At 26.8% G+C, this 72,089-nt stretch overlaps 3 protein-coding genes across 12 annotated transcripts in view; 1 reads left to right on the top strand and 2 right to left on the bottom strand.

Moving 5' to 3' along the window:
- The window catches only part of LOC132926900 (tRNA (cytosine(34)-C(5))-methyltransferase), a 10,160-nt gene extending 521 nt beyond the window's left edge, over window positions 1-9,639 (bottom strand). The window contains exons 1-14 of one of the 2 annotated variants that reach the window (XM_060991319.1): window positions 9,621-9,639; window positions 5,023-5,109; window positions 4,582-4,787; window positions 4,297-4,474; window positions 4,133-4,217; window positions 3,901-4,041; window positions 3,505-3,628; window positions 3,305-3,435; window positions 2,659-2,851; window positions 2,346-2,573; window positions 1,970-2,102; window positions 1,516-1,593; window positions 1,257-1,398; window positions 1,031-1,180 (exon numbers count right to left, since the gene is read on the bottom strand). In XM_060991319.1, coding sequence (XP_060847302.1) covers window positions 1,031-1,180; window positions 1,257-1,398; window positions 1,516-1,593; window positions 1,970-2,102; window positions 2,346-2,573; window positions 2,659-2,851; window positions 3,305-3,435; window positions 3,505-3,628; window positions 3,901-4,041; window positions 4,133-4,217; window positions 4,297-4,474; window positions 4,582-4,787; window positions 5,023-5,109; window positions 9,621-9,623 — 1,879 coding nt within the window. In that variant the 5' untranslated portion in view covers window positions 9,624-9,639. Of the gene's footprint in view, window positions 1-1,030; window positions 1,181-1,256; window positions 1,399-1,515; window positions 1,594-1,969; window positions 2,103-2,345; window positions 2,574-2,658; window positions 2,852-3,304; window positions 3,436-3,504; window positions 3,629-3,900; window positions 4,042-4,132; window positions 4,218-4,296; window positions 4,475-4,581; window positions 4,788-5,022; window positions 5,110-5,246; window positions 5,446-9,620 lie in introns of those variants that run through there. The other variant, XM_060991318.1, reaches the window with a different exon arrangement.
- Window positions 9,640-24,094: 14,455 nt separating this feature from the next.
- On the bottom strand, window positions 24,095-34,399 carry LOC132924481 (ribonuclease 3). The gene is made up of 2 exons (XM_060988831.1): window positions 33,968-34,399; window positions 24,095-29,433 (listed from the first exon to the last, which is right to left on the bottom strand). The coding sequence occupies exon 2, from the start codon at window positions 29,348-29,350 to the stop codon at window positions 25,487-25,489; it is 3,864 nt and encodes a 1,287-aa protein (XP_060844814.1). The 5' UTR covers window positions 29,351-29,433; window positions 33,968-34,399; the 3' UTR covers window positions 24,095-25,486.
- A 2,294-nt stretch (window positions 34,400-36,693) lies between these two features.
- On the top strand, window positions 36,694-70,419 carry LOC132923913 (transcription factor 12). 9 transcript variants are annotated; one of them, XM_060987916.1, is made up of 16 exons: window positions 36,694-36,997; window positions 38,417-38,460; window positions 38,745-38,876; window positions 43,325-43,378; window positions 60,155-60,245; window positions 60,336-60,508; window positions 62,649-62,873; window positions 63,263-63,442; window positions 63,590-63,721; window positions 63,794-63,908; window positions 64,028-64,166; window positions 65,056-65,145; window positions 65,492-65,572; window positions 66,187-66,332; window positions 66,415-66,560; window positions 66,639-70,419. In XM_060987916.1, exons 1-16 carry the CDS (start codon window positions 36,916-36,918, stop codon window positions 66,678-66,680), a joined length of 1,872 nt encoding a protein of 623 aa, XP_060843899.1. In that variant the 5' UTR covers window positions 36,694-36,915; the 3' UTR covers window positions 66,681-70,419. The 9 variants fall into 9 exon arrangements, with proteins under 9 accessions (XP_060843899.1, XP_060843901.1, XP_060843893.1 ...); XM_060987918.1 differs by lacking the exon at window positions 38,745-38,876; XM_060987910.1 differs by lacking the exons at window positions 36,694-36,997; window positions 38,417-38,460; window positions 38,745-38,876; window positions 43,325-43,378 and adding an exon at window positions 47,659-48,831.
- The last annotated feature ends 1,670 nt before the right edge of the window (window positions 70,420-72,089 follow it).

Below are 72,089 nucleotides of genomic sequence, written 5' to 3'. Positions count from 1 at the left end.
TTACATAACACACTATTTAAAAATATTAATATATTACATAACTAGCATACTAGATTGTTGTAAATGTTTTTTTTTATATATATTCAACAAAATAATTAAATTAAACTAAAAATCAATGTTTACAAACATAAATCATTATTTTTACTATCAATTAATTATAATTTATGCCCATCAACTGTAAATTTTGTTGTCAGTCTGTGTAAATACTGTATATTATATAATACATATTTTAAAAATTGTTTACAGAACAAATTTTATTTAAATCAACTATTTGATTTTCTTTCATACATTTTTTTTTCGTGTGGAATCATGTTGTATTTGTGGCAGGTAAACAAGAACAACTCTTATACATTTATTGGTGCACAATCTTATAACATTTAATTTAGGTAAAAGATAAAAAAAATGTGTACTTTTGTCTTTTGCTATATCACTAAATAGTAAAATATCAGGTATACTAATTTTAATCAGTGTTAAAGACTCTGAATACAAATTAACAATTTTATAATAATAATAAATACACTACGGAAAAATATTTATAATATTTAAAATTCCATACATAAAAAAATAAATATAGAAAAAAATTTTCAGCAATAGCTTTTAAAAGTCATTGTAAAGACTGAAGAAATTTTATTTTAAATAGTTAAATTATAAGAGGTTGTAATATGTCAGAAACATTTCATATTTTATTATAATCTTGATAATTTAAACATAATATCTTTCAACAAGTTAAATATAACTATTTTTTTCATTTTAATTAATAAAAATATATTGCTAGTATAGTAGTATACAATTGGTAATGTTACACTTTTATATGGATACTATATTTTAACTAATTCTCAATGTTATCAACTGTAAATTATAGCCATAGCAATTATATTTTAATACCTCACATTATACAAAGAAAATTTATTATACTCAATTTTTTATTAATAAAAATCCATTCTGTAACTAGTTTTTGTTACGATAATGGTAATTAACATTCATGCAAATGAGTAAATTAATCACTAATTAAATTTTATGACATTCTTACCAAATTCTGAGACATCAACACCAAGTAATCTCAAATAATGTAATCTACATTCACCATTTACGTAAGCTTTGAGAGTTGAAAACCCTTTCCAACCAACCAGCTCAACTGGACAATCTTTGTCTACCATGTTCAAAATACAACTACCAACACCTATTAAAAATAATTATATCATCAAATAAAGTTATATTACTAATAATTGAGTAATTTATTGCAAAGAATTAATTACCAAAATTTTCTAGTATGTTTTTTGTGGCCGGGTCTAAAGATGTAACTTCAATTGTTGGATTTTTCAGTATAGTTATCAAATCAGTACATGTTAATTGTAATCGTCTTTTTTGTCCTATATAGGAAGATATTCCAGCTAAGCCCTTAAAAAATTATAAAATTTTAATAATAAAATAATCTATGTATACATTGAAAATATATTAAATAGGTATAAAATAATTAAGTTAAGTAAAAAGAAAATAACAAATTTGATTAATTACCTCTTGAGCAAGCCTAAAGTTACATTGCATCGATTTATTATCACAACGGACAAACGTTTTTACACCAGTATTAATAATCTATAAAATAAAAATATAAATGTACATATAACAGTAAATTGTAATTTATATTATAAAATATTTAAACATAATATCGCAATACTACAAAATGTTAACACGGAAATTTTTCATAGTTAAATATTAGAATATGAAATATTTTTATTTTATTTAACTAAAATAAATATTGATCTAAAACCAAACTTTAATGAACAATACTAAAAAAAAAAAAACCACAATAAATAAACTTATCAAAATTCTTCTGAAATCTGGCTACTCTAATCAACTGCTATAAATATGTATAAGTACAGATAAATTCATTGCTTTATTATATCAGCTACTTTGTTAACCGTGTAACATAAATTTAAATAATGAAATAAATAATAATTATATTGCTTACCTTTACACGGTCTTGATTATTCTTTACAATATCTTTTACAGAAGTTGATGTAAAATAAATATTTTTTTTTTTACCCACAGAACATCTTGTAAGTAAACATTGAATAGGGAAATCATTGAGTTCATAAAAATCTCTGTTAAAATAAAATAATATATATATTAATAACACACACATAATTAATATAAACATGATAAAATTCCATTACTGTATTACCGCTTAAAATAATATTTAACATAGTATACTAGTAACAGTTATCCTCCCATAACCTACTTAAGTTTAATCAGATTTATTTTGTCTAATTAATAAATTATTTATTACGTAAACAATTTTCTGTCCAATATTTATAAATTTGATAAATGAAAATACAATTAGGTACCTAATTTCTGGCCAAACAGGATCATCAATACTTAAAAATATAAATGGATCTTCTTTATAACCTTGGAATTTCCTTTTCTTTGGTTTTCTCTTATAATTGTTGACTTTTACTTCATTCTCAAGTTCATCAGTTTGCTTTAAACTTGTTTCCCACGGCAATGGCTTAATTTTTTCCATAATAGCTACAAAAAATCCTCCAGTATCTTGATGATGAGGTAATATACGAATACTATAATTAAATTACAAGTATAAAATAAATGAAAATTTTAAATTTAAATATTTTAAAGAACAGAATACAATTTTATTTGTTTTACCATCTATCCAAATTGAATAAATCTTCTTTAAGAGGAAACATTTGAGGCCTAATTTGAGTATTCCATTTTTCTGGAACTTCTTCAAAAGTTTTATATACATCCAAATCCTTCGATACAACTATCCACTGAGAAAGACCATTAACAGTTTTTAATCCTGGGAGTTTATCACTTGCATTTATTATAACAACACTACCTATTTTACACAAAAAGGTTCAAAATTTAGTTTTATGAAATTATTATACAATACTCAGTTATTTATTATTATATATTATTGATTATTGCCTATTGATAAATAATTAACAGTTTAATTATCAATAACTTTATATCAAATAAATAAAAACTTATTCTAACCACAGCCAATAATTTGATAATAAATGTGCTGACACAGTACATTGGTATAACACTGGTGTGAATTTGAATATTGTCACATTAAGTACAGAAAAAAAAAATGATATTTCAAATTGAAATTATCATGATTTTAAAACATTAAAAATAACTCTTAGTTATCAGCAGTTTTTTTTATGTTTAGAGAAAGTAATGATCAATTTAAAATTAATTATAATTAGTTTAAATGTAATACAACAAAAACATGACAATATTATGTACAATTAAATCTACACAACATAATTAAAATACTCAGTGGTACCTTGAGCTTCTATCATCATACGCTGAACTACTGCTTCATTTTCAACAGGATTAAATGAGCAAGTGGAATAAACTAGACGTCCTCCAACATTTAACAATTCTAATCCACGCTTTAATATACGAAACTGTATTCTAAAAAAAATGTAAAGTACATTGATCAAATAATTTTTATTTTTGAGTTATAAACAAAATAAAACCAACCCATGTAAATTGTTTGCATTTCCGGGACTCCACTTAGTCCAAATATCTGCATTCTTTCTTAATGTACCATCACCGGAACATGGTGCATCACATAATATTTTATCAAATTTTAACATAGAATGTCCTAGAAAAATATATTACTATAGTATATTGATCATAAATATAGTATCATAATAAATTAATTTTAATTATTATAAACAATTATTAGATTTTTTTTTTTTTTGCTTAAATAATTTGCAGATTATGTTTAATAAATAATAAATAATAATAATCAAAAAAGATTTAAATTAAATTACTACCAAACTTTGAGTAAATAAAATGTCATAAATACTATTAAGATTTAATTTGTATTATTTTCAGTTCTTCTAACTGTTAAATAATAAAATATAAACATACCATTTTCATCCAAGTTCATGATAGGTAAAACTGTAGCATCGTGATTTGTAATAAGAACATTTGCACTATTTAATCTTTTAGCTTGATGAACTAACATATAACATCTTGCGTTATGAACATCATTGGCCATAACTAATCCATCTACATTAAAATAATGTTGGTTAATAAATAATCAAAATAATAACTAATGATGTATTAAGTTAAAACATTTATTTGTTTTAATATTATTTACCTGGAACTGAAGAATTAGAACCTGAATAAAGAGCTTCAATAAGTTGTGCAGTTTTAGAACCAGGAGCCGCACACATATCTAATACCTAAAATAAATTACAATCATTTTAATTCTAAAACATATAAAAATGCAAATGCAATATTTATAGATAAAATAATTATAACCTTATCACTTGGTTTTATATCCAATAGTAAAGGTGGAATCATACTGACTGTTTCTTGTCTAGAAATATTGCCATTTCCAGTTTCAGAAATTAAAAAATTATGTAAACGATAGTAAGCTTCTGAACCACGAATATCTTTTCGAGTAATTTTCAATTGCCATCCCAATCGTTGTGGGTACCTGTATACATTTTAATTGACATAATTTTATATTAACACTTTTTGATAGTAAAGAAAAATAAATGTTACACTGTATTTATATTATTGAGTAATTTAAATTAAACAAACCATGGTAAACAAAAAGGTTTGCTGTTTTGTTGTTCATCAGTCAGCTCTCCTTTGAGCAAATCTGTAAAAAAAACTCCTTCAACCAATTTTAACAGTATTTTTGCTTCTACGTCACAACTAGCAGTAATACGAAATGAAGTAGGCAAGTCAGTTTTTAATGTTTCTAAAAAAGTGTTCCATTCATCTTCTGGACAAACATTCTGCATCTATAGTTAGATAAATAACATACATTGTAATGTAAATATAAATACAATTTCCATTTATAAAATGTTTATCATTATGTTGATGTTTTTATAATTTTAATGCTATGTACTTAAACTTTACGATTAATATCTAAATTTGTATTGCACCTGTTTCATTTCATGATAAAAGATAAATAAATAAAAATTATATAAAAACATAATACCTATTACAAATTTTCTTAAAAATATTACATATTACCTTATAATACTGTACGAATTTTTCATTTTCTCGTATTGTTGTTTCATAAGAACAACGATTATCTTCATTATGATTTTTAGTATCTAACTGAAATCAAATACATTAACACAAAACTAAGTAAAATACGTGGTAACAGAAACATGATCATAATTTATTGAAAATATACACTTAATGAAATCTTTTTATCTTGATTACAAATAAATAAATAAAATTAAAAAAATTACTCCTTCTTTCATTTTTCTTCTCCTTTTCGCAAAACTCGCATTTGAACCACCATTTCTCCTATTACCCATTGTATTATAATGCCAGAAAATTTGAGTATAAGTCTTAAATTTATGAATACAAACAATAAGGAATAAAGTATAAACAAATAAAATAACACGTGTGAGCGTGGAATTCAAAAAAAAAAATTATCAAGTATCACAGAATACAGTTTCGACATTACTATCAAATATCAACGCTTTTTATTTTTGATAACAACATATTCACACATACACATCTCTACGCAACCGTTACACATCGTTCATTGAGAGAAGTGCAGTATTCTCAATCTCAATTTGTTGATGTTACTTATTACAAATACGTAGGTACATTAAAAATACTTAAACACATCTTATATATCTTATAGCATTTAGTTCTATTATTGTACATCAATATTCAATCCAATATGTCAAAACAAATTTTTTTCATATTATTTATTTATTAATTTATTATTGTTAACAATTATTTATATTTTAATATTTACTATAAAAATAAAAAATATCATGGAGGTAAATTTTAAAGTATGTCATTCTAAAAATTAGGTAACACTAGCAAATCAAATAATATTATAATTATTATACTTACCCACCTAGCTATCTGTACTGAAAATACTAAATAGTTATTTTTTAATCTATACAAAGAAAAATATTGAAGTGTCTCTGTAAGCAGAAATTAGGTGACATCGTGAAATTACTGGGGTCTGGGGGAGCTAAATATTATAGTATTATGTTCATTACGAATCGCGGACGAAAAGTCCGGATTCAGTTTTTATAGTCAAACAAAAAATTCTGAAAATACAAAATATTTAATATATTTATTTTAAAAATTTAAAAATTTTTGTAGTGTTTGTACACATATTATATTATTATATTATTTTCGTATATAATTAACAAAAATATAACGGAAATCCACTATAATTAGGTACCTATAGTAATGACAAATTTATATATTTTTATTATATTATATATATACTATTTTTTATTAGTTTTAGTTTAGTTGACGTGTTTATAAATAAAATATAAAATAAAATTCATTGTTTGTTGAAATACATTTAGTAACAGATAAATTTTAATATTGTTGTTCCTAAGATATCGTGTGATTTTATGTTAATATTTTTAAATACATGACACATGTATTACTGTACATATACACATGTATACGTACCTATTAAAATTAATTACAATTAATAATAAATTATATAATTATAAATAAAAATAAGAAAATAGAAAAAAATTATAATAATTTAATGTGTATAATATATAATGTCTGCAAACATTTTTAAATTTTTAAAATAAATATTAATTATACAGAATATTTTGTATTTTGGGACTTATTGTCCGACTATAAAAACTGAATCCGGACATTTTGTCCCGGACTTTTGACCGATTACTACCGTTCATTACACATATAGCTATATAGATATTACAGACTACTGTATTAGAACCACTCACAATTATTATTAATTAAATAAGACAATTTAGTATTTACAAAATTTGACATAACAAACAATTTAACCATAATAAAGTACAAAGACAATCGGGTGCATTATCTTAAACTTTTTAAAAGTATTCTAAACAGAAATGATTAAGCTAAATTAATTGAATTATGACCAATTTAATTTATGTTCAAACAAAAAAGGCTAAGTATATAACATAATAAGTATAATATATTTTTTCAATACCTATTACGTATACCAATTTTCATTAAAAAAAGTATCAACTATTCAATTAATTATATCTATAACAAATAATTATTGTATATTTAGGAGCTTTATAATTTTTAGAGCCAGGGAAGCTAAGACCTGTAATTTAAACTTCTGGGGGGATTTAACTGTGTCTTTATTAATTATTTGTCCGACTAGTCTTCTATTTATATGATCCGAATTTTACGAATATTTACAGACAGGTATAACTAAATACCTTAATACAGTCTAACTAGTTTAGGGTAATAAAAATAACTAATAAATCTATAATTTTGGTTAGGAAGATATGGGAACTAAGATATTTTCAAAAATGTATAACTAGCCTATAGGCTATTATAATATATTAGTTAACAAATACTTGTTATAAATACATATATTGGATATTAGCCATTCTATAAAAACCCTAAAATGTTAATAAATAAATTACTTTAATTTTATCATCATAGGAATAGCCCCTATGGTCTATATATCCAGATCTTTCAAACCTAAAATAATTTATTTCTATTATTATATAATATTACTAGCGGCTGGTGTGCCTTGATCTCAGGCCTTTATATAATTATATGTCAATAAGTTGCCCACCTAACCTATATAGACAATAGACAGGGGGTTTGGTTCCATAATTCGTTTTTGAACTTTATTTGCGATAAACGTTAATTTAGGTTATGTTCAACAAACGGTTATGGGATGTATCGTAAATTTTTGATTCAATTATAAAGTATTTTCATTAATAATTAATATTATTTTGTACTTAATTAATGAATAATGACTATAGACTACGCCAAAATTGTGAATTGTGATAGGTAACCCTATTAAGACGGTAGGTATACTTCAAACATCACGCAGAAGATAAAAATTATTATAAAATATTAGTTGCAAGTTTCAATTAAATAACATAATATTAGCAATTCTTACATATTATTATAAAATATTAGTTGCAAGTTTCAATTAAATAACATAATATTAGCAATTCTTACATATTATATAAAAACAGTCGTGATCTAAGTCCAAGTCCACTTTAGCTAACCTTTAATTTAAACTTTTATTTTGCATGCTTTTATTAAAACATGTTTTAGCATTTTTCGGACATTTTATTCGTTTTAATTCATATTTGTTTTGTACATTTACGAGTATAATATAGTATTTAATGTCACAAGTACAACCAAATGTGTAAAATTATTATGCAAGGAGAAATTAAAAATTATTTATGTATTTACCTAATTTAAAAATGCGTAAACTCAAAATCTATCATATTTTTTTTTGCAGCATCGTTTTTAATATTAAAACTTTTTTATGGGATAGTATAAATTTAGTCCGAGCAGTTACCTATAGGGCTTTAGGTATAATATATTATAATAATTTTCCCCAGCTTATTTTTTTTTAATTTGTGGAGAGCATTTTAGCAATGGTCTATTCTAGAATTATAAATATTAAATATAGGTAGGTATACAACTAACATTTATTGGGATGAAATTTAATTGAGTCCAGTTTAATTTTAGTCATTAGTGTTTGAATTGAGTTCGTTGAACCTTATTACGTCGTACCTACACGATACGCAACGATATATTTGTAAACGACTCGATGGTGCAGTAAATTCGTTCAAAATTACCACAGTTTCCACAGTCAGTGGCGGTTCTAGAGTTTAATTCTGGGGGGGGGGCATAAACATCACACAATTTTTTCAAAATTATTTTATAATATATTTATTCAAATTAGTGACATATATTAGTATATTACCCACATTAGTCATTAGTACAAAATATTATACAAAATAAATATATATATATAATAATTACATTTTATAAAACAAATTCTAATTTTCGATTTTTATTTTTAGCAAATCTATCTATAACTTTATCTATATCTAAATATATGTCTCGATGAATGTGCACGAGAGCGAGGTTAGGTTAAATTAGGTTATAATTATCTATTGCTTTTAACGTTTTTTCTAAACTGAAATCAAATTATGATTTTTTTTTTTTATGGTTAATGTTTTTATATTATTACTGCTGTTATTGATTTTTATATGACCATATAAAAAAATTTTATGTTTGATATAATTTGACTAAAACTTCCAAAAATATAAAAATACCTATTGGGAATTGGGATGCTATTTTAAAATTGTTCTTTAAGTGAGATTAAAAACATTTGCAGTTATTGGTGTTTTACATAAATTTATATCTATATAACTATATTATGCCTTATGTTAAAAATAAAAATATATTTAATTGATTATATTACCATATAAAATTATTGTATAACGCAGGTAAAATGGCCTACAGTAGTTTAAAAAACTTTAAAATACATAATAATATGCACTATATTTTTTTAGCTTTTGAAGTTAGAATTTTTATAAAATTTGTCAAAATTCCATACTAATAATAGAAACTTAATTCCGTCTCCGTTCGTTCAGTTCACAATCGTTTTTTATTGTATATAACATAGGTATATGGTTTATTGTAATCATTGAAAACATTAATTATAAAAACATTTTTTTTTTTTTTTTTTTTTTATAATTAATAATCTAAATTCTAAAGTTATAGTATAGTAAACACTTATTGAAATGAAATAAAGAGTTTAGAGTAAAGAAATTAATCAAATAATTTTTAATTTAATATGCTGAAATAATACGTACCATTACAATGCAAATTGCAAGCCGGAGCTACAAGCGTCAAGCATTAAAACGATATTACTCTGAATGTCTGAACACGACAGTCGTCAAACGGTCAAACATATCGAAGATAAGAAATCAACCAATTACCTATATTAACCTAACCAATTAGAAATATATATAGAAAATCCAAGAGTCCCTATCGGAAAACCATTTTCATATTACAATACTACCCGAAAATATAAGATAACGACGAACGAGAATTTATAATTAAATGATATCTGTATACTAATATAATATATTATTATAAACCGTAATAATAAAAGCGTATCATATTATACATATTATATTATTATTAAATTCGGCTGTATTTTTTTTGGATTTGGAGGGGGGGGTCCCCTGGGCCTCTCCCTACAGCCGCCACTGTCCATAGTTAAGTCGAAAATACATCGTGAACACAAAATGTATAATGAGTGATACTGTAACATCATGGAAGGTATGTTAAATAAAAAACATTTTTAATTAATATGGGTGCAGTGACGTATTTATGATTTTGTCAAGGGTGGATTGTCAAGGGGGAATATAGGTACGTTGGAAAACATATAATTCCCTTCGTGGGGGGAGTACATTTAACATCACCACCGTTTCTCAAAAATGTTGAACATGTATATACTCATTATCAATAAATACCTACACAAAAATATATAAAATTGTATTCTTTTGTTTTGAAGATTTATTATTCATAGTAAATTTTTTATAAAATGGAGAAAACCATAATAATACAATAGTAGTACCATTAAGTATAGATAGTACTATCTATATACTCAATGGTAGTACCTATTGATAAATATACAAATATATATGTAGGACGAAAATAGTAAAAAATAATGCACCAGCTATAGTGTTCCGAACTTAAGGGTCTTGGGGCCTCAATACAGCTACTAAAGAAGGGTCCTTTTTTTGGTACTTGGCCGGGGACCTGGACCCCGAAGGTAAAGGGTGCTAGTCATCTGTTTATAATGAGTAATGAATTATTATGCTGGATTAAAAAAAAACTAATGCAATAATAAATATTATAAAAATAAGTAATAACTCGTATTTTAATGTTAATGTGTTATTATTATTTGTATTCCATTTAGTTATTATAATTTATTGTTTAGAATAGTATGCCTATTTATATAATACATAATACATTCTGCCTTCTGCCTTTGTCTTGCAATATGTATTGAAATAGCAACCAAACACTTATTATTAAAAGCATGATAATGGCCGGATCGTTATTGACAATAATGACGATTGACGGAATTTTACGATTTATGATACGAATTGTTTTCAATCATAATCATAAACATATTTAGCAGTAAGTCGTGACAGTCGTGTATTGACTACGGGCATCGACCATAAATCATAATATATCCAAATTCTTAATATTTCAATATTATAATAAAATGTAGCGTTTTCAATAATTTTATTCTGTATTTCTGCATGTAGTATATGTACAAGTACGACATTATTAAACACATCAGTAAAAAAAAATACGAAGGGGGATCTATCCTCTATATCACCCCCCCCCCCCCTCCGTAAATACGCCACTGCCTTTTTTTGTATACTAGTCGAGTTTAGTTATTTTTAAAAAAACAATAAAAAAACTAAAAAGCGTTCTGTATTACATATTATGGATATTAAATTAGTCGTAATATAATTAATAAATAATTAACAACATTATTTACCAGTAACAAAAAATTTACAGCACACATCTCTAATCCGAGTAACATTTCGTTCTCTGTGTATCGAATCCTTCGAGTGACTATGGTTTCTTCTTATAACAAGTAGTAACGAGTGCTCGCATATCACTTATACTTGTGCGGTATATCAATTTTTTTTTACGTTATTAATATTAATGTTTTTAATGTTGTCTATTGAAGATATTGGCAACGAATTCAACGAACAAAATTTCCTAGTCATCTCAGCTCATAATCCAAAGCCATCACCATAAGTCCCGTAAACACAAACAATGATAATATAACATGTGACTATTGTATAATCTCAAACAATACATTTTTTTTATTTTATAAACTTTATTATTATCAATTAAAAATATAAGCAGTACTCACTAGTACTATAGTATGTAGGTACACATAGCTACTGGTTACTTACTACTTATAAGATCAAGTCACAGGTATGTAACAGTAATCAGATAGAATGGGATGTACAAAATCATGTTTGTTTATACATTAAATGTTGGTCATTCGGTATAATATACTACACTACTACAGTATACAAGACTATAAATTAATTTATTTGCAAACGATTTTACTCATTATATTATAATTTATAACCTATAGCTTGTATCTAATTTCGTATTTATGTAATATGAACCTAACAAAATATTAGTATAATATAGATACACTGCAGTTCACATGGTTAAATAAATTATTAATTTATCTAAATAATTTTTTTTAGTAAGTTATAATATCATATAATACCGTCGACTGTCGTACACCCGTATCGGTTATAGGCACTATAAAGATTAAAGGTACTGACTGACAGAGTGATTCTTTTATCATTATACACACTCATTATTTCGTCAAATTATTATTTTTTGTTACTTTTTAGTGAAAAATAGCTTTTCAAAGTTGGGAGGTTTTTGATTTTTATAATATTTCTTGTTTCTGAAGACCAGTAGTAACATGGGTATGGTAATAGATAATAAAAAAGGTACATATTATTTGCATATGTTTAATAAACTCGTCATCGACTATCGACGTAGTGATGAACTTTGTGCCTGTAGTTATACCAACGCCCCACATTCGTAATGACCAGTAAGATGAACACCTAAAAACCTCAAACCACCCAACTTTAAGCAGCTATAACTGATTAATGGTTAAATGAAAAATAATTATTTTAACATTAAAATTTTAAAATAAAATAGCCCTACTATCTTATGACATTCTATAGGTTACCTACCATTTGAAAATCTAAAGTTGCTAGTGGTTTCACTATTAAATAAAAGGGTGAAGAAAATAAAAATTTCATATAGTTTGAGAAAATCATGAAACAAAATATTTTGAAAAAAAAAGTTCAATACTTGACGAAATAATGAGTGTATAATGATAAAAGAATCGCCTTGTATATAAATATAATATTTATAATATTACAATAATTATATATTTTAATGTATTATTTAGAATTGTCAGTTATACATAATAAGCTACTTATGTAGAACCAGTGATAGATCCAGGGGAAGCATAGAAACACTCTTGCTTCCCTATCAATGTACTATAGAAGCAATTTTAAATAGTAATTTTTTTATTTATATGTATAAATATGTGTTTTCACCACATAAAAGAGAGAATTTTGGCTGTGAAATATCGCTTTTATTTTTTCGATATCGGAATTACAAAAAAAGTCATTCATGTTTGAAAAACACAAAAATAATGGATTTTGAAACAATAAGAATTTTTTTCTCATGAGTGATATCAAAAAAATAAAAACGATATTTCACAGATAACATTCTCAACTATATTGTGTATCACTTTGGAGTCTTAACTATCACTACAACATGAATGGTTCTATTCTGTGCAAGGTGCAAAACAGTTTTTGTTGTTATGTATTATATTTCTAAGACGAAGACAACACATGCCTCAAATATAGATGTTACCATTTAAAACAATAAAGTTGATGTTACTTTTAATGATATAGGCTGACAGACTTATTATTCCCATATAATGAAATACCATTGGATTTAAATTTAACACGAAGATCTACTATGGCTCAAAACCGATTTAGTAATTTGGGTATACTCAATAAAGAAAAAGATATTGTTGTTGACGTTGAAGATATTCTAGATTCTTTTAGTAAAACTGAGAGAAGAATAAAATTATTATTATAATTACCTAGGTTTAAGGATAATATAGTGTATTAAAAATAATATATTATGTGAATCAATATATATGTACGTATATGTTAATGTATTTTTTTAATGGTTTTTTGATAATTCAAAAGCATCATAGAAGAATCCAGTATAGAACTGAGTTACACCTCCCCCCAAATTTCAAACACTATTTGTACCTACTATGCGTGTAACAAAGCAAATTTTCGTTCATCATTTTCAATATTGTGCTGTTAGTTTTTATATTAGAGTGAACTGACCTATTATATAATTTAAAGGTAAGATTATTATTCAGGGCCCCACGTAGATTTTATTGATATTATTATTTTTAAGTAAGTTAAAATCTTTTTGAAGCTGTACATTTTAAAATGATCATAACTTACTATGCAGTACATATAGTACATACATACATATAAGTACAAAGCTTAAATCTTAAATAAATTTAGTTAGAACCATTTTTTTTTATTTACTTTATTTAGTATTAACTAATAACTATATAACTATATTAAATAATGTGTTTTATAGATTTGTAAGTGATTTATAAAAATGTAGTTATTCCATTTGAACAATACTCGTTAGTGCTCGTCATTTATTATAGTTAAACATAGTTAAATGTCACTGTATTTGTAACTTTATAACACTGGTTCAGTTAAATCAAAAATTATTTTGTATGTACCTACTTGTCCTACCTATATAATATATAATTTAACAAAAGAAAATACCTACGTTTGTTGCCTGTACAATATAAATTTACTGTTTAAAAATGTCAAAATGCCGCTGCTTGTCATAATGTATACTATATTTATACAAACCATCATCCATTTTTTAAATAACCTTAAGTTTACGGGGAAAAAATATTATTTTTGAAATAACTTAAATGTATACTTAATTAAAATCTCAGTTAAAAAAAATATAGATGAAAAAACAGTGTTATTTTAAAATTTGAAATCAAGATAATTTTTAGTAATACCTACAAAATTAAAATTTTTTTTATTACTGCGTAAATAAAAATTATTATTATTAAAAATGATACACATCTGTATAATAAAAAATTAATAAAAATTATAAATTACATATTTACATATATACAAAAAAATCAGTTACAATAAGTTGTTGTTTTTTTGTTTGAAAACACTTCTTTTTAACGTGTAATTGAAGTTTTTTAACAACATTTTGTCACACAGAGTTGTACATAATCACCAAATTGCGATATTTTAATTATTAGGTTATACCATAGAACGACGTATCTCCAATGATACTGGATGGACTTTTTTTTCATTAATCGTATCAACAATAATTACCAAAAAGTATTAATATATGTATTAAACAAGCGTATTGTATTTTACGTCGTTATCGAATACCTAATCAACTCTCACAAGTCACAACCCAATTAAACCGATAATGATGTATAATGTATATATATGTTTATTTTTTTTTTGTATACATATGTTAGCTATGTAAATGATTCCACAAAAGACAACGGATAGTCCGATGTAGACCTTATGTCTATGATTATAACCTACAAAGTATGAACTGAAAACTATAGACCTAACTAAGACCAACATTAAATTCTGATTGCCCCATCCTTTTCAGCATCAAAATTTAATACCGCTCTGCTGCACGGTCAGTAGACACGTTGGCAGGTCGCTGTAGTCTATAATATATATTGTATAAGTATATGTTTATTCTTCGCGTTGTTGAAAATGACCTCTCACAAGAAAATGAACTGACAGATAATGTGATTGCTAAATACGCACGAACTACGAGTCACAAATAGTATTATGTGACATTGTGACGTCGGTTGGTATGGTCTATTCCACGATTTCTACGTAAATTTGCCAACTGATTGTCGTCAGTACTGCAAATTTCCCACCAACTATACCTAAAGTTAGCTTGATTACCTACGTGGTTATCGAGGCACTAATCGAATCATTCGTGTTCAATTGCACGAAAATTGACTATTCTTTCCAATGTATTATATAGTTAAATCATTAGTTTTTTTTGGGGGGAAGTCCCCTAGCCCCCTCTAATTGCGTCTATGGACTCGTGCACGTGTGTAAGACAGAGACAACACATGCAGCTACTACGTCCTCTTAATAAGTTTAACACTTAAACTTAAAGCTTGGTATATAATATTGTTGGATGCACTTACATTAATATTTTAATTTGGTGCGGCGACAAGTCCTGCGTCGTAACGTTTGCCACCCTGGCGATCTACAGCAGACGCCGCGCCATGTAAACTTTGTCCCTCCGGAGGGGGACCGCATACCGTCGCGGTCTAGCCGATGACGCTGGTGCCCGCCGCCACTGCCGCTGTGTCTTTTGTATTTTTCCGCTCGTCTAGCGGAGCAGTCCCTTTATTGTCTTCGTTCGTCGTCGCAAAACCGTTGCGCCATCGCCGTATTCCGTCTTTGGTTTACGCGCGAATCCGAACTCTCGCGTTCATCGACGTGCCGCACACGTCCCGTGTCCACGAACTATTAGTTTTCTTTTTTGTTCTGGCTTTTGCGCCAAGCGAATAGTCTTTTTCGCTTCGTGCCATCGCCCGTCCGAATCATCGCGGTGCGACCGAAGCCGTTCGCGACCAAGTGCTTTCCGTTTGTTCAACGTGACGCGAACACGGTTAATTGTTATTTTCGTCGTATTATAAATTATAATATATTATTTAATGCCGGAATCCAGTCAATCGCGTTCAACTATATCTAAATCTCGTGTCCGCGATACAAGTTTTGCCGTGTAAACCCCCCCCCCCCCCCGTACGCAGTACTTACTTACACGCGACCCGTGTTGTCCAACCGACGTTCAGTGGAGTGTCGCCGTCTGGTACTCTGGTCGGTCCCTGCTTGCTGTTCCATCGACGTGCCGGGACAACGGCAACAACAGCCGCCGTCATCGCCAACGCCTGCCATCAGCTGTTATCAGGTCGTACACAAATGTCTTGTTTATTATTTTTGTATCTTTATTATTCTGTTTTGTCACCAATGTGGTAGGTTCCTACGGCATCTATTTTATATTTTATGTAATCGAGTCGATCTAGTTGTGATTGTGCTATACCAGTATACAGGCGCGGATCCAGAGTAAATATTAAGGGGAGGCAATATATGTTGTTCAATAATTCTATTATTATATTATAATTATTACCATCCATTATATTATATACAATATATATATTTATTATTATTTTAATTTTATTATATACATAATCAATGCTATTACTATACCTAAATATTTCTTAAAATATTAAAGGAATTAATTTAAAACTAAAATTTAAAAAAAAAACTAGGTAGATGCATTGAAAAGAACACTCTTTATTTAAGAACAATTAGAAAAACTATTAAAAAAATATTGAATATTAATTAACCAATATATTAATAATTATAAAGCAAAATCTAATTTTCTTTTTGTTTTTGAAAATCTGTCAATGACTTGACCTTCTTTTATATGTTTCGAATAAGGAAATGGCATAAATGCAGATTAGCTCCCAAGCGATTTTTTGGAATTTTTTTTTTCAAAATATGTGTTTTTGCATGCCTAATTTGATGGTACTTTCAAAAAAAGCCGGTCGAACTTATTTTGGAAGTTATGGTAAAAAAACTTCAAAATGCTCAATTTTTTCAAAAATCGTGTTTTTGAATTTGAAATATCAAAAATTTAAGTTTTTAGAATTTTTTTTTTAGAAATGTTTGTATTTAAATGCTCAACATTTTGGTGGAATCAGAATTTGCCTATCGTACTTACTTTTTATGTTATTGTTAATAAACCACATAAAACTGAATTATAAAGTTATTTCAAACATTTGCATATTTGAGAAACTCAAAATTGATTTTTTTGACTTTTTTTTTCATTCGATGAGTAATAACATAAATAAGTTTTTGGTGAAATCAGAACTGACTTATATTTTTTGGTTTGGAAGATATAGATTAAAATAATAAGCAACAAAAAATCAAAATGTATAGGTAATGTATTTTATTCATAAATATAATATTCAATATTCTATTTGATACAACATAAAATATCTGCATCTATTCGGGTCAGAATATGATTTTGCACACGTATAATATGGTTTATCTATATGTATACCTGATTTGGTGACACGCAATGACGCCTGTGTATGACAGTCACATAAGTGGTAATCTTCTGCCATGTATTTAAAATTTTAAAGTACCTACATCTTGAGGGGTCCGTGTAATTTTTTTGGCATACAACAAATTGTGTTGTACTATTTTCAAAAAAAGCATTTGGTTTGTCACGTATTGAAACAGGTGGGTAAAAAGAAGTATACAAGTGGTATATAAAAACCATTTTTAAATCCATGGATTGCATAAAGTTGTAAAAAATACTTAGGAACGTATTCAAATGTGCCATCTATAAATATGTCATCACACTGTGTGAGTAAATTAATATTTGTTCTCGTCGTAATACAAATGAAGTTTTGATTTTCAGAAACATGAATAAATTTTTCGTTTTTAAATTTAAAGCGATCTTCGTTTTGCATTTCTTTAAGTTGTGTGATAGCACTATTTAATGACTGTGGAAATGTTGGGTATTCTTTTCGACGTAAATCATACATACTTTTTCGAACAGATTTAATATAATTATGAGGTACTTCATAATCCGCTTTTAAAAGCTCAGTTCTTATAATTTTTGAAGGTCTTACTGAAATCGTGTCATTAGCTTTTCTTTTACAATTTTCTCGCAAAATTTGACGTTGGATTTTTTCTACAGTATCTAATGTATGCTTGTGTTCTCTCAGTATTTCCAATAGAAATGTATGTTTTGAGTCAGTTAAAATACTTGCAGTACATGTTTTATGTACGCACCTCCATTTCACTTTTCCGTCATTTCGTTGACGAATATGCCGATATTTATATGTATTTACCAACGCTAAATCGTTGCCCTTTTCAGATTTTATTATCTCCAATTGATTCTCCATGCCTATCAATTAACTTATAAATTTTAACACCGTAAAAATTCGTACTCACGCGCTGCGTTTTAACTAGACAGTTCTGACTAGACTGGTATATTTTACCATAGCCATACTGACAACACCAACCAACAACTATATTTTATAGTTATAGTTTATATAGATATAGATTATCGTTATAATGTTAGGTCGCATAACAAATTGTTCAAGATATAATATGATTATTATCTATCGCGTTATTCCGAGACCAAGTTCGACGACCTTTGTACGGATTAAGCTCGGCAAGTTCAACAGTCGTTCCCTCCTCGAGTACGTGTCCAAATGAAAATGAAGGCTATATATTTTCTGATTACATACTAAAGTCGTACATAGAATCTGGTTGTCTATTCCCCCCTGAATTATGGGCAAGTGAACCTTCAATTAGTCCTTAGTAACTTACATTTTATTTTTTATAATACATTTTATTTAGGGATACTGAAAAAAATTGTTTTGTTAGAACCACAAATGGAGCAGAAAGTTTTTATAAAATGTACAACGGACAATTTCACAGTGCTCACCCACCAACGCATGTAGTAATATCTGTACTAATGGAAATACAAGCCGAAACTATGACAAAAATCACTTCAATTGCTAGAAACGTGCACAGTAAAATGGGATCATCCGATTTAAAACATATATGTAACGTTATAGAACATTTTAATAATTATAAAACGCATAAAAATATTATAAAATATTTAACATCTATTGGCTTTATGTATCAAGGGAAAAAATTATATTACATCATAATATTTATATAATAAGTAGGTATATAATATATATAAATATATATGATAAACCGTTTGTAATAAATTTGACAACGTTGCACCCAATTCCTATTGTATTCCTATAAACAATAAAGTGTGCGGAATCGTGTTCAAAAAAAAAAAAACGTGCGGAATCGTATTCCTCCCGAAACAGGTAATCCACAATGACAAACATATAAACTTGCATCGAACATCCAACGATTCATCATGTGTTCGGGTGTGTGCTGTATAGCTAAGTAAAGTACCGCCACATAGGTAATATAATTTGAATAATTTGATCATTATTACACAAACATTGCAGAAATTGTGCGATTCAATTTAATTATAGTATGCGACGCCGTCTAAATTCATTAATCAGTCCACAAATCTTAGACTGTTTTTAATAGGTAAAAAATATGAATTTATAGTTCTTTTTAATTCATTTACTGTGATGATTGTGCCTGCGAATAGTGATAGATAATAAAATGATTAATTGATTTTGATGTGAAATATTCAAAAAAATCAAAATATTCGATATTGTCAGAGTGTGAAAAAAGTTGACTAAAATACATCTATTATATATAATATGGCGTGGGTCTCACACCTAAACACTAATTATTCAGGTTTAAATAATAATGAAAATATTTGGTTTGCGCGGTAATACAACGGGAGTCACGAACTCAATATTTTTATTAAATTATAATTTGTAATATGTATGCAACAACAAAATATAGGTATTTAATATTAAATCACACCATCGTCTTAAGCACATGAATATACTTAGGATTATGAAAAAAAATTCTGAAATACCAATTTAAGTTATTAAAATAATTGTGTAAATCAAACTACTCAATCGGTTCTATGTCACGCGGCTATTCATCAACTCATTATATCGTTAAATAATCATTTTTTTTAAATTTAGTGTTGTGATGTCCTTCAGAAATTACTGTAATAAAATTACTTATAAATGTTATGACTTATGATACTTATAATACTAATTGTATATATCAAACTTTGATAATCAAAAATATTATTAAAGATTCCAGAAATTAATGTTATTAAGTAGGGTGGATAATTTTTGTAATAATAAGTATTATTAATAAGTTAATAGGCCTATAGGCTATGATTGCAGAAATATTTGTAATATTTATATGGTATAAAGTATAAACAGTGGCGGCTCCAGTGGCGCAACTGGAGTTCAAATCTTGTGGGTGCTACAATTATGAATTGCTTATTAAGTCGTGGAGGGCTCTGCCCCCCACTCCGCCCATATTTACATAATCCCAATATTAAGATTATACTAGTATTATTTTTTTTTCATTTTTGGAATGAACCATTTACTATGGTACCTATTTGATTATTTTAATTATATTACATTCTAAAGTGTCAAACATAATTTTCTATCAATATTTGTAAATTTGTTTAATATTTCTTCAAAAACAATGCCATTAACTAGGTCTCTCTCAATATTTATGACTTCAATAAATGCATACTTTAAAATAAAATTGCATTTTATTACATTTTATTATTATTTCATGATAATGTCGGAATTTGAGTATATTTCAAAATATATTTATTGAAAAATATGTCCCTATAAAAACGTTGCCAATATATTGCTTGTAAATATATATAAATAAATAAATATAAAATAAAAACCTGATTTAAACTAAAGGTCGTTGCTTGGCGAGGCTGATAATTTGTCGTTCATTTGTATTTGAAGACCTATCAAAATATTCAAAATCCCTAGTTGTAAATTTTAATTCTTGAAGTAAATATAATATATTATACCATAATTGTGCATATTTTCCCCCATATATTAAATATTATTTTTATCAAAAACTTAACGTAAACAAAACAACAAATACATATTTAGCGCATATTTTGATAGTTTTTAGTGCATGAACTTCCCGGTCCTATTTATGATACTTAAATTACTAATTAGTAAAGCGCTGCTGTAACATGTTGCTTCGCAATTAATTTTTCAAACTCCTCATTGAGGAAAAACTTCGTTCGCATGTCGCAGAACTGATAGGTATTAATGCAACCTGCATTAACTTTTAAACATTTGGAAATAGTTCTTTATTTAGTACTTTTTATTATGTCATCTAAGCATCTAACCTATTTTTTAAACTGTTTTTTGATGCATTTTTGTTTTTATGCACTCTGTGTTTGAATTTATTGTGTCCTAAAATCATAGAATATTTTTGAACTTTCTAAAAAGTAATAATTTTATTACGTTGGATACTTAATAAATTATCTAATATGCACTTTATAACGCTGAATAAAATATTAAATATTTTCATAATCCATATTTACAAAATGATTAATGGCTTTGGCCATCTGAAGATTTTAATTTGAAAACCTAAACTCTAAATTATTAATAATTGTTTTTATGACTAAATAATTAACGAATTGAACACACAATTTCACTATAATGGTGATACTATAATATACATTTTATCATTGACTTATTAACAAGTTAATAAGTCAATGCATTTTATTAATCAGTATACAAGATAAAAAAAATAAATAAATGATAATAAAATTTAAAAAAATAAAACTACATTGTTACAACTATAGATATTTTAAATTACAAAGACAAATGGAACTTGGAGGTGCTTAAAGTAAAGCTGGGAGTGCTCCAGCACCCCTTAGCACCCCCGTAGTTTATAACTAACTTTAAAACTTTTTGTAACTTTTTACCGTATAAAACTATAAACATTTAGTAACTTTTATAAGTATACAATAATGTAAAAAAAATTATCGTAATAATATTTGCAATGATCAAATGAAAAAGAAATATAAGAAACTAAAATGTATTTAATACAAATTACATACCATTTTTAGGTATCGTCGAACAAAAGGTTGGCAGTTGGCAGTTGTACAGAATAAAATGATAGAAAATGAAAATATTTACAATGGTAGGTATATAAAAATGCAGGCGATTACGATATGATACTTCATTCGGCATCCGTCGCGTCATCAGCCGGCACAATTAGAAATTACAGAACTATAAATAAAACTATCCGCTAAGCGCTAAACAATGTACCTATTTATTATTATTTAATGTAAATAAAAACTAAATATAAGATGCTAATTTATTAAAAAATATAATTTTTTTCATCATTTGTCATATTAATAAAGTAAATTGATTTTTTTTTGTGACATTAGGGGGGGGGGGCAACGCTCCCATGCCCCCGCCGGCCGCCATGTATCTGCGCCTGTACCAGTATTGACTAACATTAGTTTATAAGATATTTTATTAATTGTGGAAGGAACATCAATAAATTTGTTCTAAACTTTTCTATACCGACTATACCACTAAACATTGTTATTGACATCTTAGGGACCTCGCACTCAACATTGATCTTGTAGTTAAGTAAATTTATTTGAATCAACCTATTGTACAGTCCACCTTCCCATCCTATAATTCCTATAGGGTACCGACAATCGACGTGGCGACGTAAGTATTCACGTACAACGGGTTGCGTGTGGGTCGTCGTCGGTGCACGTATACACACATACACTTGTACACTCGTCTGCCAGCTTCTTGTGCTGCCTCTCGCATAAATATCATACCTAAGTAAATAGGCGTATAAAAAAAATATTTGTATTTCTTTAAATTTTAAGTTAATTTTTTAAAATAACAAAATAAAATCTTATAGTATTAATAAATGTATAAATTGAAATACTTTAAATAGGTAAAGCTTAAGAAAATATAGTTTCATAACTTATATAGAGCATAAAATATTTACAATGATTTATCATAAACAATCTTTTTAAACTATCTTTTGGCTTTTTGACTAAAAATAATATATCTCATTTTCTATAGTCAATATGATATATATAAATGTAATTTCTTAAGATTAAAATATTATATATTTATTAAAATAATAATGTCAAAAACAAATTTAGAAATCACCTAATCATGTACCTATAGCTCATATAATAAAATATATAATGTACACAATTTAAATTAATAACTCAACAATATTTTTCATATGCACAAGAGAATAAAATAAAATATTTTTTGTTCTTATTAGGTATATGGGTTTTACTGTACAAAATTACAAATTAACTAATAGTGTTAAAGTAACATAATGTTTCATATATTTTTGTTCGTTAATATTATGATAAACATTATCTATAATTTGTGGATAGATTAAGTATTAAAACTAAACTAACCATTGATACTTTCTATATTTTAATATAGGTAACTAATAAATTATTAATGGTTAAAAATAATTGAAATTATTTTAAATTAAAACATGCTTATATTTATAAAAAATGTAAATATTAAAAATCTATCCAGTCAATGCACAGGAAATACTCTTCTTTATAAAATATATAATAGGTACTTTTGCCCTAAACTAAACCAGAGAGTCGTAATCGTGGAAATACGGAGTATCTTTTTTCCTATATTATGTGGGAGATAGACAGATAAAACAAATGATGATATAGCAGTCCATTAAACAAATAAAATATAATAACATTGCAGTGTAACCAATAAATTAATATAACTTTTTTTTAAAATCAACATAGTATCAAACTTGAGAAGATAAAATTTTATACCGTGTTAACAGTAATTATTTTATGCCAGTATGGCAGTATTTAAAAATTCCAATTTCCAAAATAAAAACATGAAATAGTTTGATTATTTACTAAGACTGTTTAAAATATATACATTATATGCACTTATGAAAAAGTATGTCCTAACCCTCCAAACATGCCATTATATGCAAAATTAAATTTGGTCTATGGAATCAGTTGGGTCTGAATCACCCAAATTTCAAACCCTATATAAGTGGATACACTCAGTATGAACAAGCAAATGCATAAAATTCTGGTTTTTAGTAATATCCCTTATATCTAGCTGTTCTACAGAAAAAAAAAACTCTAATAAAATTGTTATTGTATATATTTTTGAGTTGTACAAATACAATAAATATTACACAGTACTGGTGTTTGAGAATACATTCTATAAGGCATAACAATTTATCACACAATTGTGAAAAAATAAAAATAAATATGGTGAACATTATGCTATAATATTAACTTATTTATAAGCTTAGTGGAATAATAATAATATTAATTATATCAAAAGACATGAACAAATAATTATTTTATTTTTACAATATTACACTTATACATATATAAACATTTTGTATTATCATTAAAAGTAGGTATCAAAACAAGAAAAAACAATTATCTAGGTACATGTTTTCAATATTTTTTTTATATACCTACTGTGAATAATAAAGAAAAATGCAAATACCTAGTAAAATATTAATATTCATATAATCAATTATTATTACATATATTAAATACATAAAAAAAGCATTAACACAAAAATATCCAAACATTTTTATTTCAGTCAATTATATAAAACGTGCAATAAAACTAAGGCTAGAAAAATAATTAGTATAACAATAGTATGTAGGAAACAAAGTACAGTTTGTATAAATGTAAGGGGAAATATTATTTTTCATTAGCCATAGTCATATAGATAATATTAGAAAACGTCATGGCCAAACTTGTATATTCATTTCAATGATATTAGTATTATGTTGAAAATGAAAATTTTAAATTATTTATTGCTATAATAGTTCTAAATAAAATTTTTTTTTTTTAGAACTTATACATTTAAAAAAATGTTATTTACCCTTGACAGAACTTGATAAATAAAATCATAAATATTAAACATTACATTTATTTAACTAAATAGAGCAAAATAAAATTTTAAAAAAACTGAGTAAATTATATATTATGTATATTGTATATTATATCTATATATTATTATTGTATATTAATTGTAATTGTGTATTACATACCTTAAATAAATTATTTTTACTGTTTATAGTCATTATGGTAATAATTTTAATTCAGTATATTGTCAATACAGTATATAAACTATATTAGAAGGCACATTTTAAAACTGGCACCTAATATGCTAATATCTAGTTCATCAATTTAATGATTAATTATTCAAAATTTAATTATAAAATTGATGAAGTTTATTGGTATAAAAATAATCTGGTTAGATTATAGTTAATCTAAACTTATGCAACAATTAAATAAAATTTAAAAAAGATAATTCTGTTATACCAAATAGTACTGAAATAAATGTAATCATATTAATGTAAAATACATGTACAGCCTTTAATAATTAACTTGCTAACACAGTTGTTATTAAAATTAATTTAAAATATAATCATTCCATCACATTTTGTCTTAAAATATATTAGATAAAAATAATACATTACACATAAATGCGAAAGCGTAAAAATTGTCTTCATTTTCTTTTCTTTTTTTTTTCTGGTTCTGAATAATTCTCTATATCAGTATTTTTATTAGCACATAATACCGCTAATAGTTTTCTATGGAGTTTTCTTTTAGCCAAATCTAAATCACTCATGTCCGATTCATTTTTGGTTGAATTGGATTCTATTAACTTAATTATGTCATCAATGTTTGCTTGACCATCTGAACACTGATGACGTAAGCTTCTTGATATAGCACGCCTTTGATGATCCAACTGCGGGAATAAATCTTTAGATACTTCTAATGCACTATTAGCAGCATTCATTTCAGCTCGTTGTATACTATGGCCAGTAGCCTGTGACAACCTCACACTTTTAAAGTAAACAGCAACTGTATATTTTCGACCATTAGTTGGTCCCATACATTCTATCACTTTATATACTGGTATATCTGGTTCACCACCATCAACTGATCGTAATGTTAGACAACATTGCTGTAGTTTAGATTTTGGGTCATTCCAGTCTTGTTTAAGAATAAAATCATGTAGACGAGGGAAGAAACATATATTACAGAATGCTTGACAGAATGTTAGGCCTTTGTCAATATATAAAGCTCCAAGAAATGCTTCTAACAAATCAGCTCTATCTTTTGTTTTTAATTCGGCTTTTGGATTTGCATATAATGCATAACTGACCATACCTAAATCGTCACATACTACAGATTGAGTTCGATTGTTTACTAAAGAACTCCGAAGGAGAGATAAGTGACCTTCATGATGTTCTGGAAAATATTTGTACAAATAATCTGAAGCTATTAATTGCAAAACAGTATCCCCCAAAAACTCAAGTCGTTGATTTGAACCAAGTGTTAAATTTGTGAAACCCACACTTCTGTCAGTAAATGCTCTGGCTAATAATCTTATATGGGTAAATTTTATGCCTATAGAGTCTTCAAAGTTTGTTAGTTTTTGAAGTAATGGTAGTTTTTTAATCCATTTACGATCACCTTCAGGTTCTTGTTGTTGCAAGGGATGTTTGGGGTAGTTTACCCAAATATCGAGGTATTCTGGTGAATCCCTATAAAATGTTTTTCCAAACACACGATCAGCTACATTAATACCACCATCTAAAAACAGAGCACCCATCAAAGCTTCAAAACAATTAGCCATTGCATGCTTTAGCTCAGAATCATGACATAAATCAGAGCCATGAGCATATAGCATATAATCATCTAACTTCAAAGTCTTTGCCAAAACAGCAAGATGTTGATTTTGAACAATAGCTGCTCGAAATGTGGCTAATCCTCCTTCTTCAATGTCTGGAAACATATTAAATAAATGAATAGAAGACACAAACTCAACAACAGCATCTCCCAAAAATTCTAGACGCTCATTGTGCATTATATTTGATTCCATTTCTGATTTTTTACCAAACCGTGACATTATATTGATTAATGTATTTATACCTCTTTTTCTTGTGTTCATATAATGAATACGCCTATCTCCATATTCAGGTTGTCTTATACCACAATTGGTAAGAGTATTTCTTGCATGATCAGGATTAGTACCAAAATTTTCTCTGTATGAAGGATGAGTTAATGCAAGTTGAAGTAAATATTTGTTCTTAAATTTATATTCTATAGTATCTTCTAAGTATTCCAAAGATTTATGGAATCTAAAATGGCACACAAGTACTGGTAAAAGCATTGCATGTTGAACAATATCACACATGAGTCCAGTTTTATAAAATCCTTTACTAGAAACTGCAGCAGTCACTCCACGTTTCATTTTATTATGGGATCTCATTTCTTGTAAAGACCTTTCTTTCATTTCCAGTTTTCTTTTATCTTCGAATGATGGTTTGGGCATATTTGCTAGAAGATGTCTAAATTTCACATAATCACGCCAGCCTTTTTGATAATCTGGGTTACCAGCATAACTAAGTTGAGGTGGCCGAATACCAAAATGTACCAAAACTGGATAATCATTGTTTACTTTTTTTTCATTACCTTCATTTACAGTATCTCTATCTAACTGATCAACACGTATCGAAAATGGTTTAGTTCTAGGGTTTGTAACTATCATGCCTTTATATTCATCTACTATATTTTGCCATTCATTCATAGGCATATTTTTTAAAGCAGATAAAGAGTTTTCTTCAAAAAGTAATTTGTTGCTCTTTAATAGATATTTAAGAACTTCATTCATAGAAAGTACTTCTTTGCCATTACCAAGCAAATCTCTTACAAAGCGAGGCATGAAATGAAATTGAGGACATCCATCTTTATTACCTACACCATGCAAATCTAAATCAACTAATTCCAAAATATCTTTAAATAAATAATCATAAAATAATTGCAACTCCTTCACTATAAAGTTATCTGGAATCTTTTCTTCAATGTATAATATTGCATAATTAGTGTTGAAACGAATAACTTTACAAGTGGGTAAGATAGGAATAGGGTAGTGAGATAGTAATGAAAAGCCTTCAAAAGTATATTTATTTCCTTTATATTCAATAACTGTAGGGCTCTTTAGTAAAAAATTTGTTGGTGGAGTAATAGTAATTCTATAATGAAATAATTTGTTACTATTATTTGAATTTGGTAAACAAGGTTCAAAGGGACCTTCTCCAACATAAATATTATGCCGTATACCAGATCTTTGCGATTTAACACTACATTTACACATTGGACCATCATTCATTTCTCCAACCTCATTATACCATAATTCTGAGTGAAGTCTATCTGGATGTGAACATTTTCTATCGAGCTCTTTAAGTGTAGAATTTTCTTTTTCATAGTAATCATCATCATCATCATCATCATCATCATCGTCATCATCAGATGTACTAGAACCATTATTACCTGAACATTTATGTTTATGTTTATGAACATTAACATTGACTTTACGAGGTTTACAAATAGCTGGTTTATTTTCATTAATATTAGAAACACGTTTTCCTAAAGTCTTTTCAAATTCATCACATACACTTAATGCGATCTTATTTCCAAAAATAACTTTTGAATTGTCATCAGGTTTTTGATAATATACATCTGTTGGTGCTGATTTGCTCCACTTTTTTTTTTCATAGTCAATTATTTGTTGAATAGACATATTAGATAATTTTTTCATTTCAGACACTTCGCTAGACATCTCTTCACTTGCTTTCGTACTTTTAACACTTTTTTCCCTACTAACATTACGAGATTTCGGAGATGAAGAACGGTGAGAACGTTTTGAAACACTAGAAGTATGGTTTGATGTTGATGAAGGTTTTCTATTAGTACTTTTTACACTATTATTCAAAAATTTAGATGTCAAATCAAACCATTCATCTTTTTTTTTTGATTCTTTAACATCATTACAAGCTTGATTAGACAAATATTGTTTGTTATTTACTGGTGATTTATAAGTGTCAGGTTGGTTGACATGTACGGGAATATTAGTTGTATATTTATCGTTATAGATTATACTATTTGATGAAGATTGTATGTATTCATTGGGAAATGTTTTTTTTGTTACACCTGTTAATGATTCGTTATTGAAATATCCAGTTATCTGTGATTGTTGAGGTTGAGGTATATTACTATATGGATACGCTGTTGAAGGTATATAACTACCATTGTTATAATTTATATTTGAAGAGCTTGTTGATGAAACCAAAGATTCATTAGTATATGGCATATTTGGAGTCATTATATTGTATCCCATATTGAAAGGAACATTAGCATTATTATAAGCAAATGGAGTAGTTAAAGGTGTGCTATTATAGTAATTGTTTGTTCCATTTTCTTTTGCTAGCTGAATATCAAATCCGTTATTATATGGACTTTGACTATAAGTCGTTGATTGGTTTTGCTGGTAATTAGATGAAGGCTGGTACGAACCCTCCATTGCTATAAAATGGTTATACAATGATGGTGTATTCCTATGTAAAGTATAGAAATAATTTTCTTAATCCTTCATAACAATTGAGCCTGAAAAAAAGTTTCATAATAATAAATTAAAATTACTTGTATAAATTTAAAATTATTTTTTCATTGACAATTTAAATTCAATTTTATTAATTTTACATTTATGATCAGATATTTTTAGTTGAAAAAATACAAAACTATGTTCTAATTGTTTTTCTATTTACTATAAAAATGTAATTCTAAATAAACTTATAATTCTCAAATGGAAACTTCTATTTGATATTTAAAAAATGATTAAAAAACATTAACTTTAAATTATAGTGTATTGCATCTTGTATTTATTTTGTAGTTGTTTCTTAAGCATATCTTAATATAACATTTATCCAATTTCCAATTTATCAATGAGATCCTTTTATTATAGAAACCAATTGTTATAAGTGTTAAAAAAATATTAAGATTAAACTTCCCCCTTCAACTCTTTTTATCATATTGTGTTTGCTTGGCACGGGTTAATAAATAATACTGAACTACCTAATTATACACTACTAAATATTTCTAGCACTTGTTTTAATACTCTAATGTTCATTAATGTGAATGCATAGTATATTAATTATTCAGTTCCATTTTTTGATTAATTTAATATAATACTATTTTAAAGATCATTAACACAATTTTGCTTGAATTTAAAAATGAAATATTTTTCATAATTTATATTTTTGTATTTCATACAAAATTGTAATAAATTACCTGCAAATAATATTACATAATTTCATTATATTGAAGTAACTAACTTAATTGAAAATAATTAATAATTCTGAAAAATGCAAGTCAAGTGACTAAGATAGATATTGTAATGCGATAATACAAAAATTGCAATATGGATAATAATAACATATTTTTAATATTAATCGTGAACATTACCATTTATCACAGATATTATTATACTTTTATAGTTTTGACTTATGTACTCACCAAAACCAGGCAAAAAACAAAAGGATCATTTTAATAATTATAAATAACAATTATATAACACATTAATTAATTACAATACATAAAATTACACAATGGATAATTAAGTATGTTATATTATATATTTATAATTAAGTAATAAATTATGCTTAAAAATAAATAAGGCTATAGTAGAAAAAAATTAACTTGATAAACAATTTAATTGATAATATAATATGTTCTCTTAGATCTTAGTATATATGATTACATTATTAACATATTTTTTATTAGGTTTATTTATAAAATATAAATCATGTTTGCTAATAATTAATTTTTGAGGATATTTTTTATAGTAAGGTACCTACTTAAAAAATATGTTTTCATACTATAAAAAGTAACTTTAAACTTAAACTAATTAAATTTAAAAAAAACTGGCTATCTCGTTGTATGTGCTCTACCAGCAATATTGCGACTGCAGTATGTGCTCTGCCATTTGTTGCACTCTACCGTGTTTTAACATTACCATTCAACAACCAAATTTAAATTTTAGACAATATATTCTCGTAGTAAATGCACTTTGTTAAAGGTGTTTTAATAACAAACAAAATTCTTACAAATAAGTAATATATTATTAAAAATTATTTTATATTATCATCATCACGTCATTTATTTCATTATCATTAATAATCATAAATATAAAAATAATTAGAAAAAATAAAAATAAAATTAAATAAAATACTTGTGCCATATCTCTCAGAAATGCGTTCAATTTGTCAATTATAAAGATATAAATTAGGTAGTAGAGCACATATGACAAGTGTCCCATAATTGCAAGCAGACTGTAATCTGTGGTAGAGTGCATACTACAAGATAGCTAAAAAACTGTTAAAACCATTATTCCGAGTATTATTATAGTAATATACTATTATTCCTAATTACTGAATTATTAAATAACTATTAGATACATAAATGATTTATAAATTAATAATATGAATAAAAATTAATTGAATTTAACACAGAGTAAAGTATAAAACATTTACAAATAGTTTCTAACTGTGCAAGTCAGTTAAAGTCAAAACAAGAATAAATCTTCACAGAATATAGACCCAATTAAACTTTTTTTCTAAATAATAGAATTATTTTATTTATAATCTATAATAAATAAATAAATAAATAAATGAAATTTAAAATTTAAAAGATTAATATTAAAATTAAAAGATAAATAAATCTAGAATTTAAGTAAGACTGATAATTCTATGAAATTTATCATTATAGTAATTGATTAGGTAAATTGATATTTTGATGTTGATATGTTTCCAGATATTGTTTTATTTAAATCAATTAAGTCATTTTTATTATTTATACTACTCTTTATAGTAAGTAATATTATCACTAAATTGTTATTAGTAATTAATATAGCAATACCTAATATACCTTAGATCATATAAACTGGATAGAGTTATGATTTAAAATCTTGAAGCATAGCAGTTCAGGCCCAAATTCACCACTGTGCATGCGTAAAACTGTTTTAAGATAAGTGATTACTGATGAATACACAACATAATATGACCGTTGTGACGCACTAATGTTGTCTTAGTCATTATTCATCATGACAAAATATACAGTAATATAATTTCTATTTTTCATTGAGTGTTTGAATTAAGTTCCTTTATTAGACTGTGAAAATTAATAAACTTGGCAAGTCATACAAATGTTGTATTTTATGTCTAAAGTCGTATAGTTCGTAAGCCAGTTAAATTATCTGATCTTAAATTTCATCGGTAAGCATGCTTTTGTATTATTATTTAATTTTTACTTTTATTACTGCAGGGCCCAAATAGCTTTTTATTACTTATTATTATTAGTAAATAGTAATTAGTATTTTATGGTATAAAATATGTTAATAGCTTATTTATTTTCATATATTTGGTAGTGTAGAATAACTTGATACACTTTTTATTTTATTAATCAATTGCTTGGAACTAATTCATTAAAAACATATTTAAATTTTTATATTTCTAACAAATGAAGAGAAAAGAAATGTGTGGTTGAATGCTTGTGGAGTAGAAGCTGATGAGTATTTGCCATATCGAAAGTTATGTTACAGACATTTTGATGAATCCTGTTATAATAAATCTGGCTTTTGATTAAAATTAGAAAAGATTTCCTACAAAGCAATTAAAAGGGAAAAATCATATGATCATCTTTTCAATTGTAAGTATCTACCCTTTATTTAGATTTTTTTAATACTATTTTTAAGTGTACATTATTTATGTTACTCAAATTAAAATGCTCAACCAGAAAGTTAGGAAATTAAAAAAAAAGTTATCATCATTAGAATTACTAATGAGTCATTTAAAACAAAAAAATCTTTTAAGCGATGAGGCCCATGATAATATTTTGGTAATTTTTGACAAGGATAATGTTAACTAATTAATTTTACTTTTTATTTTAGCTATTATTGTGTAATAATCTTTATAACAGTGTTTCTACTTGGTGTTTTATGATATCAAAAAGGTTAAGAAACCCTGCTTTATAAAATGTTTTCAAAGTTAAACAATCATAGCTCATATATTATTATTTTTTATTTGTATTTTATTTTATGTAGGATACAGCAAATGATTTTGTTAAACTATAAATTGAGGTTTAAAAGCTAAGAATTCAAAGTATAGCCCAGTTATACATAGTTATGCTCTGAAACTACTATTTTATTCATCAAAAGTCTACTATTTTGTGAGGAAAACCTTTAAAAATGTATTGCCCCACCCAACAATAAATAATATGTAAGTGGTATGTGTAGTAAATGGGGAACCTGGGTTTACTAGTGAAGCTTTCCAAACAATAACCTTGCAAGTTTTAAATTCTAATACAATCATAGATGAAATGGCTATTCGGAAGCAGGTATCATATATGCTAAGTTATTTTTTAATTAACAGCTTTTGTGGCAGTGAAAGGGCAAATTTACTTTCAAAATGTTTAGAATTATTTTCTGATTAGTACCTAATCCACATTCTTAGTTACTACCCATAGAGTAATATAGTACCCCATCCCGCGCGACCTAGTTAATTTTTCACGCATGTGCAATAAGCATATCAGGCCCAAACGTTTCTGCTTCAAACACGGACTATGCATGATATATGCTATAGCTTTATCTAGCGTATATGATCTAAATAATATACTAATTAAATGTTGATAAACCCATAAAATACTTCACACCTACTGTCAATGATTCAAATCATTTTAATGTTAATTTGTAATTAATATATATATATATATATATAAACTTATTATTAGCTCAGATCACATTTAACATTAAACACAAATAGTATTTGACATTAGAAATAAATATATCAATAAAATGTGTAGGTATTTCATACAATTTAAATACGGTCATATCCAAATCTAAGTTTAACAAATTTCATCGAAATTAACATTTTTCTTTGAATGTATAATATATAATAAAATAAAATGCCTAACTTTAACTAATACTAATCATAAGAGTTAGAGAATAAACACTGTGCTTCATGAAGACTTACTAATTTAAAACGGTGGAGTATTGGAATATGTATTACCCTATACACCAGTTCAAATTGGTAAATCCTCATGGATAACTCTGTACACGCGAATCATTGTTTGTGAAAATACTTACACTTATCATCTTCCAATATTATTGATGTATATTGTACATTTAAAACGCAGTTGAAGCTATTCCGTAAGAAGTAGGTCGAAGATATTCTCAATAACAAAACTATTATCGAATAAATATTGAAATCAAACGAGAAATTAACTGATATGACCGAAATCGCACTTGTTCGACATTAGTTTGTAAACTACTTATATCGAATTGTGATATCAGTATTTAGTTTCGAATAAACACCTGGAGGTTAGGTCTTTGGTGCACTCAAAAGTAACAATTATATAAAGATAAATAATGTAAAATTTAATAAATTATTCGTAGATTCTCACGTAATGTATCTTGGAAACCGCGATACATTATTACATTGACATTTAATAGACGATAATATTTTGTGCCTTGTGGTATCGCAAATTTATACAAAACAAGAAAATTTATAACAAATCGTTAAGTTCCGGTGTGATTTTGTTTTTAACATACGACTGTACAGTGTGTTCGATACAACAGCGCATTATTATTGTATACTCGAGCTGTGTTATCAAATTTAAACACGAACTTAGATTATTATTTCTTTAATAATTTAATAAATAATAATATAACAACTAATAATTTTATAATTTTATTTTATTTATTAAAACATCAAACTAAGCATTATAATAATAAAATCAATACTCTCCGTGTCATTGCAGAGAATTGTTAAAAATGTTCAAAGTTTAAAAATAATTAAAGAATAAATTTAATAGGTTCAATAAAATAAATATGACTTCAAATACTACCTAATGTATAAATGCATTCATTTTTTTAAACGATTAAATTATATATAATTCCCATCTATACATTTTTAATTAAAATTTATCTTTTTAATAACATTATTTTATTTTATTTTAGCTTGTTTAAAAGATACTGAAGTACCAAATAAATTGTTTGAATGATTTTTAAGTGGTCTAGTATTGATTTAGTACTGATTTTTCATCCGTTCAATCTTTATAATTTTGTTTTCGTTTTCCAAAGGCTTTATGAAGGCCTTATTAGTTTATATACATTTTTTATTATCTGATGTTCTACATATTACAGTAATGTATACTATATATTTAAGTTATCTAAAACAACAATCAGGAAAATAAATCATAAAATAGGTGTAATACATTGTATTTTATAACAAATTATTTTTTTAAATTTAAACAAAATAAAAATACAATAAAATGTATATGCATATTACTATTTACTATATAAATGCTGTACTATATTATTATTTAGGTATTTAGAAAATGCTTAATATTATAGCCTCATTAGTTATTAAAGGTGTGTCGTGTAGGTACTCGTGTGTACTATATGTACGATGTAGTGTACCTACCTTTTTCATAATAGCAGATAATTCATTTAAAAAATTTCAACTCACGTTTTTTTTAAATATCATCACTTTATCAGTTATTTATATTATTATTTCAAAGTTCTTAGGTTTCTAGAAATTTGTTTTTAGTTTTTGCGATAAAATACAGTTTATGAGTCTTGAAATAATTTTGTTTGGCTTTTAATAAATAAAAAAAAAGTTAATATTCTTTGAGTATATAGATTACAGGTATTGGGTACCATATATAGATTTTACATACCAGTCATAGGTAACAGTGTAACACCTATACTTTGGTCATTGCAAAATGTAAAAAATATAATCATATACATTATGTAGATAGAATAGGTAGATACATCTAGCCATTTAGGCAAACATTTATACTATAATTCTACATGTACCTAAAATTTAATTAATTTATTGCGCCCGAATAATATAGTTAGGTAGCTTGTATATACATACCTATAATGGTTATAACTTATTTAATATATTTTACCAAATACATGTGCCATGTGCAATGTGGATGCACACAATTTAAACGAGCTTTAAATGACTGAAATCATAAGATTGACGCTTTGACGGTTGTATTATAGTTCATAACTATTATCTATTGTGTAGTGTTTATATTGAAATTGTACGAACAATTAATATTAAAATATATGAGTGAAAACCTCTTTAGCTAGGTAAGAAGTTTTAATTTGTATTTAACGCTTTTTTTTTTCAATGTAAATAAGTTTAATTTTCATACTTCCAATTGATATTTTAAATTTTTATTAGTTTACTGTGACTTATATTTTTGAATAGTTTGTTGCTACTCCGGTGTTATAGTGATATATAGTAATAAATAGTACCATTCGATACGATTACTGCGGTTTCATTGTGGAAACTCACAATTATAAGACGTGTTATTATGATTATTGATTAACAATACACGATTACACATAATATTACACGCCAAACATCATGATTTTAATAAACTAGAAATGTGGTAATGGAAAAATTAAAATATTCTTCGATCGAAAAATCTTAAATTTAAATGTGCCACCATCGACTGGATTCCGTGTCGTCAGTGACAGACGAAACGAAAACGAACTGTGAACACTGAACACAGTGAATAGTGAAGCGTTCAAGCGTATAGTGAAAATCGTCTATCACGAACAAGCGCTGAACGCCGAACGCTCGGGAGACCCGTGTACGATGGGCCAAAAGAGTAGCCGTGTTCCGCCGGTGTCTGCACTGCGTCATTTTGTCGTCGCAGAGGGGGCTGGCGACGAGAGTTGGGGGAACCGCCCCCTCACACTTCGCCCCGCGACCGCTTCCCGGCGCGCGGCCACCACCGGTCGCGCCTCCGTGTGTTGGCCAAATGCAGCTGGCAGCGGGGAGTGGGGAGTTAGGACAGCGCCGCCGCCGCCGAGGGTTTTTCGGTTTTGTGTTTTTTGCACCGTGGTTACGGATAGTATGATACGATCTGACATCTGACGCTTTCCGCGTACACGGGCACCATGTCGCACGGCAATGTTATTCTCGCAGTGCCGTTCGCATGTTCATGATCCGTGAGAGTTCGTCGTGTTATGTTTTCAATCCGATGGGCTTTTAAAATCGAAGAAATCACAAAATGGCGACAAGCGACGACGAACCGATGCACTTGTACGAGGTGTTCCAGAACTGCTTCAACAAGATCGCGAATAAACAACCAGGTTGGTGTCGTTTAATTTGTTGCCGCAGCGTTCGGCGGTGTAAAGACGCACGGACCCGCGGGACGTATGACCGCCGTACCGGGCCATTTTTTTATTTTCCCAATCAATTTTTTTTATCGTCAACATTGCGTCGCCCCCGACGTCGGTCCGTCGGCCGACGCGGTATTTGCACGTCCGCGCGTCCTCGATGTTGCCCGATATCATTCCTGTATCCCGTTGCCGGCGCGTTCTGCGGGAACACGACGACGGTCGTTCCAGGCTGGACGTGCCCGACCGCCTGTCAACGACGAAACATGTTGCGATGCGATCCGTTAAAATCTGTCAGTTTCGTATTCGCGGGTCGGTTATGATTGCAACACGTTTGATCGCTCCTGTATTATAATATTATGCCTATATTGTCATCGTTTTAATTTCCGCTTTACGCACGATTGTGTCAATGAAAACGTATTCCCAATATTATGTTGTTTCGTCTGCTTATTAGAGGCATCTATGCTAAACACAATATTATTGTGAATAAGCAATCTTTGCTTCCAATATCTTATGACTAATTATTGTACTTGGAATATGTTTTTTTCATGAAATTACCTGTCCATATTTTTTATTGGTCGTATAGTTATATTCTTGTTACCAATCTATACAATCAATATTATTATTTATATTGATAATATTTTATTGTTGTATGGATAGGTAGGTGTATAATATTAATATTTTTAGAATAAATCAATTAACAATCAATGTTATTATGTGTTTTTGGTATGAATGTACTTACTATTTCTTATTGTTTACTTTGTTTTAAATTATATTGTAGTGTTATAGAGTATATAAAATTCAAAAGCCCTTAAGTTTTGTGTTTAAAAAAAAACATTTTATTTTACTGCTGTATCATTATAATTGTATGCACAATGCAATATTGGTATAGAAATTATTTCTTTTCTAAGAGTTTTTAAAATATTTCATCTATCCTACAAAATAACTTAAGTTCAATAGTTTAAACCTTGCCTAAATAATTTGAATGTAACTTATAATCCTGTTTCACAAGAAATATATCTAATTAATCAATATATTCAGTATATCATTCTATAAATTCAATTATTAATTAAATAGGTAAATATATTATATTATATTATAATAGTTATGGGTTGAATACATCAATGTTTAAAAGTCAATGCAGTTGTTACAGTGTTACTACATAATCTTACTATATCTACCATTTATCTTACTATGTACAATCACAGTCAATTTAAAACAAGATTATTGTTATATTATTAATATAAAATCATCTATTATCAAATTTAAATACAAAATTATTATTTTTACATTATTTTAATGCTTTAATTGTATGTTAATGATTAAAATGTCTTAGTTGTATCTAGCTAATTAAAATTACTTATTAATTATGATGTCTTATTTCTGTTTCAGAAAAATCTGGGTTTCAGCCACCATATAATATAGAAAATGGAATGGTATGTTGATTTGTTCACATGTTACTTTGTATATTTTTATTTGAATATTTTAGTAATAAGTTTTAATGATACCCCCCACCCACATGTACTCCATTATGATGTTTTGTACATGATTTTTACTATTATTTCCATAAATAATAATTAATTTGATTTGTGAGTTGCCTCTAATTTATTTCAAATCTAAGGTACTTATTGAAAGATATTTTCTTTAATTATTAGTAGGGTACTTAAATATATACGAGCCAAGAAGATATAACAATTTTTTTTATTGAATATTGTTTTAGGCATATGGTAATAATTTTGCTTCTGGCCCTGAAACTTTCAGCCCAGATTCTCCATATTTTCCATTTGGTAATACTCCACGTAAGCCTCTTCCAACAACTACTGCTGGTACTGCAGTTAAAAGAAAAAGAGAGGTAATAAATTGTTACATAAAATGTTAATTTTTTAACTTAAAAGGATATCTTTAGTTATACATACATCAAATATATTATTATTTCATACACATTTTTATATTTGCATCTTACTACCATTCCTAACTATCAATAGAAGCTATTAATTTGCTTGTACACTATTTATATTTTATATTTATTTTGCATGAATGTATATGTAATATATTTTGATAATCTCATTTATCGGCATTACTTTTAAAGGTTGAAATGTTTCAATTTTCTATTTCTATTTATTCTATTTAGACTAGTAAGTTCTATGAAATAAAATAATAAATATTAATTTTTTTAAAGTAAACTATAGAATATAGATTAGCAATAGTAGAAAATGTAGTTAAATAATTTTTTTTTTTTGAAAGTTGAAACAAAAACATAATTTATTATATTTTAGAATGATTAAGATATGAGTATTCATAATGTACTTGTTTTTAGGCCTAGTGTTTGTTTAGATAGTTTAAATTTTATATATTAGTTTATATAATTATTATTATTGCATGTTAAAAACTAGTGGTTTTGTTTTTGAAATATTTTTTTTATTGCCTAAATTACAATGTAAACTATAAGAGAATAATCAATTTTTGACTAATATTGTGGTGTTTGAGAACCACGAGGGGGCGATCTGTAAATTAGAAACAATAAATAATAAGTTATAAATACTTAAAATATTGCTTTAATATAAGTAGAGCTAATTATTATAGATTGCAAAAGCATCTGTATCACCTCTCTCTACTCTGTCGACCTTTGATAATAGTACAGTAATTACTAATAAATAAAAAATTAATAGTTCTTCAGAATTTGTTATAAAAAAAAAATTAGCAAATCAACATAATTTTTTGTACGATGTTTATAAAAATTATATTTCTTTTTAAATTTGATATTTTTTGTACACTAAGTAGTAAATTCATATTTGTCAAATTCTTAATAAAGCATGTACTTAATATCCAAAATTTTAGTATTATATATTAGTACGACAAATTGTTTTGAAAAATTCTTTACTATAAAAGCATTAAGAGCAATAATAGTAGCATTTAGGATTAACATTCAACATTTATTAGAGAAAAAATATTCGTAAAATTTTTGAACATATATATAAAATTTTGTTTCCCTAACTAATTAATAAAGGTTAATTGTTTATTAGTTCATAAATATTGCATTTAAATTTTACATAATTTTTATAGTAAAATAAATTGTTAAAAGACTAATGACGATGCTACACCCGCATGTGTTGTCAGTGACAACTTGTCACCATCTTACTAACATAATATAGCAAATTTGCTTTTAATAGAACCGATTTTGTATTGTTTGCTTTTAATTATATATTAGAGCGTATTGACCTATGATCAGGCTTAAATGTAAGACGTAAAATCATTATCTGTTAATGTCATCGATTTGTTTACGGTATTTTTATTTTTAGCAAATAATGAATATAATGAATATATATAATACTAAAATATAAAAATGTTCATAACTTGCTTAAAAATTATAATATCGCAAAGTACAAACAAAATATACCAGATAATGCTTAACCTTTATGTTTAATTATAGATAAAATCGCTCTAATATTAAAAGTACCAACATAAAAACGGATTTACTGAACACAAATTTGCCGTGTTATATGTTTGTAAGACGGAGACAGCTCATGAGAGCGTAGCATACTCCTTACAAATATGTCGCATTACTGATCAGTGATTGAGTGATCACCATTTTGTTAAACCCTACATAATATTATATTTAAACGATTTAATTTGTCGTATAAGATGTGCCAAGGGTAAACGGATAGTTTGTACTATATATTGTTTGAGTTGCATATCGCGGACACTTTGTACAGTGATAATAAATTAATAGAAATCGATCGCGGACGTTTTGTACGGTATGTAAATGGTGGTGTTTTTATTTTGCATGTTTTTGCATATTTTGGATAAAAGAATATTATTGCGAAAAATTCATGTTTTATAGTATATTTCGTAATTAATATTTCGTATTTAATTCAAGCCCAACTGATTAAAGTATAAAACTTGTTTTTTTTGTCAAACATAAATTTTCCAATTTTTCAAACATAAAATTAAAAATATTTCCACTATTGAATGTGAATTACTAAAGGTTCTAAAAATTAAAATTAAAAAAAAATGCATATTTTACAATTGTTTATTGTATACAAATCTTAGCTGATTATTATTATTTATGTATGTTAACATTGTTAACTACCTGTGTTTTGTAATAACGAATAATTATGTCTGACATTTCATGTCTCAACATTTTTTTTACCTGAAATAGTACAAACTTTCCGCCATATACATTTTATTACTTTTTGAAATAGTACAAACTGTCCGCCATGTAAATTTTATTACTTTCTGAAATAGTACAAACTGTTCGCGGTTTTCATTTTTTCCGGGTGACCGTACAAAGTGTCCTACAACCTGTGCCAAGTGGTATGGAGTTTTTTAAATTTTAATGTACTGGTTATAAATTGTTAAATATTATTAAGTTCGTTTTATAAAAGGTAATTAAAGCATTAGAAAATGAATAGCACCTTTACTAGATACGAGTTTATCTACGAATTTATCGTAGTTTATTAAGTAAATTAAATTCTTTATATTATCTAAATTATTGAATTCGAATGTTGTTTTTAAAACCGTTTCAAGAGGACGTGTTCTCCGTCTGATGTACAACAGATATGCTTAGTGGGAACTTAAAAATTGAAGTAGTGACTCGTAAAAAAAATAGATAATGTTTTTAACTTTTATATAGTAGGTTAATTTCACTCTAATATTAAAACCATAAACCCAAATTTAAAGTATATAAATATATAATAACGTTTGAGATTTTAATTTCGAAGTTGAAAGAAAAGTTGATTTATGTTTTTTTTTATAGGTAATTCAAATATAATACGACAGTTTTTTGTTTACAAAAAAAAAGAAAAAAATTTAATTATAATTTCCGTAGCAAAAATTTCAAAATTTTAAAATCTTTAATATAAATCTTTTTATATCTTAAAAATTTGAACTGCGGTCAGGATTTAAATTTTCTCTCAAGTGAAGACATTTTCTGTTGCTTTGCAACTGGATACCAAAACATTGTATGCATTTGTCCACCTCCACTGCCAATCTATTTTTACTTATTTTTATTTTCCTAAAATCTATCAACTTTATTATACAATTAAATTTAACCATTTTTACACAATTATTGTGTAATTTAATTATCATATTTTGTTATATTTTTTTTAAGTAATAATCTTGATAGTTGGCTGTGTCAATATTCAATAATAATAATAAGAAATGTATTTCCAAAGTCATTGCACATTTGCACATTGTTAAAATCATAAATTAAGTAAAATTACCGAATACAAATTTAAGAAGTTGTCGGCGTACAATTTGTTTTCTCTTTGGCTCACATGCAACATAACAAATTTGCGTTCGGCAGAACCAAATTAATGTTATTAGCTTTAGTATAGAGTAAACTGAGTATTAAGACAACCTATTATCAAAATTTAAGCTAAGCTAAAACATTATCTGTGTTTGTACATTAACATTTTTACGATACCTACTTAAATTTTAAAACGAGATATGAGCATTTTTAAATTGTAATATTTCGCATACTTAAACGTGTATAAAAATTTAAATATTATAAACAATCGAACGTACATAAATAAGGATGATGTTCATCTTAAAGTTTGATAATAGGTCAATTCACTCTAATATTAAAGCTAACAACACAAGGTAGGTTCTGCTAAACGCAAATTTGCTATATTACGCGTATGCAGAAAAAGAAAACAAATAGTGCGCTGGTATAAATAGTAAGTTATACTCCTTACTTTTTTGTGGTGGGTGAAAATTATACCTAGCAAAATAACTTTAAAATTCTATCTTTTCAACGTTTATGAATAATTAATTATATTATTTTTTCTCAACATTTTCTTTTTAATTTAGTTCACCATTTTATCAAAATTTGAAGAAGTTGCTCTGCTATAATAGAAGTATATATTAGTGTGTCTAATATACATTATTGTCATTAAATAGATCACTGCAATAGATGTGTTAAATTTGATTTAATCGATTGATAAATAATTGTTTTATAGATATTGACCATAGAAGGTCTTTTATGTTATTGCTATAATTTTTTCGATTTTGAAAAGTTCGTGAACATTTTAAATTTATACCCGTGAATGTATTTTCAAAATTAAAATTAAAATTAATTTCTAACAAATTTTTTATCATATTTAAGTCGAACAAAACTACAAAAAGTTGAAATTTTAATTATCTAATATCTATAAATAGCTTAATAAGAGCAACATATTTAAAAAAAATAGTATTTACAGCAGTGTAATCATATATCAATTTTATAAAAAAATAATTAATAAATTAGAAAATATTGTGTAACGTATCACTTAGTTTAATGTATATTATTATTATTTACAGAGTATAGACTCGCCACCAGCAGAACCTTCTGAAGTTGAAGTTCCCCATCATTGGGTAAGATTTTACTTTTTTAATACAATATTTTATCATTTGTAATCTTGTACTTCCATACTAAAATAAAATCAAAAAAAACTGAAAAAATAAAACGAAAATACTCGCCTTTATTATTTTAGTATGATTATTATTTATATCATATACCTAATTTACTGATCAGTGTCCCAATATACATTTTTGACAAATCTTGTCTTGTACCTATAAATTTATAAGGTTTAATAAAAAATTTTATTGGTATGAGCAATTACACTACGCGTATAGGTATGTTTTGTACTGTTGTAGTTGTGTGTTGTTGTAGATTTGATCACGATTTTTTTGTGTTATATTTTGAAGCATTGCGAAGTCATCAGAGTAGTTATAAATTTATAATTATTATAATTATCAAAATGGAGTGATAAATAAAAAAAAATATATATTTTAATTAAGATAGAAGTTTGAAATAATTATATATTTTAATTTTATATGTTAATATATTAGTTTTTGAAATAATACAATATAGTTTAGAAATTTAAAAGTATTACACATTTCTAATATCTAAAAAAAAAATAATCAAAAGGCATATTTGTTACTTAAGTTATACTTATTTGATTCATTGCCCATTGGTAAGTAATATTTACAATGTATGGTTCTTCACATTTAACCCCAACAAAGAAAACTAAAAACACTTGTTTTTATTTATACAGCTTAACAAGCATGTACTCTTAGCAATTCTTTTGTTCTAGTTTTTAACATGTAAATAAATTAAATATCTGCAATAATGTGTAATTTAAATGTATATTGGTAAAATAGTTTAGACGATAAATGTTTCCAATACCAACGTTTTTGTTAAAAACAATTTAATCATCCTTCAATTTTTAATACTTTAGTAATTTTTTTAAACTTCATTAAATACAAAATGTTAAATTACAATTTGTTTAAGATATTATATTTATATGTACGTAAAATTAAGTCTTAAATTAGAATTAGAAACAGATCGATTTATATATCTATTTATAAATCATATCCTATAGTATTATAAATAAATAAGTACGAGTAACGAGTACAGAATAATATTTACTAAGTTCGAGAATCGAAAAATATTTTGGCCGAATCTCGGATTTATCCATTATATTTTTATTTTATAATTTAATTTTTATTAAATTTATCTTGTGACCCATCCCAGGTCTTCCTTATATATTTAAAACTCAACATATTTCATGTGATAAATAATCATAAATATCATGCATAATATATTGAATAAAATTGATGCAAGTTTTAGTGTACTAGAATCATAGACAAAACCAATATAGTTGTGTTTTTCGGTTTACTTTGATTTATTATTTTTTTTTATATAAGTTGTGAATAATATTATTGTTCTTGCATTTTTTAATACGTTATTAATTTATAATGCCTATAAATTAAAATATAAGAATGCTTTATTCACTATTCATTGATTGTAAATAAGATTGTCATTGATATTGAATTAATTTAACTTTAATTTGAACGTATTTAGATACCCTATATTAACTATTTCTTTATGATAAAATACAATTGGCTATCCACTCAATTATAAATATTACTACTTTTAAATATTTAGATTTTCAGTTTTCTTAGTAATTTAGTAAATTATTTTTAACTTCATTAATAAAATGGTATATTATAATATTTAACCAAATTATTTGTTTAATATGTTAGGCACGTAGTACGCGTTTGATGATTTTTAAATACGTGTGTTGGGTTAAATTCTGCTTTATGGCTGGACTGTGTATTGAAGGAATTTGTATGAAGCTGCGTAACAAATGTTGATTTTAATGTAATTTGTTAACCTTTTTTCTTTCAATAACTATTGTATAGAATTTGGTCCCCTTATTTTTTTTGTGCACGGGTTTACCAAAACGTTTCATATTTTTTTTCCGTCTTTGAAGCGTGCTCTCACGTATGTTCGCTTTTCGGCCTCCACGGTGATGGGGTAGTGCGATATTATTATTATATACGTGTGTAGCAGTAATATAATTTTTGTAACGCAGCAAGAAAGGACCAGTAGTTCAATAGTTTGAAACATCTGGCAAAGTGGCATCCGATGTAGGTAGTAGGATACACCGTGGCAGCACACAGTGTTCAGTTGTAACTATTCAGACAACACCGCCGTCATGGTGCGTCTACCACTTCCCTCCAACTCATGTTAGCCCATGACCAATGCATTGAACGGCAAGGGCTCTTTAGTTTTAATGAATGAAATCTTAATTTTTAACGGCACACCCATTTCATAATGACTCGATGAAATAAGTTTTTGTATAATAATTTTGTTAATCTTATATAAGAAAAATATGGTTACTAACTTAGTAGTAAAAAATAATGAAAAGAGTCGTTTGTTTTACAGCTTATAAGACGTAATTATTATTAAAAATACTGTAAATAATACTATAATGGAAAAATCATTGGTTTTAAAAGACATGTATTTAATAATGATAATACTGACATTACGCACGCAATCGTACAATGTATATACTAAGTTAGGTTTGATATATTATATGTATTAATACGTTTTGATTATGGAATGCGAATATTAAATAAAAATATTGATAACTTTTATTAAAAAGAATTAAAAATCTTTACTCAAATAAATTATACATTTGTAACTGTATTTATTTGGAAAAACGTTTTTGGTTTTGTTAGTAATTATCAATAAATATTAAAAATATTCATACAACTTGTTGAAAGTATTTGTTTAAATATATTATGTAGTGAAACGTTAAATAAAATAGATGTTAAAAGCTTTTATCAGTGAAATCTAGTTTTTGTTCAGTAGGGGTAAAAGAACCCTTGTAAAATTATGTAAGACGAACCTCCGTACGATGCAGCAGGATATATGAGGATCTTAGATATCTGATTTCCACATTTACCATATCGTCGAAAGGGGATAGTGTTATAGTACCTTTCTTTGGTTGCCAATGTCTGCTATTAAATTTCATCCCCGTTTTCTGTACGTAAAATACTTATTACTAAAATGCTTATCATATATTATTCGTCAATTTTTTTAGGAATATACCGAGTATAGCGTAATACAGATATTTGTATTATTGTTTAATATAGTTCATCATGATGATTTGGGTACTTTCAATGTATAACTAGCTTAATTTTCATTTCAATTGAGTATTGTGTCAGTATTGTTGAAGTTATTACCATTCCTAAAAATAAAAATAATTTTACACATAACGCAGGTATAACTTGTTAGTTATTATTATATAACCGAATATGTAATTACAAAAGATTGAAATTTAATAGTTTTAAGTGAAACTAGTTTTTTACTAGCTAATAATATTCTTCGGTCCATTTTGGTGTTTTCAACTTTTAATACCATAATTTAATGACGCGAGTGTGTATCGGCCGAAATTAAATCATGACGTTTCAGCGAAAAAATTAGACAAATACAATATTATTCCGAGATAAATGTACAGTATTTTCAATATAGGTTTATATAGTATAACGTGATCCGGCAAAACGAGTGTTGACTTGTACCGCGGAAATGTCTTTTCTAATTAATTATATTTATTATAAGACGACGATCGTCTGTCGGACAATTCATTCGTTTTCGACCTGTGACTTACGGCGCCGAGTGCGTGCGTTTGTGTGTGCATTTGTGTGTGTGTGATATTAATCGAAACATTTACACGGTGTTTGAAATAAAAAACGTATTCATTAAACGCGTTATTGTTCGGGAGAAAAAAAAAATGGTTTGGTACGGCGACGATTATTGTGTCGTGTCGCGTGTATTGTTCCGGCGAGACCCGCGCGTACATACTACATAAAATACATTATGTATTATTACATCTATCGCGTATTTTTTCGTTTTTTTTTTTTTTATCCCGCGGCAGTTCTGCTGCTGCGGCAACGGCGAGCGCTGAGCTAAGAGGAGAAGCGTCGTCGTTGGTTGGCAGCAGTGTTGCGCGAGGGGTCTGTACACACGATAGTCGTATTATAGTGCATAATATTATCCTCCGCGTTTTACTGTGCCGTATTATTACTATATACACACGCACAGTTTATATATATATATATATCCATACACGAATATACATAGTAATATAGTTTATGCGGCGGCGATGGCGTAGGCAGGTGGTAGTGCGGCGTCGGCGGCGGCGGCGGCGGTTACACACTGTACGGCAGCGGCTTAGAGGTGGTGGCGTATACATAGACACACACACACACACACGCGTATATATATATGTATCATATACGAAGTCTACGCACACGCACACGTTTGCGCGCGCACTCGTATCGCATCGTGTGTTCGTACGTAGAGCCTGTTGCTCCTTCGCCGTAACAGCGCGGCCCGCGTTTCAGTGTAACGGCGGCTTTCCGTGACAATGGACACGACGCCGGAGCCGTCCTCCTAGTCCCCGCCCAGCAGTGCGTGGCTTCGCGCGGCGAGCGAGAGCGATCGTGTGAACGCGCGTTAGTGCGAGCGAGAGAGAGCGAGTGAGGCGCAGACGGGTAGACCTCTCGTAACGCGAACGTCGTCGTCACGTGCTGCGTGCGTTGTTTTCGTCGTCGTCGTCGTGTCCGTGTGTCGTTTCGCGCGCGCGTGCGTGTACGCGTGTGTGTGTGTATTTGGTGTGTGCGTGCGCGTGTGTGCCGCACAGCGACCATCTGTGCGCGCCCCGTCGTCGTTGTCGTCGCGTATTTCGCGTCTGACGGGGGACCAGAGAATAAAAAAAAAGATTTCGGGCCCAGAGGGTGGTGCGTGTGTGTGTATTTGAACGCACAGGCCGCGCAGGAGGAGGGCGACTGTCGTATATACGATTTTCGTAGTACTATTTATATATTATAACATATATACGTAACACATATACATACATATATATATATATATAGTATTAAATAGTACGATCTCCTGGACCGCTACGACCCGCCGGGGTGACCGACGACGACCATCACAAGCCGCCGGCAACATCATGCACCACTACCGGACCAGGGAAGACGAGACGCCCTGCGGGGGCGACCCGTACTTCTATCTCAGGCTCTCGGCCGGCGCTGCCCCCTACAGCCCCCTAGAGCCCATCAAGCTCGAAGTGGACGTGAAACCCGAACCCCGCATGACGCCAGTCGACGACTGCAGCATGAAACGCGTGTCTCCGCTGGCCGACCCGGTTTCCGCGGTAATGGACACCGCGGCCGTCGTGCCGGACATCGGTGGTTGCGGCGGCGTTATCGTGGGCGGTGTGGGTCTCGGTGCCGGTGTCGATTGCAAAGACGAGGGGGGTGCAACCGGAATCGGTCTGCTGGCCCTCACGCAGCTCGACGGTTACGGCGGCTACAACAATAAGTCGTACTGTCACGCGGACGGTGGCGCGGTCGACTTGCAGCTGCAACACGACCGCGTCGGCGACGAAAACGACAAAGACCACTGCAAATATTCGTACGGCCGAATGATGTACTCGTCGCCCGATGACGATAATATTATAAAACATCAGGTATATTCGAAATCATTTACGCCGCCACTCTCCGTATACTTTTATCTTATATTTATATATATATAGAGCAGACGAGAAGAGTACACACGGGGCACGGTGTCGTCTCGTATATAAAACATTAGAATTTAAAACATTAATTTGTTACATATTATTATACTCTCGTCTCGACCGCAGTCTGCTCTGGGCGCGAAAAATTCAGCTGCGTTATAATGTCCGAGCTTTCTATACGTATAATAATATGTTATATATATTTATTGCAGTATTATATGTTTTGTCGGATGTCTATGGTCATCGTTCGTCATGGTTCAAAATATCAACTATATTACAATACAATATTATCAGTTCCTATCGAAACATTCAAAATTCCATTCCTCGTATTTTTTTTACATTTATAGCCGAGCTTTTAGTTCGAGAGTTGAGAGAAATTATAAACAGTTTTGTGGTAAATTCTTACGCATTTCAATAATTTACACTTAATTTTTTTACACGTGTAGCTGTATTAATTCACTACATTTCCATTTTCGTGTACCGCACTCTAAACTAAGGGTATATTATAATTTATAATATTATTATATACCGCGGTATATTACAATTCTCTTATGGTCTATAATAACTGAATTCGAACGATTTGAAGCGTGTTTATAAAAATAGAGCTTATAACATCACGACTATAATTATCTTGACTTCATATATGGACGGCTATTTGCGTTGTTTTCGGCTGTATAAGAGTCTTAGGTCAAGGATTTTTATAATTTAATTAAATAAAAAAGTTTTAATTATTTAATGAATATTGTATATTTCCTAATATATTCCAATGTACCATATAAATTTAGCTAAAATTAAATCATTCGTTGTATAGTTTAAATTACAAACCACTTAAAAAAAAATTATACTTAAAAAAAGTACATGTTCTAATCAATTTCCTACTGCATTACATTGTATAGACCCTGATTATAACTTAATCTATAATTATTTTTATCATTTCTCCGCTATAATATATAGATTTAATTTAAATTAAGCTGGTGACTATTTGAACATGTTTGTCGTTTATTAAAATATTACAAACACCAATTTATTTTATTGTAATGTCATAACTTTCGTGTACTCTGAGGTGTATGACCCCTATCATCAGATGTAACTGGTAAAGGATTTGGAACGTCTTGGAATGACTGGGTGTCCGTGATTTTCTGCATGTAATTAAGATAACATAATGTATACATTTTTTAAATTCGAACAACCGTTTTTAGTCTGTATATGTTATAGTAAAGATTTCCTCGATTGTATTTAAATATACTTATTTGTATGTGGAATATAATTTATTGACATTAAAAATGTTTGTCCTGGTTAGAAAAGTTTAGTAACGTTTTATCGAATTTACACTAGGCAACAGCAGTTACACTGCGTGAAGTAGCTATAAGTAGGTCTTTATTGTTGATTATATTATTTTGTAAGGTGAACCAAACCAGTTGGCAGATGTTATAAAACACACCTGCCTGCATCCTCACAACAATGGTCTTCTACTCACCGCACCTCTAAAGTATAGCTTGATTCTTTTTTTCTCCCGTTTTGTCTGTCTAAGCCAACTTAAAATTTAATAAATTTCACATTTTCGTTTTACGTTCATGCCATGATGATTATTCATATTATTTAGTATGTAAACATATTTCAATAGTTTGTTAAACAAATCTGATTAGATTATTACAATTTGCAATGTAGCATGAGCTTAAATTAAAAAAAACGCGTTTGAATAAGTATCTATAACGAAATATTATATAATTAAAATTCAGCAATTCTAAAAACAATATGATTTTTAGATTATTAATCATCGTTATAATTATAATTATTATATTTCATAATAAAAATGTAATTATCGACTTTAAATATTCACGATGTATTTGTTATTTATATAATCAGGCATGAGTCCGTGTGTAGAGCATAACCCCCTTCGAATCCATAATAATTATTAATTATATTATTTACACTGTTTATTTTTCTTTAGTACCTAGTTTATCATATTATAATATATTATGTATAATATACGTCATTTGTACTCATGAATGCCTTCTAACAAATTAAAAATTTGAAATATTATAAAAACAAATTGTATTTATTAATATCGGACATGATTATTCTTTGACTATCTCTACGATATACTATTAAAAACTACTCCGTAGGTTTCGAGTTTACCTCGTTCATTGGGTAGGTTATATATTACTGTATTTAATATATTTAATTTGAATTCAACGATAAATTATTGCATAAAAGTACGAAAACGATTTTAAACGGTTGTGTCCGACTCTGTTTTTAATGATATTACATTATCAACTATCATAATTTTATATTAAACATTATAATTTTATTGTTATTTTAAATCAATATACTGCGCGCGGCGTGCCGTAGAAACGGTGCGAGTGGGTTTATAGTATATTAAAGTATAGGTTTATAGTATTTAATTGCTTAAAATTAGTCTAAACATTTTTTTTGTGTATACGTATTAATAACGAAATATGTCAAGTCCTTACTACGGTTAGGTTAGGTTATCACTAGAGGAAAAATCGTGAATTGACCTATTATCAAATTTTAAGGCAAAAATATTATTTATAAGGCATCACGAAAAGTATTCTTGATATTTTAATTTTGAAGCCAGATATAAGCATTATACAATTTAATAAAAATGTACAATTTAAAAATACCTATAACTTAGTTCAAAATTAAATAATAAAAAAAAAATCCTTTCGAGATGCCCTTGATAATGTTCATGCCATTAAATTTTAAAATGGATATATCGAATAATATTAAAAATAGAGTAAAACGGGTTCTTCAGTTATTTACTGTACAATTTTCTGTTATGTGTTAGTATAAGGAAGCGACAAAACATACGGGTAGAACGTCCGATAAATGTATAAGTCTTTAACGTTTTAATTCTAATTATTAACATATAACGAAAATGTTTTTTTTCAAATGCAAGCCCTGCGATAAAAACCATAATTGTATCACAAATAAAAAAAATTATTTGAAATTGTCAAATAAATAGCATTAAAAAAACTAAAATATTTTGAAAGAAAAAAAAATTTTTTTTATATTTTGAAATTATTGATTTTTTAAAACTTAATTAAATAAAATTAAGCCCTTAAATTTACAAAAAGTTCTTATTGATAATATGATTGATTTTATTTATCGTGATTCGCAAAGTGTCGCCCGTTTAGCCTCTAGTTCTAGGCCATGAACCCACCAGTCATAGCCCTTGTAGTCCATGTTTTCGAAGCCCCTATGATTGCTCATGGAAGTAAACGTTATCAGTGTAAATCTATACTATAATAATTTATTTATATATTGAAGGCAGTGAAGGGAGTCATATGGCCAATACGTTAAACACTTATTGGTTTCGTGAGTGAAAGACAAAGATAATAATATTGGTATGTCCTATTTTTAAATGTCTATTTAATTAAAAAATATCTAATAACGCCTTCAGATATGATATTTTTTGTTTATTCAACTTGGTTTTAATATACGTATTTATTATATTAATAAAATGTATTTCGGCAATAAATACTTGTTTAAAAAACTCGCAATTCCCATCATAATATCATCTCAACGTCACATTAAATATTTTCTTATGTAGTAATATACTTGTATTACGTTAGTCATATATACAATCATTAAATTAAAGTTTTTTTTTTGTTTTGGCAATGAACAAGTCGAAAATATTACATTCATAGCTATTAATTTTGTGCAAAAATATTTATGGACTATGGTGTTGGAGGGTTTTTGGCTTTGGAATATACTGTATAGTATGTGTATACATATTTATTTAACGTAATTTATTAAATATATATGCTCAATGGCGTGAAGTATATTTTATTAAATGGATCAATCTGTGAACTTTTTTACTTAGTAATCTAAATAATTTTGATATAATTTTCAATGGTTTTAAATATTTATGTTTCTATTTATAAAAAATACACCAGACAAATAAATACAAGTTAAGACGTACAATATTCTACTAATTAAAAAAATATATTTGAATATATTTTGTGTTGTTATTTATTATTTGTCGATTTGAATAATGTCCTACTATTAATAACTATTATTACATCATTTTATGCCTGAACTGTAAATTTAAATAATTTGGTAAAACTAAAGGTAATTTGTTGTAAAAAAAAAACTTTTTATGTTTCAACAAAATAATAATTTTCGAGATAATTTTATTTTTCACCCTAACAGGGAGCTTAAAAGTTGTTAAATTTATTTTAAAATTTGAATACTCATAATTTATAACCATAATTTAGTCTATATAAAAAAAAAATATTTTTTATGTACTTAATACTTTATACAAATATAAAATGTGATTTAAGTAGGTAATAAAATCATAAAGAATCAATATAATAAAATATAAACGTTATATTAATTTAGAATTTTAAGTACACATTTTTTAAACTAATCCCTTATTCTTTGATTAAAATTTTAATAATATATATATTCATATAAATTCTGTTACAAACGATTCCAACCGAACTTTGTGTGTATGGCATATGTATATTATATATATTTTTTAATTTTATGTAAATAATTATTTTATAAAATAACAATATATATTTAATATTTATTGAGAATATTGAAATGTTTAATAATTGTATCATTGAATATTGTAAAATAATTAAATAAATCGTATTATAAGATTTAAAACATGGAATGATGCAATAATTTACTAGTATCCAAACAACATTTTTTTATTTTAAAATACTATATATATTTATTTCGTTTAAATTGAATTCAGTACCTAGTCACATATTTTTTTATCAGCGTGCAGTAAAAAATACTACATAATTCCTTAAATCTATTATATCTTATACTATTTACATATTAGTGTTATTTTTTTTATTATTATCATTCGATTAATTAAAATTATCAGTTAGTCGTACTATAATTATAATTTGTTATATGTAAACACTTTATTCACACTAATACTATAGTATACATTTGGTTAATACCATTTACTTTTATCTTTAATTTATGCCTATTTTATGAATGCCTAGTAATAAAATGTGTTTACTTGGGGGTAGAAATTTAATATGCCTAATCAGTAATCATATATAATATATCTAGAGCCTGTTTATGCCTTCTAGCTCAAAAATAATTGAATTTCTGATAAAAATATATATTACAGAACCCTATTAGTATTATAAATATACTCGTATATATTTTATTTGTTTTTTTTTAAATGTGTATTACAATCGCCACTGGGAAAAATAAAGGGCTTAGTTAGTAATACAGTGTGTACTATTTTCTTGATTAATTCAGTTTGGTTTATCTATGCTACTATAATATATTTATTATTTTTATAGATACACATACCTTTTTAATAATTGTGTTATTAAATATTGCCTATTTAACTAAAAACTTAATAACGAATTAGGAGTAATTATCTACTTATTTATTAATTATATCCCTTCAATTGTATTCCAAATGATGAGAATTTAGAAAAAAAATCGATAACATTTATTTCGAAAACAGTTTATGGCACATTAGTAAATATTATAAATGTGAAACGTAGTTGTATTTAAATCATTAATCACGTCAATTTTTATTTATTAGAATATGTATACTGTAATTTATACTTCGTTACCATCGAATTTTATTTCGATTTTGTTCATTAAATTGACCGGAACAAGTTTTGAGAATCGTAGTACATAGATCATAATATATTATGTTAACATTAAATAATGACTCTACCAAGCTCACATTTGTAATGTTATTCTTATTTACCATTTCTAATCGTATATACATATAATCGTGTAGGGTAATGAACCAAAACGGTGTATATGATATATAATGTACGTTTCTAAAAGCCTTTCATTGTTATTGGAAAAAAAAAATTGAAACATAGAGTTTTTTTTAGAAGTTTAAACAAAATATATATTATACTCAATATAATTAAGTTCATTAATTTGTTGCGTGACACAATATTCGTTGTTTGCTACCATTTGAATGCAATCTGTTAATATTTTGGTATTGTGACAGAGTAAAAAAAAGAAGGAATTAAACGAGTAGAAAACAAGTTTCCATAAAAGAACTGTGTAGTGTGTACATACGACAATATAATATATTATATCGTTCAATATGTCTTTATTATACTAGTTCTTTATGTTCTTGTTTTCATCATTCATTAGAAAAAGAAATAATCCATTCACGTAAGTCTCCTTGAAGATGCATCTGCCATTGTGGTTATTTTTAACGCATTCAGGGATTCCGTTTCTGTATATTGCATATAATATATATTCTTAAGTATGTTATAAGGTCAATCAATGCAAAGAATTGCATTGCGAAATAATTTTCCATTGTCCGAATGAAAATTTTTTAAATTTTTTCTCGTCACCATTAACCTTGTAGATTTTATTATGTTATTACTTATTAGTTATTATATAGATGTTTTTGCGGTGTTAGCAAAATTATAAGCATACTATAGTATCTTATATGTTGTGTGTGCGTGTTTCAATAGATGAAATATCTCCAATTAGGAGTCTTAAATTATCTTAACATAGTCATTAATTTAAATCGTATAATAAGTAATAAACTAATAACTGATATTATTTTTGGTATTTGGAAATGATGATTGTGTTTTAAATTATAATAGTATTATATTATAGACATTAAATTTATTTTTATGGTTAATACGATAACAAAATATTGAGTTATCGTAAATGTATACATTTAGTTAACGATACAGTTTAATTCTATACCCTAATGGTTAATTACTTCATGAAAGTTATCTATCAACTATTTTAATTTTAATCAATATACATACTCTTTAACTGCATTTATTCATATATGTTTTAATTCTTTATAACTATAATATTCATATGGAACCTATGTAAATTGTTCTTTGATATATTTTTATTTTAAGCTCTCTTCTCCCCTAATTCTAATCCACAATACGCTGTGCAATATTTCATTTTTAGATTATTACTTAATAACTTCTATTTTTTTTATGCTTAGAATTACCTAATAATTACCTAATTTTTAAGTTAACACAGACGTTAAATTGTAAACCTTATTTTATCAAGCAACCAATACAATTACATAATCGAACTACTATAATATTATGTTATGTGTTACCATTAATATGACGTTTTAATTTAATAAGACAGTGAATAATAAAATATGCACTTTCCATAAAGTCGTATATTATATTGTTCATACTATAATAAATATAGTCATAATATTTTTTTGTTAGTTTTTCAAATTCTTTGGTAACTGTAATTTTTTTAATTCAACTTTGGAAGTGTTTTAATCATTCGCGTGGTTTTGTTTTGATATGAAGGAAGTGAAGAGGTTTAAGAGATGGCTAAGGGTTTTAGTGTTTTTACATCTATTTTTCAACGTTTTTTTCCTATGTTCTATCGTCGATTAAAGAGGAGGTAGAATATAGTTGTTTTTTCATGACGTAAAATTGTATACTTTTTTTTTAATCTTAAATTAGTACTATTTAAAATTTAATAACTAAATTTTATTAGGTACTATATTGTACTTAAATAATGAATAATAATTATAAACAATGGGTTCGTTAGGAATTATTTCAGTCGATCATGGAAATATGATTATTAATTAATTATCATGGTTTTTAGAAGTCGCAATAATAATTCACATAGAGCATTAACATACATTTTTAAGTTCTGTATAATAATAGAAATAACACTTTTTATTTGTTTTTTCCTAACAATAGACGTTTTTAATTATTTTATTTATAAAATTATATTTATTTCGAAGTATTATTCAATCTTGTTATTACATTACGTCAATATTATATTATGTTTCGCTTAATTTTACAGGACGATACAAATTACTAATGTATTCACCAAGGAAAATTTATTGCCCCCACAAATAAATTATATTATTGTTATCTATAAGTTGCAATGCTGTTGTCAGCATTTGTTTGTTAAATTTATAGCGATAGGCCAGTAAATTTAAATCCCTTAAAGTTTTATTACTATTACACTATTCGTATGTGTGTAGTCGAAAATAAAAATGAAATGTTATTTTACCTGGAAGATTTACGACTACCTGTTAAGCTTTTAATCTTCTTGGTCTTTATTTAAACGTCATGGTGACGAAATTATAAAAGTTCAATACTTTTTTTATACGAGATTTAACACATTAAGTGGAATTGGGCAAAAAGGAATAAATACAAACACAATATTATGGATAGAGCCATAAAGCCAAAACTCACATGGCATATAATTTACATTTATCTATACATATTCTACGCATCGCATATTTTATTCGGTATGAACCATGTTAAGTAGTCGTCACAGCGGTGCTATTATAATAAATAAGTTAGTATATTATTTCTCTGATACAAAGGCTACTGAATTTACCTAAAAATTTTCAAAAATCAAGTATGTTCTAAACTATAAACGGGTTGATTCATTTAACGATTTAACGCTATACACTCACGATGTAAATTATGTAAATTAAACAATGACGATCAATGATTCATATTTAAATAATATATACTCATACGTCATTTGAATTTGGTTTTAAGAAGACGCAATTATTGTAGTATTGGTCTTATATACGCGCGTTAAACAGTAAAATCAGTTTTTACATACTTTCAATGTAATGTGCGAGTTTTAAGTTAAAATTGATCAAAATATATTGATATGAATATATTACGCACTGGATAGTTCTGAGAAATTTAATTTGTTGAGAGATCTCTTATTCAGTTAAATTGCCATAAATTTAGCCCCTATTCTTTTAAGATAAAAACTGTACCTACTTTAATAGTACACTTTCATTGTGTCCGCCAAACTGGTGAGCAGTAAAGTTACAAACAATTTTAACATATTCATGGCCACATATTCAAAATACGTACCGCACACAAAAATAGGTACGGGTAATCACGCCCACGAAAACCAATACTAATGATTTTAATTTATATGTTAAACGATAGAAAATAGAAATAGCTAATGTAAAAACAAAGTTTAACAAATTATATAACAACATAGTGCTGTAGCTAGAAAAGATATTTTGTAATTGGAAATTCTATAATACACTTTAATACTACACTTATTTTCTATTAGATTTTTGATCCTGAACAAGATGTTCATAGGAATATACTTTTTTCTCAAACAATAGATATTCGTAAAAATATAAACTTTTTTGTAAGAGTGAGAAATTTGATAACATACATTAGCAAACGAGGGGTAATTTATTATTTATGCTACTTATTTATACTAACTTATTTTGGTAAGACAATTTTAGGCTCCCCTCTCTAAAATTAAAAAAATTAAATTTTCACCTATGATGTATGATAATACGATAGTTATTTTCGCAATAGATTGATTGTTACTATCATTCTATTCACATAATGATACTCATAATCGTGGTTTGCTATCTTCGTGTGGACCTAGCTTTAAATATAATAATAATGTTTATTTGTATCACTAAGTACTTAGTGATAAATGATAATAGACAAAATAAACCTAATGAATACAAATTACAAATTTATTATTACTTTTATATTATAGTAGTTATACATTTTATGATATTAGGTATCTCTGTATACTATACATTATGATTTAAGCTAATATAAGGGAAAATTGTGTCCTTAGGACCTCACTATGACACTACAACACGACAGTTTCGAAATTTAAAAATTATCGCAATTGAAAGTGTACTGGCCTGTATTGACTCTGATGTTTCTAAGCCTACTATTAAATCGCTTATATCAAAACGTTATATAAAACACCATACTATCATTAGCACAGTCGCACGATGTGTCAGGGGACGGTCACTGAACGTTAAAATGTCGATACTACCGTATATCTATGCATATATAATATTATCTTATGTCAATACCTATACGTTTTTTTACCGTTCCGCAGAAAACGATTGGCGATTTAGCGGAATAGATACCCTCAGTCTTAAGTCCTGGCCACGATTCAAAAATGTCGTCACATGATTTTGTTGGTTTTTTTTAAATAAGTAACGATTTTGTTTCCTTATTAAAATGAAAAAAAAAACAAAACTATTAACGCGAGTATATGGTTATTCCGTTTGTATAATATTATATATTATATAGGTATAGGTTTTCTCGAGGCCGTGACGAATAATCCTATAAATAGTCATGTGATAAAATACCGATAACGATAATGCTCTCGACTGTATAAATTGGTACGTACTTACGCGTCTCGTACCTATTACGGGTCCACTGCAGTTTCACTTCAACAAAGCAAATTTATGTTTGTTGAATGGTAGAGTGGTGGCGGGGAAAATGTACCCCTCGTCGTGTGGGTGGTGGTGTGTACGCGCGAGACAAGTCTCATTAAAAGTTTACCCGTATATCACCGTCAACATACATATTGTATAAATACCGCCATATAGTATTCGTATTATATAAGCAGTATTTTTCCCCTTATGTATTATTATTAATACTATTCTATGCATACAGGAAATCGGACTGCCGGGGATTATGTAGTTTTTTTTTCATTGCGTCGTGATTATAGTTATGCCATTTTTATAATTGGAAAAATTCATATTTGACCGAGTAAGATTAATTTTTTTTTCTTCCAAAACGTTCAGTGATTTTCTATCCGACACAATAAGGGAATGCGAACCATGCAGGTTTTTTTTATCGCTAAACTACCTATGGTTAATCCAGTCAGTTAATCGAGTCTAACATCGCCGTCCGCGCTTTTATCCGCATAATAATTGTTTACGAAATTACGCATACGTTTTACGGTGACTTACCGCTGACGATTTTGGATTTCAGCCTTGTGCATTTTTCAAGGTTTTGTTTCGTTTTCCCATGTATACGATAGAATGTTTGTTGTGCCTATATTTTTCTCAATCAGTTTATTAGAAGTACAAGTAGTCGATGTATATATATTATATAATTGAGCAGATAATAATATGAGAAACTTTGAAAAAATAGCTTTGAAAATAAAATATGTATATGGCTTCTGCCCGAACCGTATAAGTGACCAAATCAAAGATAAGACCTATCGATAACAATAACTGCCGATATTAATAATTTAAATATATATTAATATATATTATTATTAGTATTATAGTATCGGTGTATATGGTACATAAAACATCAATTTTTCTGTTTATTCCTTGCAATTAGATCAACTTATCTTGACCTTTCCAAACATATAAATATATTATGTTTATGGTCAGTTTCAAAATTATACTTGTAATATTTTTAATAATATAGTATACTAGCTAATTTAATATTATTAATTATATTCAATAAATTATGTTTATTCTTAAAATTATACTTATTACTTACTAAATCTCAATTTAAATATTTATGTTTCAGTATGGCGGTGATGAATTTTCACCAGATCCAGCTAGATTTGCTGCTCAAAAACCTGGTTCATCTGTGTACAATGCTGATTCTTATTACTTAGGTAATTAGTGTAATTTAAATTAGTTAACACTCAACAAATTTAAATTGGCTTAATATCTCGGTGTAATAATTTTTTATTTATGATCTGCAGACAGTACAGGAAATAATAGTGATGTTTGGACAACTAGTGCTACTGCTCAACTTCAGTCTCCTACAACGTATACAGCATATACCAACCCACCCAATTCGCTGCTGACCACGTCTCCAAACATGACGCCAAACAATTTTCCACCAACAAACACTATGCTAACACCAGAAAATTTGGTAAGAATATATCATTTACTTTTAGTCACTTATAAGGGCTGAAGCTAACATTAAATTTGGAATAATTTTAAATTAACGGGAGGTTATTTGAGCTTTATTAATGTGTATATTGCTGCGAACAACACTGTACAAACAAATTCCCCTTCAATGGTAACATCGAATTAATAAAAAAAAAAACAACATGCATATAACGTATACAATATTCAGATCTCATTGTATGTAGCTATTATTATTTAATTATGTTGTATATTGTACAATAATTTTAATAAATTGTTAACTTTTATTTTAATTAAACTTGAATTTTTAACTTAAGTATACTCGTAGTTATGTTTGATAAAGAAAAATTGAGTAGTAGTTGGTTTAATGGTTTATTAACTTTTAGTATTATATTTATTGGTTTTAAATTAAAATATTTGTAGTTGTAGAAAATAGTAATTCATTATATATATAATAAGTGTTTTTTAAGATATTTTATAATATATTATTCTTAGTTAAATTACTTAAATGTAGTCTAATTTTTAGTTATATAAATTATTTTTTTTTATTTCTTAATATTTTATATTAAAAATAAAAACTTATTTGTAGAATGATTTATAATAATAACTTGATAAATTTGTATTCTTTTTTTTTTGCATTTATTTGTTCTATTTGTTTCAATTAAAATGTTAATAATTTAAAAGTATTAAAAAGCGGATAACATATTTTATTAAAACGTTATTTTAGATAATTGCATAAAATATTAAGCCTTACAAAAATGTTAATAATATGAACATTTTTTATTATGTACATATTATTAAACTATTAATATTAATGTATTATCTCCCATTTGTACTTTTACATTTTTACATTTATTTATCAACTTCATATTTTAGTTCTTAAGGTAACCTATTATAATTTATTTTTGTGTTTATACTATACAAAGGCATTAGAACAAAAGATTTAAATGTTTAAATACCAACTCTAAATTAGCATAAAACATAACAAGGTTTTAAAATGTAGTATTACGAAAAAAAAAAACAATTTAGTTTATAATAATGCATGACTAAAATAGTTTGTTTTTAAAACTAATGGAATTGTTGTAATTTCAAACTGATAATTGATGCAATCCCCAATTCAAAATTAAATTGTGATCGTGTTATATACAATTTTTGTATACCTACTAGATTATATTTATTAAAAATAAATCTCTACGCATATCCATCAAAAACTCTCTTGCCCTTCCCCACATTTTAATATAAAAAATTAAAGTTATACTGTTTAGATTTTAATACAAGAATTTATTTAAGATTTTAAATGAAATATTCATAGTTTGGTATTTATTAAAAAACCATGCAATATTAAAAATATATTCTTTAATTTAATGAAGTATTTTGGTTAGTCTTATAATAATATTATAATATGTATGTGACAAATATAAAATTATTTGTAAGAACATACTTTAAATTACTATGATATTTTTATTCTATTCTAGCATCTTTCATATAATATTGAGGCAATTTAATTTATTATTTAAAATAACTTAAATGTTAGCTTTGTTAATGGGATTTATTAAAAATTTATCAACCTATTTTTATGTAATAATTTTTGCCCATTTTTAAGCTAAAATTAAATTTTATAACAGCTGTTATCTTTTATTTAAATATAATTATCATTTTTAATAATTTATAATTATATGTAATTTACTTGATCTCATTAGTATAAGCATAGATTAAATTTGCTATAGGAAGGCAATGCCAATGCAATCATTTATAGCTCATTAATTTAATTTGGATTCAGTTAGAAAACTGGCTACTGGCTACAGAAGGTGGGAGATAAGTATCTGTCGTCTCTTGCCACTACTAAGCCGAACCAAAATTAAAATAATGATAGATAAATTATTGTATTGGTGTTGCCTATCTATAGTATATTTAATCTATGGTATATGAGAATACATTTTTTTAATAAATAATTTTATTATCTATTCATCGTAATATCATATAATTTTCAAATAAATATTACTACAGTTCATTAAATTTGTATTTAATAATTTACATGAGCTATAATTTAATTTTTTTTTATTTGTTAAATTTTTCTTTTTTTTTATATTTTTTTATACATCTGAGTCATAAGTTTGGTGATAATAAATGTTTATTTTTCACAGGGCTATAATACTATTGGTCCAAATGCTAGTATACCTCCTAGTGGTGTTTCACCTGCTACAGATGGCCTAGGCACTTCCCCTCTACCACCTATGTCAAGTTTGCGTGGAGCTCCTCCTTCTGTTCCAAGTCCAATTGCAGTTACCCCTAGCTCAATGATGTACCCAGGACATAACAGTCCCACTATTCAAACTCCCGGGGATACACTTGGCAAAACCTTAGCATCAGTACGATAAATTTATTTACTTATTTGCTTTATTTTAATTTACATGATTAACCTACATATTATGTAAATATATGTAATATGTTATAATATATACACTGGGATATTAATACGGTATGCTTAAATAGTTACCATTGAAGGCTTTTTGTTGCTTTTATTAACAAATAACTAACAAGAATCATAGCGATTCATTATACATTTCTTATAATTGTTAGATTTATTAGGGATTATGTTTTGTTTTCACTGTAAAAAATACCTGAATCCTATCCTTAAAATTATACACCCAATTACAGTATTCTGGACCTACGTCAGTGGTTATGAAATATTTCAAAATTTTTTGTAATATATAAAAATAAAAGAAGCAATTTCTTAAGATACAACAATGTGTTGTAGATATATCCCACTGACCAGAGTGTCAGCAGTTACAGTTCAAATCCATCTACACCTGTAAGTTCACCACCACCTTTGGCACCTTTAGCGCCTGCAAACAGTGCCGGATCTTGGACCCCTGGCGTAGTACCACCTCATCCTGGATCTCCTCATTTTCCTACTGACCATCGCACTATTCATTTGGTATGTAATATTCTAACATTTCTAACTCTTAAAATTAATAGCTACAATTAGTATTAACATTAATTGCTTAAACTTGGGTTGGTGTATATTTTTAAATTATTTATTTTTCTGTAGTTTTTACAAGTACATTTTTTGTTTTTATTATAGGGTAGTCGTATGGAAGAAAGACTGGACGATGCCATAAACGTTTTAAGAAATCATGCTGAAAGTCAAGCTTTAAGTTTAGCTGGTGTTCAACATTCCGCTTCAGGCATTGTACCATTGTATCATCAACATTTAGTAAGTTATATTATTTTAAAGTTTTTTTTTACTTATTTTATTTGTATTTATAATCTATTGTTTTACTTTTAGGGAAGTCCCCATTCAGCAACTGCTACAGTAGGAGCTGTTCCAAATACATACCAAACACTTTCAACATGTCAAGACAGTGATGGGCCAATCAAAATTGAAAGACTAAGCAATATCAGTATGTATTAGTCATTAAAAATATTTTTTTTTTTTCTATTCTAATACTAATAAATAATAATGTATGTTTTAATTTTTTAAACATTATTTAATCTAATTCTTGTTTTATTTTTATTGTAGAAAAACGGAAAGAACCTCCAGACAGTTCGGACATCAAGCCTACTAGCAGTGATCACTTGTTAGTAAATAACATCGTTAATGCCAATTCACCCCCAAACAATTCGCCTATAAATAAAAATTCAAAACGATCCCGTCGATAGTAAGTTTAATGTGCAATTTTCCCCCCTTTTTCTTAAAGACACATTAACTTAACTTAATTTCAGATTTTTGTTTCGTAGAGGTGTCTCAGGTGTTTGATTATCAGAACCTCAAACGAACAAATATCCATTCAAAATAATTTTTAATATATTAATTCCCCCCTAAATGATAAATATTTTGCGAGTTTAATTTTTATAAATATGTTATTTAATTGTTAAATAGTTTAGGTAAATTTGCACAAGACTATTTTACTAGTTATCCATGATAAACTATTGTGATTAATGAAAAAACTTATTAAACTTGTGGGTTAGTCAATTTATGTTTAAATTAAATTAAAATTATTTTTAGTTAATTTTTCTAAACTTGTAGTCTTACTTAGATTATTGATAGTTAGATTAATTTTTTTTTAACATGTGACAATATTAATAAAATCACCTTAAAATAAAATTGGTGTAGAATGTCAAATGAAATGTAATGGAGTAATGGCTAATTCTTTAGGATTACAGTAAATTAGTATTGTGTAAATATAAAATAATAAGTAGACCGTTGTTGCAAACATTATGCTGAATTACTAAATAAAATTTAAAAATAAAAATTTACTGATCTAATTAAGAAAAAAATTATTTAATATAATCAATATAATTTTCTCCTACAATATGGCACATTAATTTACATAGATATAATAATATATTTTGTATACTTGTGAGTATGTATATAACAAAACTTAAGTAGTGATATAAATTAAAATATAAATTGTGTATATTTGTACTATATTTGTTGTGTTCAGTTGACATTAAATACTGGCACACCTCTATTTGACCTCACCTACACGCTTGCTTCGTAAAGATTAATAAATAAGATATTAACTTATTTTATGACTGTCATTTTAGTTGTTCTAGTGCTGATGAAGATAATGAAGACCCATCAACAAAAGCACATAGAGAAAAAGAACGCAGACAAGCCAATAATGTCCGTGAAAGGTAATTTGCTAATTCATTAAATTTTATAAGGTATAATTAAATAGTTTTCGATTATAAAGTAAATAAAAATGTACAACTTCACAATTGTTTACATTTTTTTGATTCAATATCTGTTGCTATTATTGTTAATTTAAAATTTAAAACCTATTATAATTAATATAATTGTATATATTTGTATAATGTTGGAAATTATTTATATATTTTTATTAAGAATTCTAAATAAAGTTATTAAGATTATATAAACTTACAATTCTTAGAACATTAAAAATGAATCATTAACTTTTAAGTTGTAACATAAGTTTAAAACTAATGTTAACTATGATGTTTCGTATTGCTGTTGTACAAGTGTGGACGACGATAGTGAAGATCCTGAATTAAAAGCTCAACGGGAAAAGGAGCGCCGCCAAGCAAATAACGCTCGAGAAAGGTGAGCTTTTTTGCCGGAAACTTTGTGTGCGGCTCTTGGCTCCTTTTTTTATATTATGTTAATATCATGGTTTAATTTTAAATTTATTAATAACTATTCATGGTTATTTACATTTAATATTGAATAGTGAAATTAAATAATTATAAAATATTATTCACATAAATCAGTGATCAAACAAAATTTCATATGAACTCAGTCTATACCCCTTGTACACAGCTATGATCACCTAATAATTGCAAAATAAGTTCCACAATTTATTTAACTTATTTAAAATCCAAATGTTTTATTTTTTTTTATTTATGATTTATTAAAAATGTAGTTTTTTAATAGTTGTTTTAAAAATAATATTATATTCCTTTTTTTTAATCATTATTGACAACATTTAGTAATTATTTTTATAATTAATGATGTATACTTTCAACTAAACTTATGATAAACATAAATATATTTTTAAAAACATGAACTGTACTGTATTTTAATTTTAATATGAAATAATAAGTCATTGTTAGGTAATGGCTAGCAAAATTAAATAATATTATATAATTTAAAAGTTTATAAAACTATTCTAATGTTATAGTGATGTTTATTTTATATTTTTAATAATCTATTTTCAGAATTCGAATTCGTGACATTAATGAAGCATTAAAAGAACTTGGCAGAATGTGTATGACACACCTAAAAACCGATAAACCTCAAACTAAACTGGGTATTCTCAATATGGCTGTTGAAGTCATCATGTCACTGGAACAACAAGTTCGAGGTAAATTTTTAAAACCTAGTTTTCATAATAATTGTTATTATTTTGGAATAATTTTTAATGGTTTTTTCAATTTTTATACCAGAGAGAAATCTTAATCCTAAAGCAGCTTGTCTAAAGAGGAGAGAAGAAGAAAAGGCCGAAGACAATGTTGGACCAAAATTGGGACATCATTTATCGGTAGCACAACACATGGTTGTCCAAGGACCACATTTTCCACCCATGACTTTGGTAAGTTTATTTTTAATTCAAACTAGTTATTCTATTAAAAAAATAGCAATCATTTAATTTAAAATAATTAATTTATAGCCAAATAATCAAGCAGGCTTGCCTCATAATGGACCCCAGTAGCGATGGTGTACAACTTCACCTCAAATATTATGCTCCTAAGTGATTTGGAGGTGATGGCATTAGTTTGCCCTTACATTAAAATCTCCATTGAAATATTGCCAAGTATATTATATTAGTGATATTTTTTATTCGTATGACATTGTTTTTTTTTTTATATACTTGCATTATAAATGATTTTTTTGCCCTTTGTGATTAATACAAGCTAAGCCGAAGTTTTATTAGACATTTAGATTATATATTTTAAATATAAGTCTGAATTCAGAATATTTATCAGAGTATAAACATACAAAGTTCAAATGTTTTTATGTTGAATTCAGTCTAAAATCAATACTTAATTTATATACTGATATGTCTTAATTTTCCTCTAAGCCCTTTTCAGCATTAGAATTGCCAATTTAAAACCAGTAAATAAATCACAATCATGCCCAAAATATAATTGCAGTAAGTACAAATTTGAACTCAAAACAAGTTCCCAAATTTCTTATGCAACTATTATCTTTTATGTTGTATTTTATTTACATTTTATTATTGATCATTACAATTCTTATCATTGGCGCAACTAACTCAAAAAAAAAAAAAAAATTATAAAATAAGCTCTTCTATATTAAAACCTTTTTACATTCCTATAACCTTTACCAAATAATTATATACATATTATTTTTATAACAATTAACTAACTGCTCTTATCTATTTAAAAATAACAACTATTTATGTATATAATATATGAATGCATTATATATCAACCATGTGTGTTTGGCTTAAATCAAAAAACATGGTACAAAATTAGTTATGTGGTTATATGATGGGGGTTCCATGTTTTACATATACTTGATAAATTAAAATATTTTAATTCTTGACTTTTCAAATTAAATTAGATTGCTTTTATAATATATTATGTTAGTTGTCCATCATCTTAAAGAACTACACATGTAGTGAATATTATACGATGCTGAGCATTGGAAAACCACCTTACCAAGTTGTGCTAATGATTATTATAAAATAATATTCAAGTTACCGGTTACTTCTTAAGTTTGAGGGTTACAAAACTAATCTTAATTAGTTAGTAGCATCATAAATTAATCTTAAAATAATAACTTCTTTTCTTAGATTTGCTCTGTCTTCACTAACGGCGTGATTATGTATGATTTATTGAAAGTTGATTTATAAATTTTTTAAGTAATGTATTTAATAAAGGTTATTTTTAATACACATGTGTATTCATGTGACCAATACCAAATTTTTATTAGTATATTAGAAGAAAAATGTATGTGTTGAAGCTTTAATTTTTTTTCTGATCATTGTTTATTAAATATATTTTTTTTCTTAACAGATTAATATTTTTTTTAATATAACTATATATATATATAATATATCAATTTGCATTTTTTAGAGAAAAATAATTAATTTCATTACGTTCGCGCCAGTATTAATTTTACAATCAAAAGTATTATTACATTTTGAAACACATATTTCTACAAATCTATTTTGTATATTTATTGTAAAAACCGTTTCCTAATAAGAAAAATCTCCATAGTAATAATTTTTTTAATTTTATTTTAAGGTTATTTTTATTTTTACATTAAAAAAACTTAGCTTTATATAAATTTTTTAAGTGCTGACATGTACCTTTAGATTATTCATTCGTTACTTGCTGCAATTTTAATTTTTGTCAGAATATAACAACAATGGTATACAGTTTTAAAAATATCAATTATTGATCTTATTCAATTTACATTTAATTATTCAAGTATATTTAACATATTATGAGTGCAATTAAACATATTGTTTGAAAAATTATCAGTGGTCAATGATAGTTAAAATAATTTTAAAATACAAAGATTTTTTATTCAAATATTAAAAATATAATTCATTTAAGTGAAAAGTTTTAATATCTAGTACTTCACAATTGTTTGTATGAAAATTAAACTAGTTCACAAGAAAAATTAGTAATATAAATTCAAACAAGATTAATAGATACTCAATTAATGATATATTATCTTTAACAACATTAACAAAATTGATGAAATTTGAGAATGAAAAATAATTGTAAGACATGATCCTCTCTTACCATCTACTACTCTGACCACTTGTAATTATTTAATTTTATGTTAAATGGTTTTAGTTACAGACAAGAGATATATAATACGGTTTGCTTACAGTTAAATTTATGATGCCAATTATTTTTTAACAATTTTTATCAATAACTTAAAAGTCGAATCTGATATATTTTAAATTTATAAAAATTGAATGTTCATAAAAAAACTTTTAGCTATCAGGTTTTTACATGCTAAAAACATATTTTTCAATAATCACTGTCTGCTACCAAACAGGCATCTAAATTTGATCATTTATATACCTGTTGTCTGTAAATATAAATCATATATCTCATAATTATTGTACCATATATTGTGTATTTATGTTAAAAATACAATTTTTATATGTTTTATGAATGTATATTAAAATGTATTTACATTAAATAAAATTTCAAATTAAATCAGTTACATACTATGTATATCATGTACTATAACTAATCCTGTCCCATGTATAATGTTGTGGTAAAATATAAATATGTGTACTTAATAAATATATTCTAATTATTGTGTTATATAAATCCCACATAAATTAGGTCCATGTAAGACATGATTTAGTGGTACATGTTGTACAAAATATGGTGCTGCACTCAAGTTAAAATAAATATTCAAATCATACAAGAGTTTATTAATACTTAAAATATAGTTAAATAGGTATTATTATGTACTTTAACACAAATTATATTTTATCTTAATTATTGTTCATACTATCAAAGAAACTTTGTCCAATACCTTTTAATTATCATCGTTCAGAGTTTTACTAAGTGCAGTGTTATATAGTATGTATAATTAATTTTCAGCCTGGATACATTTAAAATAATTTTTAACTGTGAAATTCTTTTTTTGTTTTAATTTAAATTAATTTTTAGTTCTTGTATTATATTATTAATTCTATATATAAACTTATATTTTAATATAGTTTTAATAAAACCAGACATTTTTTCTTCTAAAATAATTGAATGTTTTTTTTTATAGAATTAATATTTTTGAGACTAGAAGTTAAAAATGTTTGGTATTATAATGTAGATTATTATAACTTTTAATATATAAGAAAAATGACTGGAGTTGTTCTGTATCATTATTTTAATATACATAATTTATACCTATATTAAAATTCCCCATTATTGTTATTACATTATTATTGATTATTTTTTTTTTTTTTTTTTGTAAAATTAGACTAAATAATAAAAATGCTAAAATATACATATACTGATAAAAATATATACATACATACATATTTTATATATGTATACATCATATTATGTATTAAGATTTTAGTAAACTATTTGTTAGGTATAAATGTATATGTTATGATGCCATAATTTGTATTCTTTTCTTATTAAAACTCAAAAAATGATTATAAACATTTTTTTTTTATTATTATTATTATTATTATTACTATTATTAATTTATAATTGTCATTCTTTAGTATATTAATTAAAATTAATTTTGTTTTATTTTACGTTTAACTTTTAAAAAATGAACATCACTTAAACATCACCACAACAACAATGAAAGATTGTCATCCATAATATTAATGTCGTGGTTTACTGTATATATAGGCTATATTATTTATATGTTAATTTTTGTAACATTTGATTGAGAATAAAAGTTTAATAATATGTATAATATTATTAGTATAAGAGGCACTTGAGTATCCTATATATTTCATAAACCAATTTATACCTCTTATATATTTTATTCTATCCTTGGTGTTTCCTGTTTATTAATTATATTTTTATCCTTTTATTCTTTACAAAATATTTTAATTTTTAAAAAACTAATAATAATTACTATATAAGTTATATACTAATTATTCTAAGTATTTTATAGTTATTATATAAGTCAGGAACAGCAAAAGTTTTATGTGACTTAGATAACTGTTTTTAGCTATGCAGGAAAAGGATTGATTTTAATTTATTTGTTATACAGTAAATTCCCGTTACAACGAATACCAATACAACAAAGAATCCTGTTATAACGAAAGTCATAGAAGTTCCCTGCCGAAAAGCAGGACTTATAAAGAGCTTATTCGAATTTTCGTTATAACAAGAAAAAAAATTTGATCTCCTGGAGTTTGTTGTAACGGGATTTTACTGTATTAATAAAAAGTACTTAATAGTTGCTGATAAAGGATCACCCTTATAGCCTTATCAGTACACTCAGTTGGTATTCATTAATAATCCCATTTACGATAGTATCTAATAAATAAAATTTGTTTAGACTTAAATTAACAAAAACTTATTTGCATTCTTTTATAACTTCTTATTGGATATAACTGTTTGCAATGCTGTCCAGTAAAAATTATTTAGCCAATAAATCAATTTTGTAGAAGCTACTTAACTAATTACTCAAATAAAATTTAAATAAATATGTAAACTTTTAATATTATTTATTTAAGGCCTAAGTCTGTACGTCTATTTGGCAGAGTTTCTAGTTGGGCACCTGTAGGTTTCTGCCATACCTGGTGGGGGGTGGTGGCTTCGCTCCCTAAACAGTTGCCTGCCCACAAGAGAGATGCCGCTCGTGGCCGGAGCCCGCTCGACCACTCCCACCCCCATTTAAATTTATTGAAATATGATTAACGACTAAAAAGTATCAATGATTTTATAATTAAAAATAAAACAACAAAAGCCCATCATAATTTGTACCTCTGGTTACTTCTAGAAGCAAGTCAAATCTTATTTTAAGATTTTAAAAATGTCTAAATGTTAACAACTTAAATTTAAGTTACTTTTAAAGTTTTAACTAAGTTATGTTAAAATATTAATTTGTGTGTATGTAATAAGTGTAACTACAATGTATTTACACTAAAATTGTTGGATAAATAACCAAAGTATAGATTTTTCACTGATAATTAAAGTATAAATGCAGAAATCTTAGTAAATGATCAAATTATCTCATTTTTTTATACTAATACGATGCACTATACTGTACTAATGGTAAATAAAATAATGGTTTACTTAAATAGTTAAATATTTTATTCTTAATATGTGTGTAATTAATTATATTCTATAATATATACACATATGATGTAAATATATAATGATTATTATAATTTAAATATTTTAGAATCACATTACATAATCATAATTACATACCTAAATGTGCATTATTTTTATTTTTGCAACGCGGAGAGAATATCTTATAAGATATATGAAAAGAGTTTTTTGATCATGTAGATAAGATATTAAGATCTCCAATAAAATTAAATAAACTCAATTAAAATTTTAATTAAGCTTCTAGTTTTTATTAAATTCTTACTAGATAAATCAAGTTTTACAATAGTAAAAGTAGATGGCTGAATATTTTTAAAAAT

This window comes from Rhopalosiphum padi, chromosome 3 (assembly GCF_020882245.1).
Source record: "Rhopalosiphum padi isolate XX-2018 chromosome 3, ASM2088224v1, whole genome shotgun sequence".
Classification (NCBI taxonomy): Eukaryota; Metazoa; Arthropoda; class Insecta; order Hemiptera; family Aphididae; genus Rhopalosiphum; species Rhopalosiphum padi.
This window is presented reverse-complemented; position numbering and strand designations above follow the sequence as displayed.

Bases quoted from the DNA above. Each gene is read 5' to 3' on its own strand.
- LOC132924481 (XM_060988831.1), bottom strand. From the start codon at position 29,350: ATGGAGGGTTCGTACCAGCCTTCATCTAATTACCAGCAAAACCAATCA.
- LOC132923913 (XM_060987910.1), top strand. From the start codon at position 48,313: ATGCACCACTACCGGACCAGGGAAGACGAGACGCCCTGCGGGGGCGAC. The intron at 62,874-63,262 runs GTACGATAAATT...AATGTGTTGTAG, and splicing joins TTGGCAAAACCTTAGCATCA to ATATATCCCACTGACCAGAG. The intron at 66,333-66,414 runs GTAAATTTTTAA...TTTTTATACCAG, and splicing joins ACTGGAACAACAAGTTCGAG to AGAGAAATCTTAATCCTAAA.